Source organism: Ictalurus punctatus, chromosome 11, assembly GCF_001660625.3.
Source record: "Ictalurus punctatus breed USDA103 chromosome 11, Coco_2.0, whole genome shotgun sequence".
In the NCBI taxonomy this organism is placed as follows: Eukaryota; Metazoa; Chordata; class Actinopteri; order Siluriformes; family Ictaluridae; genus Ictalurus; species Ictalurus punctatus.
Window position 1 is genome coordinate 2,842,552 of NC_030426.2, and position 70,159 is coordinate 2,912,710.

A 70,159-nucleotide genomic window follows, 5' to 3' on the forward strand; every position below is an offset into this window, starting at 1 on the left:
GCAACGTATGGAAGGCAAGATGGATTCATTGAAGTATCAGGAAATCCTAGGAGAAAACATCATGCCATCTGTGAGGAAGCTGAAGCTTGGACCTTCCAACAGGACAATGATCCCAAGCATACCTCAAATTTCTCCAAGACTTGGTTGCAGAAGAAGTCCTGGAAGATTCTACAGGGCCATCACAGTCACCTGACTTGAACCCCATAGAAAATCTCTCATGGGATTTGAAGAAGGCAGTTGCAGCACGCAAACCCAAGAATATTACTGAACTGGAGGCCATTGTTCATGAGGAACGAGATAAGATTCCTCAGGAACGCTGCTAGACAGCAAAAGGATGCTCCAAATTAAAGATGCTTGCCATGAAGGGGATGAATAATTTTGAAACTGGAAAAAAGCATAATAAGTTGCATTTTCAGTTGAATTTGGGGAAACCACTTGAAGCATTCGTTGTGTTGAACCATTTCAAATGCTTTTGTTTGATTTGTTCATTGCAAACAGCTGAAAGTCTGTACATTTTGACAATAAACCTGATTTGCAATGGGGGTGAATAATTTTTATTGCAACTATATATAGACCACTGCAAAATTATCTGGAGTTTCTCTGGATTTACTATTTATAGGTATCTGTGAGCAAAATTAACATTTTTACTCAACAATATCGTCAGTACTTTATAGAATAAAAGAAGAGAAACTGATCATTTTGCAGCAGTCTCTTAATTTTTTTTTCCAGAGATACACAGGTATATTGCTATAATTAGTTCATCATGATCAACCAAAACAGATCTGCAATGTAATAATACTACTAGTATAAGATTGGGGGTGCCATCATAAAAATTGTACTTACCACACACAACAATGCATGCGGTCACAGGTAGGTCTTCCAACTCTACATCCTTAGTGAGGCATGTCTCTTCCACATAATGAAAGAGGAGTTCCTCTTTCTCATCAAAATAGGAGAGGAGGAGAAGAATCATGTCTTTCACATCTTCTGAGCATCCATTCATCTGTCCACTCATAACTAGTTTTGTAGCAACCTGTAAGACATACAGTGAGGGAAAAAAGTATTTGATCCCCTGCTGATTTTGTACGTTTGCCCACTGACAAAGAAATGATCAGTCTATAATTTTAATGGTAGTTGTATTTGAACAGTGAGAGACAGAATAACAACAAAAAAATCCAGAAAAATGCATGTCAAAAATTTTATAAATTAATTTGCATTTTAATGAGGGAAAAAGGTATTTGACCCCCTCTCAATCAGAAAGATTTCTGGCTCCCAGGTGTCTTTTATACAGGTAACGAGCTGAGATTAGGAGCACACTGTTAAAGGGAGTGCTCCTAATATCAGTTTGTTACCTGTATAAAAGACACCTGTCCACAGAAGCAATCAATCAATCAGATTCCAAACTCTCCACCATGGCCAAGACCAAAGAGCTCTCCAAGGATGTCAGGGACAAGATTGTAGACCTACACAAGTCTGGAATGGGCTACAAGACCATTGCCAAGCAGCTTGGTGAGAAGGTGACAACAGTTGGTGCGATTATTCGCAAATGGAAGAAGCACAAAAGAACTGTCAACCTCCCTCGGCCTGGGGCTCCATGCAAGATCGCACCTCGTGGAGTTGCAATGATCATGAGAACAGTGAGGAATCAGCCCAGAAATACACGGGAGGATCTTGTCAATGATCTCAAGGCAGCTGGGACCATAGTCACCAAGAAAACAATTGGTAACACACTACGCCGTGAAGGACTGAAATCCTGCAGCGCGCGCAAGGTCCGCTGCTCAAGAAAGCACATATACATGCCTGTCTGAAGTTTGCCAGTGAACATCTGAATGATTCAGAGGACAACTGGGTGAAAGTGTTGAGGTCAGATGAGACCAAAATGGAGCTCTTTGGCATCAACTCAACTCGCCATGTTTGGAGGAAGAGGAATGCTGCCTATGACCCCAAGAACACCATCCCCACTGTCAAACATGGAGGTGGAAACATTATGCTTTGGGGGTGTTTTTCTGCTAAGGGGACAGGACAACTTCACCGCATCAAAGGGATGATGGACGGGGCCATGTACCGTCAAATCTTGGGTGAAAACCTCCTTCCCTCAGACAGGGCATTGAAAATGGGTCGTGGATGGATATTCCAGCATGACAATGATCCAAAACACACGGCCAAGGCAACAAAGGAGTGGCTCAAGAAGAAGCACCTTAAGGTCCTGGAGTGACCTAGGCAGTCTCCAGACCTTAATCCCATAGAAAATCTGTGGAGAGAGCTGAAGGTTCGAGTTGCCAAACGTCAGCCTCGAAACCTTAATGATTTGGAGAAGATCTGCAAAGAGGAGTGGGACAAAATCCCTCCTGAGATGTGTGCAAACCTGGTGGCCAACTACAAGAAACGTCTGACCTCTGTGATTGCCAACAAGGGTTTTTAAACCAAGTACTAAGTCATGTTTTGCAGAGGGGGTCAAATACTTATTTCCCTCATTAAAATGCAAATCAATTTATAACATTTTTGACACGCGTTTTTCTGGATTTTTTTGTTGTTATTCTGTCACTCACTGTTCAAATACAACTACCATTAAAATTATAGACTGATCATTTCTTTGTCAGTGGGCAAACGTACAAAATCAGCAGGGGATCAAATACTTTTTTCCCTCACTGTACTTGTTCTTAATTGTGCAAACTTTCCTCATGAAGTCTAGCAGCCTTTTCCCTTTTCTGTCAATGCTACTCAGGAAGGTCACTTTGGTAAATGGTCTGCACATATATAGTTACATACACTTACTTAGTTACATACTTATATACACTGTGTCTCATTCACCCATTCACACACACACTCACGGTAGCAGAGCTGCCATACAAGGCGCTAACTTGACATCGGGAGCAACTTGGGGCTCAGTGTCTTGCCCAAGGACACTTTGGCATGTGGAGTCATGCGGGCCAGGAATCAAACCGCCAACCCTACGATTAGTGAACAACCCGCTCTACCATCTGAGCCACAGCCACTTTCACTGTGAGCTGTTTAAAGTGGCCTTGCATGCCACTCTCCTGAAACAAAATTTCCATTCTTCAATGAGGGCTTTAATGTCTGCTCCTTTGTTGTTATCCTTTCGTTGAATGTAGTATGTAGACTTCATGAGAACTTTCACCTCTTCTTGATTCCAGTCAGTTTTTTTGTGACAGACACTTCATCTGCTCTTTCTTCAACTGCTGACTTTCAGTAGTTTCACTAAGAAACATAAATTTAACTTCCCAGTTAATGCATCCATATGTATCTTGAACTGCAGCTCTTCTTTCAGGTGGGAGTTCCTCAGTGCCATATTCATCTGAATTGTGAACATGCTTTCTTATTTTCGGTGTGATGGACCTTCTCGTATTTTCCACTTTGGCTTGAAATTGCTTGACCAAGGCGTAGTATCCAGGACCAATTACTGTCTCTTCAATCACATCTTGCAAAGACTTTGGATACTTTGCAACCATCTTTTTTGGCAACTTCTGTTAATTTCTTCTTACTTGGACAAGCACTAACTTTCATCATTGCCTTAACAACAGCCCTTACCATTTCCCTGCGCAAACGAGGAGGCCTTTTCTGTCTCTCAAGGCCTGCATTAATTCCTCAGGAAACATTTTCCATGGAATTTCGAATCTCTCAACCCAGTTCACAGTAGGAACTGGAACTGGAGGATGAGCAGAAAGAACTCTGGGATAGGGAAGATGTTTGAGATGAATAGACTGGTTGCTTCAAGGTTCTGAACTTTGCGCTGTAAAAAAGTAAAAAAGAAATGAAAAAGCATCAGTGATCTGTACTTAGTTAGAACAGGTATAGTTCACCCAAAATTAATATTCTGTCATCATTTACTTACCCTCAGGTCATTCCAAATCAGGTATTTGTTTGGAATGACAAGAGGATGAGTAAGTAACTTTTATTTTCAGGTACTCAACAATTTCTTTAATTGTTGTGACCAATTTTACCCCACTATTAAACAAAAACATAAAATTATAAATAAAATTTTAGAATAAAAATGTTACAACATATTTGATATTTGGTCTGTCCAACCATAATTGCTCAAGCGTCATCGTTTAAATACTTGCGGAATTTGTCTTCTCATCATGAAATACATCGCTGAGTGCAGAGACAAAAAGCTTGACTTTCACTATATTTTCTTTCAAACAAACATGTTTTCCACATTAAAAGAAAGTGCTTATAATCAGTGTAGGAAAGCTGTTTTTCAATGATAGTTATTCTTAATCAACAGCATTTGTTGCATAATCTTGATTACTACAAAATATTAGTTCAGCTCATCCCTCCTTTTATTAAAAACAATATAAATTTGAAGGTTACAATGGAAGTGTTTTGGACAAGTTTTTGAGGGTTTAATGACAGAAAAGAAAATCTTATAATTTTATAAAATTATTTACATTAATCCTTTAGTTAAAACATGGGTACTATTCAAGCTGTAAATTTGTTTAAATTGATTTTAAGGTTGTTTTAGGATTTGATGACATTGTGTCTTCATAGCAACAAAGCTGTAAAATTGATTATAACTACCCAGAAAAGGTCAGTAGCTGATTTTATGGCACAAAAATCATGTTAATATACATTTGTTTATGTCCTGTGGCTATAGAAACAGGAGTATTCAGTATTCAGAGTTCAGGCAACCTGAAGTGTCACTGAGGAAGCAGCACCCTTCGAGCTAACGCTATTACATTAATTTCTTCTAATCTCTATACTTTAAAATTATTTACCTTACGTTATACAAATATAACTGACACTACTTTAGATAAAACAATCGTAACGTTGCGCTGTCGCAAATTTGATCTGTTTTTTTTTTTTTTTACAAACATCCGCGACTAGCTTGTAGCCCGTAGCCCGCTAGCATCACCTACCGCTAGCCTTGTTTACGTTTCACATTTCTCACTTACCGCTGTTCTGTTTAAAAACAAAAAAACAAATATGTCTGCTGTCTCTCCGGTTTTGAGTGCAGATGAGGACTCGCTCGAGCTTCACATGGTGCGGCTGGAACTGGAGGATGTGGAGAAGCAGATCCGCGGCCTACTCGACAAGCAGGCCCAGCTGCTGGAGCGACAAACTGCGCTGGAAACATCTTGTGCCTCTGCCCACATATCCAAGGTAAGCACACAGCGTGGTATTTCCACTCCCAGCCCCTCTATGCCGTGTGTTTCTCTGTGCAGGGACCGTGCACCTAGGACTTTCCCAGCCGTGGTCTCCGTCACGCCGGCGCCAACACACCTCGGGCCTTGGGTGAACCAGCGGCGAAAGGCGCGGGCTGGACCCTCTCCACCTCCGGTGTTCGAGATTCCAACGAGGAACCGCTTCGCCCCTCTCCGCCAGACCAGACCCAACGCTGTGATCCTCGGGGACTCCATTGTGCGGAACGTCCGTGTAGCCTCATCTAAAGGTAAGATGTGCACACACTGTTTTTCTGGTGCTTGTGTCCTTGATGTCGCTGCGCAGGTATCCGGGATCCTGAAGAAGGACGAGCGCATTGGAGCGGTTGTGCTGCACGCGGGGACGAACGACACCAGGCTGCGGCAGACGGAGGTTCTGAAGAGGGACTTCTCCAGCCTGATCGAGACGGTACGAGGCAGATCACCCACCGCGAAGATCATCGTCTCTGGACCTCTTCCCACATACAGACGTGGAGCAGAAAAGTTCAGTAGACTTCTAGCATTAAATGATTGGTTAGTCTCTTGGTGTAATGAGCAGAATCTGGTGTTTGTCAATAACTGGAATCTGTTCTGGGAGCGTCCTAGGTTGTTTCGTCCTGATGGCCTGCACCCCAGCAGCCTTGGAGCGGAACTGCTGTCAGACAACATTTCCAAGGCGCTACACTCCAAGTGACTTCCTACCGTAAGTACATCTTCCAATAATAACATTCAGTATAATCAACGTTCAATTAAAAATCCGGCAAAGGTAATACATACTATAGAGACTGTGTCTGTTCCCCGAGCTATACAAATATATAGAAAATCTCGGAAAGTCTATCTTCGTAACCTAATTAACATAAAATTAAATCATATTGAATGCACAGCCAGCACTTTTGATCTGAGGCTAGGACTATTAAACATTAGATCTCTTGCGTCTAAGGCTCTTATTGTTAACGACATCATTACTGATCAGGAATGTAATTTAATGTGTTTAACAGAAACTTGGATTAAACCAAACGAGTACATAGCATTAAATGAAGCCAGTCCTCCTGGATACAGTTATGTACATCAGCCTCGTTCAACTGGTAGAGGAGGAGGTGTTGGACTCATCCATTGTAAAAATCTAGTCGTCACACAAAAACCTAAGCATAAATTTAATTCTTTTGAAATTCTTTATACCAGTATAAGTTATGTAGCCACAAAAAATAAGTCAATTCCTCTAATTATTATTTACAGACCCCCAGGGCCATATACTGAATTTCTTAGTGAATTTGCAGACTTTGTCTCAAACCTGGTTGTGTCTGTAGATAAAGCATTAATCGTCGGAGACTTTAATATTCATTTTGATAACCTGGGAGACCCTCTAAGATTAGCGGTTGTGTCCATCTTAGATTCAGTAGGGATTAATCAGAACGTAATCGGGCCTACTCATAATGGTGGTCACACTCTTGACCTCATACTAACATACGGACTAAGTATAGAAAATATTATCATTTTTCCGCAGTCTGAAGTTGTCTCAGACCATTATCTTATCTCGTTCATAATACGTATTGATCATAATATTTCCACCTCGCCTCGCTACCGCATAAAATGTACCTACACATCAGCTACTGCACCGAGCTTCATAAATAACCTTGCAGAAACATCAATTAGATTTGGATCACCGTCAAATCACACAGAACTCGATCAGGCGACTGAAAGCTTGGAGTCAACACTCCGCTACACGCTAGATAGAGTGGCTCCACTCAAAAGGAAAATAATTAGAGAGAAAAAATTAGCACCCTGGTATAACAATCAAACGGGAACCTTAAAACAGACAACTCGACAATTAGAACGTAAATGGCGTCAAACCAAACTGGTGATACTTCAAACAGCATGGAAGGAGAGCCTACTGAAATATAGGAAATCTCTTGCCGATGCTAGAAAAATCTATTTCTCCACCTTAATAGGAGACAATAAAAACAATTCTAGATTCCTTTTCAACACAGTAGCAAAATTAACTAGGAATAAAACCACTACAGAGAGAAACACTCAATCATTACATAGCAGTGAAGATTTCATGAAATTTTTCATTGATAAGGTTGAAAATATTAGACGTGAAATACAGGCCATTAAATTAAAACTGGACAGTACTGTAACAAACCCATTACATGACAATGTAGCAATATCAGATCAATGCTTAGAGTGTTTTGCTCCGCTTAGAGAGACCGAACTAGCTACATTAATCTCTTCAGCCAATTCATCAACTTGCATACTAGATCCCGTACCTACATGTTTGTTTAAACAGATTTGTCCAGGAGTAATTGAACCACTTCTAAATATAATCAATTCTTCCCTAAGCAGTGGCTATGTACCTAAATCACTTAAATTAGCAGTTATTAAACCCTTGATTAAAAAACCTGATCTTGACCCATCTCAATTGTCCAGCTATAGACCAATATCAAATCTCCCCTTCATCTCTAAGATTTTAGAAAAGGTTGTAGCAAAGCAGTTATGCTCATACTTAGATAGGAATAACATTCATGAAATGTATCAGTCAGGATTTAGACCTCATCATAGCACAGAGACAGTGTTAGTTAAAGTTTTAAATGACCTTCTACTGACCTACGATCAGGGTTGTGTCTCGCTGCTTGTGTTACTCGACCTTAGTGCAGCTTTTGATATTATAGATCACACTATTCTCCTTGATAGATTAGAAAATGTTGTTGGTATTAAGGGGATAGTCCTCTCCTGGCTCAGGTCTTATCTGACCGATCGTTATCAGTTCGTAGATGTAAATGGTGATTTCTCCATGTGTACTGAGGTTACTTTTGGAGTTCCACAGGGTTCTGTTTTAGGCCTACTGCTCTTTACTTTATATATGCTACCCCTAGGTCAAATTATTCGTAAACATGGAATTAACTTCCACTGTTATGCTGATGATACACAGTTGTATGTTTCAGCGAAGCCAGAGGACCGGCAGAAGCTTAGTAAAGTTGAGGATTGTGTAAAGGACATTAGACGTTGAATGTTAACTAACTTCCTTCTACTTAATTCTGATAAAACAGAAATACTTTTATTACGTGTAGCTAGAAGTAATCTTTCTGATCACATGGTTACGCTGGATGGTCTTTCTGTTTCATCATGTACAGCAGTTAAAGACCTTGGAGTGATTATTGACTCCAGCCTATCATTTGATGCTCATGTAGATAATATTACTAGGATAGCTTTCTTTCATCTCAGAAATATTTCTAAAATAAGAAACATATTGTCACTACATGATGCGGAAATACTAGTTCATGCATTCGTCACCTCTAGATTAGATTACTGTAATGCCTTATTGTCTGGATGTTCCAGTAGGAATATAAATAAGCTCCAATTAGTCCAGAATGGAGCTGCTAGAGTCCTAACTAGAACTAGAAGATACGACCATATCACACGATATTATCAATACTGCATTGGCTCCCAGTAAAATCTCGCATTAAATATAAAATACTTTTATTAACCTATAAAGCACTAAACGGTCTTGCGCCACAATATCTAAGGGACCTTTTGGTTTTATATGATCCGCCACGCCTACTTAGATCAAAAGATGCAGGCTATTTGACGGTACCTCGAATAGAGAAGGCTACAGCAGGGGGGAGAGCTTTCACTTATAGAGCCCCACAGTTATGGAACAATCTTCCTATTAGTGTTCGGGACTCAGACACAGTCTCAGTGTTTAAGTCTAGACTTAAAACATATTTGTTTACTCAAGCCTACCCTGACTAGATTCTGTTCTACTACTTCGCAGTCATAATAATCTTTTTTCTCCCTCTCTCCTTTTGCCGAGCCCCACACGAATTTATGGAGATACTAGAGATCCAGTCCTTTCTGCCTCTGGATGGAGCTCAAATCTTCTCTAATTCCAGACTGCTGGGACTACGGCTGCTCCTAAGGCCATACAGACTTCATATAAATCCATAATGAACTTTTGCACACTAACTGTTATTACCCAGATGAGGATGGGTTTCCTTCTGAGTCGGGTTCCTCTCAAGGTTTCTTCCTCTTACCATCTTAGGGAGTTTTTCCTTGCCACCGTCGCCACTCAGTGGTTTGCTCAGTTGGGATAAATTCACACCTTTAATATCTGTATACCATGTTGATATTTCTGAAAAGCTGCTTTGAGACAATGTCTATTGTAAAAAGCGCTATACAAATAAAATTGAATTGAATTGAATTGAATATTTTAACATTTTCAGATGCACGTCCATTGTAGGTGCCTCACTGTTCTGCTTTTTTAAAGTGTTAAAATAATTATTTGAGTCAAAATCAACATTCAACATCAACATTATACAACAAATGCTGTTGATTGTGCTAAAGTTATATTGAACCAGGAATATTGCTTTAAGTGCACACTGCACAGGAAACCAAATAAGTATGTGTAATAATAAGTAAATAATACAGCTGCAAACAGCGATGACAGGCCCAAGCACTACGGTACAATCACCACCCTGTGGGTATATGAAACCAATGCATAGTGAAGCGAGTGCTATAGAGTACAATACACAAATATACAAAGAAAAGAGTATTAAAGTTTGATTCATTACCACAGCAACACTATTTAAGATATCAAAAATCATTTTGCAATTTGACATCAGCCATGTCTCAACATTATTCTGACCAAGTCTAAAGCAATTCGGGTAAATATGAGAAGACTCTTTGAAAGCCTGTTGTAAGTGGTAAACTTCCTGCTCAAGATATATATAAATACACACACACACACACACACACACACACACACACACATATATATATATATATATATATATATATATATATATATATATATATATATATATATATATATATATATATATATATATATTGCCATACATTTATTGCCATGTCATTTTGAAACTGTTTGTGATGTCAAAAATCCCTTCAAAATTTTGCATCCTGATTGTCTTGCCATAATGTTAACCAAGTTTGGTGACAATCACATGAATCCCCTAGAAGGAAAATCCAAAATGGCTGACTTCCTGTTGGGCACAGCTAATGATTGTGGTTCAAAAGTTGAAACATGTATGTACAATGTTGTACATACATGTATGTACAATTTATGCACCAAGGTTTTGTGTCATGTAAAACCACGCCCATGTGCTACCGATGACTGGCATGTGTGCGGCATTTCATAATTTCATCTCATAAAAACAATGTTTTTTTTACGGTGAATAACACAATGCTTGGTTCATTCTACTGCAGTAAACTGTATTTTCATATGTTTTTTACTGTTAAATTAAATGTAGTACTCTGTAAAACAAATTACAGTTTTCACCGTAAATTCTATGGTTTTTGTACGTTTTGTACAATACGGGTCTTTACTATAGCATTTCTACAGTATTTTACCGTTAAATTCACAAACATTTTTTACAGTGTAGATAAGCCGTATTTATAACACCGTGATGTCTGATTATTCGGCCATCGTGGGGAATGAACAGTTCGGCTATTTAGCTATGCTGAAGGTGGAGGTGGTGCTTGCGAGCTACTACTCTCCATTGACGACAGGTAATTTAGGGGGGCCGGACCTGTACTGTACTGTTTGGACATACAGGTTCAAGATGCTGGCACACAAACTTATCATTCAGTTTGAGGACTGGTTTGAGGACTGGTTTTTGATGATAGATATAAAAGATGCATATTTAAACATATAAATATTGCCCAGTCACAAGAAGTTCCTGAGGTTTACGTTTGGCAGCAACGCATACCAATATCGGGTTCTTTGGGCTAGCTTTATCCCCTCACACCTTCACAAAGTGCATAGATGGCATTCTGGCTCCATTGCAATGCCAGGGCATCTGTGTACTAAACTACCTAGACAACTGGTTAGTTCTAGCACGATCCAGGGAACTGGCGATTCACCATCAAGATTTTATTCTCACCCACATGAACAGCTTAGGGCTCAGGTTGAACCGCAAGAGAAGTATGCTTTCTCCAGTGCAGAGGACAACTTTTCTAGAGGATATAAGGATTCAACTAGTATTAGGTCATTTCTATCCCCAACATGCGTCGAATCAATCCTATCATCAACATTGAGCAAGAAAAAGTTGGATCGCGGCATCCCCTCCAGTCACTACGAGAGACTGTTGGGGCTTTTGAGAGCAAAAACAGAGAAGATAAAACATCTGAGAGTAATTAGTGTCACGCGGCGATGCCTACGTGCTCTAGGAATTTGGAGGTGTCCCCATTTTCTAGTCTTGGGTCACACTCCCAACCACAGGGATCCACTGTCTCAAGTCGGAGGGCTGATTTATCACCCTCAGCTGGAACTATGGAAACTGTGGGTCTGGCCCCTGAGGGGCACCAGCTCATAGATTCTGGTCTCTACAACCTCAGTTGTACCATGTTGAATGCTAGAGGACTATCCACGAGAAATTGTATGTGCTCAAGTAGCAACTTTTTGTCTCGTGGTGTGAAGAACATCAGCTAGATCCAGTGAACTGCCCAATAGCTATAGTCCTGGAGGTCTTACAAGGATATTCTCACAAGGGGTTCTCCTTCTAGAACACTGTCTATGTGGCCACCATTTTGGCCACCCACCCCCTTATTGATGGAGCGTTTGTGGGGCAACATCCTCTAACTTCGAGGTTTATGCGTTGTATCAGGCAGATGAGGCCCATCTGCAGACCACACATACCTTCCTGGGACCTTTCTCTGGTCCTGGAAGGTCTGACAGGGCCCCATTTGAGTCCTTAGGGTTAGCCTCAGAGAAGCTTCTAACTGCAAAGTTAGCTCTTCTGCTGGTCCTGGCATCTCTCAACTGAGTAGGATATCTACAAGCTCTCTCTGTTGCCCCTTCCTGCCTTGACGTTGCCCCTGGATTAGCCAGGGCCTTCCTATATCCTAGGCCGGGTTATATTCCTAAAGTTCCGAGGTCTGCTGCCCAGCCGGTAGTGTTACAGGCTTTCTGCCCTCCTCTGTTCCTCACAACAGAACTGCACCTACTGTGTCCAGTAAGGACTCTCTGTACTTACGTCCACTGCTATGGCCAGTGGCGTAAGTCTGAGCAGCTGCTTTGGCAGCGACAGTAGAGGTGATGCTGTGTCGACGCAGCGCGTCTCTAATTGGAGAGTGGAAGCAATCTCTATAGCTAATGAGGTGCTCGGTCTCGCTTTGCCTCTGGGCATAAGGGCTCATTCCACTAGGGGTGTCGCCTCCTCAAAAGGCTTTGTCCAAAGGGGTACCCTTATAGGATGTGTGTACTTCATTTGATATTACAGCCTGAATATACATGCAGGGGAACGAGACGTTGCGCAGCTTTGTCATACGGGGGCATGCCTGTGAATTGCATCTTCGCTTCAGATAATAGAGACTGATGGCACGGTTCACAGGTGCTGATTTTATATCATGCGACGCACGCACTTAATTGCCACGTCACCTGATCATGGCATGCCTGTAAATAGGCATGATGTTACACAAGCTTCAGATACTGGTCACACACGAGGGCACTTCCCATGGCATGTAGCTCTTGCAACGTCTTGTTCCCTTCTCAGGGAACAGGGTTACATGTGTAACCCAGATGTTTCTGCTTCCCTGCCTTGCAGCCATGTGCTTCTGTGCTTTTCACAACAGGTGGGGTGCTGAAGCGGAGCTGTCCTTTCAGCACCCGGGCAGCAATAATGCAAGGAGCACATCTGCTGCTTACTACTATAAAGTTAACAATGAAGCACGTCAGCACTGTTAACAACACTAAAGTTAACAATGAAGTCACAGCATGCAGTACACATAAAATAGTTATATTATGTCATGTAAATCCCCATTCAATGTTCATAAAGTTTTTGGTTTGCACTGAGTGGCTTCCAGTGCAACTCAGCACTCCTGTGTTTTTGTTTTGATCACCATCCATGTGTGTTTCGTTTTGATTCTAGTCATGTCTCCACCCCTGTCATTGGTTTTTGCCCTAGTGTGTCATTATTGTCTTCAGCTGTTTTCAGTTACTTTATATTTAGTTTATCTATTTAAACCTCTCTGTTAATTTGTGTCATGGTGAAGGCTTATTGTACTTTCACATCAGTTCAGTCTTAGCCTCATTTCCACGAATCCTTGTTCCCGTATTTTTCCATATTTTCCTAGTTCTGTGTTTGGCGTGTTCCTCATTTGATTTCCTGGTTTTCTGATCTTTAACTGTTAATGTGATTTATGATTATGGATTTTCCTGTGGTGACCCTGTCTGCTGGTGATTTGACCTATGATTTGAACTGTGACTATAATTTTGTATGTGCCCTAATAAACATGCTGAAAAGATCCTGTGATTGTGTTATCTCGCGATTGCGTTCTTGCAATTGTATCCTGCCTCTTCACCCTCTCAGACCACATTAAGGAAGACTTCACTGCCTAAGGACGCAGCTGAGAAATGTGCAGAATGGAAGTCTGGTAAGCTGCACCCCCTTTCTTTGACTCCATTAGGTACCTGTTGATGTGCCCTCTAGATGTTCCGACAGCTTATGCTGGCATTGAGTTCCCACTGAATGGATTCCTGCTGCAATGAAAAGCTGTATTTCCAGTATATGGAGGATCCTCATTTTGAGAAGAGAGAGAAGGTGTGGTTTTGTTATCATAGCTTAATACTTGCCAATGGGCAGAAAATTTGGTACCCATGAACATCCTGGTCTGCAGACCATCATAGAGTTCTCTAGTCTCCTGAGAAGAGTGTTCTCACTCAGTAAAGATGATCTTCTCAAGGAAACTTGTTTTAGGAGGGCCTACAGTCTCTCCAGCCAAGGCCAAGGCTGATGAGGCTGACTATCCTGCCAAGCCCAAGACAGATACCGCTCCCATTCTGTCAAGTCTGCTTTCTGATACCAGTGAGGACATTAGGGGTCCACCTCCCTGCTCCGGCAAGGACCTTGTTCCTCCATTTGGCTGTGCTGAGGTTGTTGCTCTGCATCCTGGCTCTGCCAAGGATGATGCACAGTGTATATATGGAAAGAGTAAACAATTACTTCTATTTTACACACTTTAAGTGTAACCTTCATTAGTGTGGTTGCAAGTACGCTAATGCAGCATCATAGTCTAATTTGGTATTTCAATGATTTTTTTTTCACTAGGTTAGTATTGTTGGGCCACAAGTCTCTGAATTATACTGGAGGTATGGAATATTACATCCCAAAATAATCTCTTTGGACAGTGCTCTTCACGAGATTGGGTTGAGATCTATTGACTGCAAACAACATAGCTTAAAATGTAAATAATTTTCAAACATTCAATGAGCCCTCATGTCCTTTAGATGGGGGCATAGTCATCCTGGCAGAGGCCACTCCCATCAGGATATAAAAGTTTGATTTTAGGATAATGGTTATTATTATCACAACAATTTTTGCATTGATTTGGAGAGACACTTACCTCTAAGGGAACAGGTGGGCCATGCTGGGTAACCATGCCAGCAAATTTACCAGATGGCGTTATAGAGCCACCAGTTTTTCCTTCAATCTATCACTTATCTGAACCTTTACAAAGAAAATTTAAAATTGGCATATGGAAATGGATAAATTCTGCTCACTTTGAAGCACTTCTCTGCCTGTTCACTGTTAATATTGCATTAAATACACTGGTTTAAGAGAGAGGTGAATTTCCTAGTTATAATGAAGACAAGCATATTCAATGTGCCACTTTGGATTTTGATCCTAAAATAAGATGAGGATCAGTAGCAGTTAATTTTTAACCCTCACCTTTGAATCCAGTTACCAAAAGAACACACAGCCCCCATTAACAAAAAAAAGGATCAAAAGAAATGATAATCAAGACACACAGGGAATCTGGTTAAAAGTGTCAACATTTCTTTCTCAAAGAGGACTGAGACAAAAGAATTGATGGCCCCTCAATGTGCCTCTTTTGACTCAACAAATCTTAATGTTGCTAGCAGTTAATATAAACTAATAAAGGTAGATTAGAATTTTGCAAATGTAACGATGCTAACTGCGCTATGTTATTCTTCCACCTTTAGCAGTCTTAACACTTACAAAGAGTTATTCTGTTGGCTTAGTATAGCATTTCACTTGTAAGCATTTTAACTTTTTCTTATTAAATAATGTGTGCATTTTACACAAATATTTTTTTCAGTAACATAACTGTTTTTGGTTCCATGTAGTAATATTTTTGTTTATATTTTCTGTAATTAGTTTTTCCTAATTACAAAAATGCTTTTTTTAAAAACTCGAGTTTAAAGTTAAAATAATTACACTAATTGTGATCCCAGTAATAATAATTATAGTCATAAAACTTCATGAATACAGGCTTCATGAACAGAAAGTGTTACCTATGGCAGCAAACTATTTATAGCATGTTGAAAGTGAGGTGGATAGTTCCCTTTCAAACGGAACTCAATGTTGCATGAGCTTCACGCTGTGCGAAGCGCCCTCACGCATGACTGGTATCTGAAGTCTGTGTGAAATCACACTTATTTATAGGCCTGCCTTGGGCAGGTGACGTGGCAATTTTGCATGTTGCGTGACTATAAAATGGCACTTGTGAACCACATCATCAGCCTTATTATCTTCAGTGAAAGACTGCATGTTGGTCATTTGTGTGAATGCTCATAAAAACGACTTAATTTCCTCTCTAATTTATATATATATATATATATATATATATATATATATATATATATATATATATTTAAACGCCAGGGTTACGACCCTGTTCCCTGAGAAGGGAACGAGACGTTGCATTAGCTGAACACTGTGGGAAGCACCCTCGGGCGTGACTGGAATCTGAAGCTTGTGTAACATCATGCCTATTTATAGGCCTGCCGTGATCAGGTAACGTGGCAATTAGGCGAGTTGCGTGATTATATAAACGACACCTGTGAACCGCGCCGTCAACCTCTATTATCAGAAGCGAAGACGCAATCAATTTACAGGCATGCCCCAGTATGACATAGCTACGGAATGTCTCATTCCCTTCTCAGAGAACAGGGTTACATGCGTAAATCAGATGTTTCCTTTCATGTAGACCCTGATTTTAGGAGGAGCCAACCCCGCTCAGAAACGTCCTTGTAAGAACTCAGGACTGTAGCTATTGCGCAGTTCACTAGGTCTAGCTGATGTTCCTCACACCACGAGACAAAAAGTTGCCACTTGAGCACATTCAATTTAGTCATGGATGGCGTTCTAGCATTTTACATGGTCTCAACAACCTCAGTTGTGAGACCAGAATCTATGAGCTGGTGCCCCTCAGAGGCCAGACCCACAGTTTCCATAGTTGTGATAAATCAGCCCTCTGGCTTGAGACAGTAGATCCCTGCAGATGGGAATCTCCGAAGGAATGCTGTCTAGCAGGGATATAGTCTCTAAGAACCATATTTGAGCTGGCCATTAAGGTGCTACTAGCAGCAGACCTAGACATTCTTGGCGAACTCTCGCTACAACTTGTGGGAGCAGAGCGATCAGGGGAAAAAAATATAGATGTGACCTTGTCCACATGTGCATCATGGCGTCCAGCCCTATTGGTGCAGGAGGAGTGTGAGCGAACCACAGCGGGCAGTGTGTTGCCTCCTCGCAGGCAAACACATCCACTTCCGCTTGGCCAAACCTCCACCATATGGACTCCACCATTTGTGGATGGAGCCACCAATCCCTGGACCTCAGCCCCTGACTCAACAGGATGTCTGCCCCCAAATTCCACATGCCCAGAATGTACATTGCACTGAACTGACAAAAACTTTCCCTCTGCCCAGAGAACATTATTTGCTCCTGCCTGAACAGGGGGCACAAACATAATCCTCCCTGGTGGTCAATATATGAGACCACCGCTGTGTTGTCTGTCAACACATGGTGACCTCTGAATTGAGGAAGAAAGAATTTCAGTGGTAGAAATATGGCCCGCATTTCTAGACGATTAATATGCCATTCCAGATGAGGTCTGCTCCAGAGACCGTGAGCTGGACTGCCGTCTAAGACTGAGCCCCAGCCCATGAGGGAGATGTCTGTCATTACCATGTTGCGATAAGGAGACACCCCTAGAGTGTGACGCAAGGCTAGAGACCGGGGACACTTACAAATTCTCAGAGCACGTAGGCATCGCCGCGTGATACTGATTACTCTCAGGGGTCTGGTCCGAGTACAAAACCAACAAAACCAACCAATGAAATGGTCTCCTGTGCAATAGCCCCAACGGTATGACGTTGCATGCTGCTGCCATAAGCTCCAACAGACTCTTGTAGTGACTGGAGGGAATGCCAAGATCCAGCTTTATCTTGCTCAATGTTGATAGGATTGACCGTATGCATGTTGGGGTTAGAAACGCCATCATCGTAGTTGAATCCTTGTAACCCCTTGAAAAGTTGTCCACTGCACTAGAGAAAGCATACTTTTCTGAGCTTCAACCTGAGCCCTTCATGTGGGCAAGAACAACATCTCAATGTTGAACAGAAAGTTCCCTGGATTGTGCTAGAATTAACCGGGTAGTGGTAACCTGGTAATGTCATCCAGGTAGTTTATTACATGGACCCTGGAGTCTCAATGGAGCCAGAATGACATCCATGCACTTTGTGAAGGTGCAAGGGGATAAAGCTAGCCCAAAGTGAAGAACCTGATATTGGTATGCATTGCCTCCAACGCAACCCCTAGGAACTTCCTGTGACTGGGCAATATTTCTATGTGGAAATAGGCACCTTTTAGATCTATCATCACAAACCAGTCATCAAACTGAATCTGTGGAATGATAAGTTTGGGCGTCAGCATCTTGAACTTGTATGTCTGAAGAGTACAGTACAGATGACGCAGATCTAAAATTGACCGCATGCTCATCTCTCTTTTTGTGGACTAGGAAATAATGGCTGTAAAATCCTCTCTCACTCATGGAACGGGGTACATGTTCTATGGCCCCTTTGTCCAAGAGGGATCTTACTTCCTGAGCTAACATCGAGCTCTGCTCTGTGCTGACTATTGTGGTGAGCTCACCTCTGAACTGGAGCCGGTAACGCTTTTCTACGGTAGACAGAACCCATGGGGAGATATTTGGCAGTAGTTTCCACACTGCAAGATGGTCTTTTGTGATGTTAACTTTTCCACATTCTATTGGAGGAAAAGCATCAGATTTTTGTTGCCCTGTGACAGCTCGCTGAGCAGAGAACATTGAAAACTTAGGACAGCCTTGGCTAGGGGAGGCCCTACAGTAATAATGGGGGCTAACTGCCCTAACAACCTCATGTCCCCTGAAACGTCCCTCCACAGCCCCTCAGGACCACTCCTCCTTTGTCTGGTTGGCCTTTACGACCATTCTCAGATCAGGCCTATTAGCAGGCAGCGACTGTGGTCGCCTCGTTTCCCTGGCTGTCTGCGGGGGGAGGCGGGCTGCCAAACTCACTTTCTGTGCCTCCCTCACACTAGCGCTTTTTGGGTTTTTTGGCTTTCTATAGCGGAATGAGTTCTTGCGATGCGAGCTCTAAAATCCAGCGGAGAGCCGGACCCGGAAGACAGAGCAAAAGATGAGCAGCGCTCATGTCTGGCTCCTCTTCCAGATCCATACGAGATCTCCCGGACCTGAGATGTCTGGCCCTGATCCGTGAGGCTCTGAAACCCAACTCGCTTTGGCCGAAATGAGAGCGAGTGGCAAGTGGAGCTGTCTAATTGTATGGCATTCACAATGCGCACAGTCAGAACTCTCGAGGGCTGCTGTGGCATGCTCCATCTCTAGACACGTCACACAGAAAGTGTGCAGTCCTCCCCGTGATTTTTTTTAAAGAGACAGAAAAGAAAAGAGATTCTTTTTTTTTGGATAACATAGAGAGGAAATGAAGAGTCTTTTTGTGGGCATTACACAAATGACCAACATGCAGTCTTGCTGAAGATTATAAGGCTGACAGCGTTGTTCACATGTGTCATTTATATATCACGCAACGCACTTAATTGCCATGTCACCTGATCACAGCTGGTTTGATGTTACACAAGCTTCAGATACCAGTCACGCGTGAGGGCGCTTCCCACAGCGTTCAGCTAATAGAACGTGGAGTTCCCTTTGATAGGGGAGTATGCTTTCTCCAATGCAGAGGACAACTTTTCTAGGGGTTATATTGTATTATACTACAATTCTACTATGTAGGGTCAATCCTATCAACATTGAGCAAAATAACGCTGGGTCTGGGCATCCCCTACAGTCTCTACGCTGTTTATGGCAGCAGCAGCCAATGTCATACCGTTGGAACTATAGATGTAGCCTTTAAGAATGCAAAAATTTTTACACGGTATCACACAATTCTGCACATGTGATCACACGGTATACTGCAGGCACAGTTCTAAGAATTTAAATGAATTTCTTGTGCTTCACATGCAACAACATACTATAGCTGATCATAGTACCATAAAAATGTGGGGTCGAATGGTTCACATAAAAAATATTACGTTTCTCATCAAAACTTAGGATAAACCTAATTTAAACAAGTTTCTAATTACAACATTATGTAAAATATAAAGTCTGGTAGTACAGTTATAATAGCAATAGTATTTTCAATTAAGGTGGTATTGAATGTGTGTTATTGCAGCGGTAACATGCAGGCTTACTATGACTGCAACCCAAGTTTGAGCCTCAGCTCAACCAACTGTTTTTTTAATAAGCATTTTTTTTAACTTTATTAATTGTGGAAAGACCATGGTATAAACGTGGTAATCCATGGCTAGGTGTGCATTAAACGATTTGAACGAGTGGTTCTTCGCCTCCACATCATGCATTAAAATCGTTTAATGCACACCTAGCCATGGATTACCCCTTACATATCATCTGAGAGAGACAGCTAATTCTGTATGTAAACAGATATACTTACCAATCATGACCTCTCCGAGTTGGAGAGTTGCAAGTGAAGTCTTTCCATTGACTCCCCTACAATTGAGGTTATTTACCAGGGAGTTGGCAATCACTCTCTTCAATATGCACCAGGTGCAGTCATGCACATCTGCCCCGTCAATACGCGCCAACCAGTTTATCTGAAACCGATTTTAAAAAAAACAAAATTATATAAAATCTTATAAAAATTAATAATTAATACGCATGTATTGCCTTGTCAACTGTGTACCAAAGATTAGGTCATAACTGTTTCCTCATATCAAAGTGGTGTTGAATGTTGTGCTTTGAGTACAAGTGTCATTTTGAGAAAAAAGAAACACTTTCAGTAGCTGTTTAATTGTGCAAGGAACTGTTAACAAAAAAAGAAAAAAATTGTCACCAGTTTTTTCTTGTAATCTGGGTTCTGTTGCATCCTTTTGTCCAGACTATGCAGTTAAGGAGGGTCTTGCAGGGGCAGTAAACCTTCCTCAATATCCAAAGGCTGTACCTGGACCTCCTGTAGTTGAAGCAATCTCACTGGTTTGTTGGTCCAGCACCATCTCTAATTTAATCAACACCTCCCTCAGCATGACTATGACAAAGAAGTTAACAATATTTAAAAATGATTCACACTACAAAACTATACATCTCCATCCTTAGTCTTATTCCTAACCTACACAAATTCCAGTAAGCTGGCTGAGTGGAAATCACGGTTGGCCCTACCTGGTACTGATGATTGCTGGGGTCCCCTCATAAAGTCTAATTGCCTGGCAGCGCTACAAGAGAACACTGGGAAGTGAGGAAAATGTTCTATAAAATTAATATGTACAAAAGAAAGTCAATCAGAAAGCAGAGGAATACACTCACATGGCATATCGTCCACCGGCTGCCAGTTCTACAGTATCTCTGTGAACGAGCCATGTGCTGCTGCTGGTGGTGCTGCTGGCAAAGTGGTGGTGGGAACAGGGGTGAAAGTGGTGTTAGGGGTGACTGTGGGGAAGTTAACAGTGGTAGCAGGTGGAAGAATTTGTTTGGGTGGTGTAGCACATATCCTCTGAGTCAAACAAACAATGCTCCTGACCTCCAGGGGGGCCAATCTGGACACTCCTCCTAATAAAAAAATGTAATTGATCAAAACTAAATGTACACTTATAAAATATTGACTATATTGCCCAATTCTACAGTGTTTCATGAAAAATACAACTTTAAATACAGCCTCAAAGCATCAAGGAATAGTAATAGTGATGTGCTGGACAAATATCCATGTGTTTTACACCTTGGTGGTCTTTGCCCAGATACTTCCACATCTGACTGGAGGTCTGACCAGGTCCTGCCCTCTTTGGCTTCCTCCTGCCCTCTTTATAGCTGTCCGTAAAATACAGTTACATTTAAACATTATTCAATGCCTTCAGGATCACTTAATGAGACAAAAAATTTTGTATGTTGCTAGACTCAGGCTTCCCTGGGATAGGCTCCAGGTTCCCCCATGACCCTGAAGAGGATAAGCGGTATAGAAGATGGATGGCTAGACTCAGGCTAAGAATTACACAAACGCCATAAGAAATACAGTACTGAGCAGAACAACGTGTCTGTTATCATGCCAAGTGGACAATATAATCTAATAACGGGACCACAACATGCTTCAAACTGTGTGGGTTTTCCGACAGAACATATTAAATTAGCATTAGCCCCATCTTCCAGAAAGTTCTAACCAAACATTCAGAAAAAAAAGACAATGGGAACAAAAAGTAAAATAAAAAGTAGTAAAGAGGAAAGGGAAGGAATAAATGAAGAGTTTGTGCCTGAATTGTAGAGCAATAAATTTTAAAAAAAAACTTTATAAAACAGTGTCGAACAGTGAGAATCAGCATTTGTCACGATGATGCCAAACTCCCAGAGTCTCCTGATTGCTGTTATTGTGAAGTACACCCACCTCCCCTGTTCATCATTTCTGCCCGAGGATTAGTGCGTTAGCTACTCTGAGGTAGCTATTAAAATAATTAAAAACATAACATTAAAATAAACAACCATCCAGATCTACTGCATGAATGGATACACAATTTGGGCACTTTGTCATGTCCTCCTGACTCTTATACATATAATTAACATTAGCTAAATTAGCTAACCGGCTAGATAGCTCCTGGTACACCATCTAATGTTATGTTCTCGTCGCCATTACACATACCATAATAAAAAAATAAAAAACATCTTCTTCCTGAAATTTTAAACATCAACCAATATTGTAGTCTGAAATTAATTAAATTGCTGACCTTCTTCAGCTGAAAGGATTCCTCTTGAAAACGAAGAATGACTGCAGCCTCGAGGATTTAACTGATTTAACTATCAAAACTTTTTTTTTTCCAGGCAGTTGAGCTCCTTATTTCTAGCTGTGGCCTGACTGTGACTTAACAAACTTGGGCCAAAAGTAGATACACACAGCTACACTGCGTATACACCAGCTTTCAGCTATGATTGGCCCACATAGCAAAACCCGCCTATCAGCCAGAAGTGGTGTGAACCGTCGGCAGGGCTCTGGGCAATTACCTTTTCACCGATACCGGCATTGAGCCGACAGTGGCACATTTCTACCGGAATCAGCGCAAATGTGCTTGCTATCTGGGTCTGCTGCTTGTTGCAAAATGGTTCTGAGAGGTTCACAGATTCATGGGCCAAGCACAAACAGATCATGGGCTTCAGTACAAGAAACAGCACCATTTGGTTGGTAAAAAAATATATGTGTACAGTATATGCAGAACTACTGCATCTACTAGCAAGCTGTGTTTATTCAAATGAAACATGACTGCCCCCTACTGGTCTTGTATTTCCTGGAGCCCACGCGTGATTCCATATGATACCGCATGAAATTCTAGGATCCTATTTACTTCAACGCGCATTTTTAATGGCCAGATCTGTATTGCACATAAGACCGTTTCAGTGGCTGAAAAGTCACGGGTTTCATTCGAAGACGAAATCCCTGAGAGTACTCAATGTCATGCAGTGATGCCTATGTGCTCTGAAAATTTGGAGGTGTCCCCGGTGTCTAGCCTTGGGTCACACTCTTGGGGCATCTCTTTATTGCAAGACGGTAATGACAGACGCATACCTCACGGGTCTTATGGACAGTTGTCCAGCTCACAGTCTCTGGAGCAGACCTCATCTGGAGTGGCATATAAATTGCCTAGAAATACAGGCCATATTTCTACCACTAAAATTCTTTCTTCCTCAATTGAGAGGTCACCTCAATTGTGTTAGTTGTGACAGACAACACACCGGTGGTCTCATATATCAACCACCAGGAAGGGTTATGCTTGTGCCCTCTTTTCAGGCAGGCGCAAATAATTCTTCTCTGGTTGGAGAGACAGTTTTTGTCAGTGAGTGCACTGTACATTCCAGGCAAGCGGAATGTTTGGGCAGACATCCTGTTGAGGCAGGGGCCGAGGCCCAGGGATTGGAGGCTCCATCCTCAAGTGGTGGAGTCTGTTTGGGGGACGTTCAGCCAAGCGGAAGTGGACGTGCTGGCCTGTGAGGAGACAACACACTGCCCGCTCTGGGTTGCACCCACTCCTCCCACTGGGGCTGGAAACCATGGTGCACACGTGGTCGAGGTCATGTCTGTATGCTTTTCCCCCGATCGCTCTACGATCAGACCATCTATGTCTACTGCTAGTAGCACCTTACTGGCCAGCTCGAATATGGTTCTCAGTGATAATATCACTGCTAGACAGCACTCCCTGGGAGATTCCCATCTGCAGGGATCTACTGTCTCAAGCCAGAGGGCTGATTTATCACCCTCGGCCAGAACTATGGAAACTGTGGGTCTGGCCCCTGAAGGACACCAGCTCATAGATTCTGGTCTCTCATCTCATGGTTGTAGAGACCATACTGAACACTAGAGCACCAGCCACAAGAAAATTGTGTGCGCTCAAGTGGTGACTTTTTTTCTTGTTGCATGAGGAACATCAATTAGACCAAGTGAACTGTGCAATAGCTACAGTCTTGGAGTTCTTGCAGGGACATTTCTTTGCAGGTTTGGCTCCTTCTACAATCAGTTTCTACATGGCTGCCATTTTGGCCAGCCACACCCCTAACATCCTCTAACATTGAGGTTTAGGCATGGTGTCAGTCAGATGAGGCCCATCTGCAGACCACGCATAACCTCCTGGAATCGGTCCGTGGTCGTGGAAGGTCTGTCAGGCACCCCATTTGAGCCCTTGGAGTCAGCCTCAGAGAAGCTTCTTACTCTAAATGAAGCTCTTCTGCTGGTCCTGTCATTTCTCAAGTGAGTAGGAGATCTATAAGCTCACTCTGTTGCCTCTTCCTGCCTTGACTTTGCCCCTGGATTAACCAAGGCATTCCTATATCATAGGCCAGATTATATTCCTAAAGTGGCTACATCTGCTGCCCAGCGGTGTTACAGGATTTCTGGAACACTGAAACAAGAGAAATCGCACCTACTGTGTCCAGTAAGGGCTCTATGTACTAACATCCACCACTCCAGCCAGTGGCATAAGTCAGAGCAGTTGCTGGTCTGCTTTGGCAGCAACAGTAGAGGTGAAGCTGTGTCAAAGCACCACTTCTATAATTCAGTTGTGGAAGCAATCTCTATCGCTTATAAGGCACTCTGTCTCTATGCCTCTGGACATAAGGGTTCATTCCACTAGGGGGGTTGCCTCCTCAATGACTTTATCCAAAGGGGTTCTCTTACAGGATGTGTGTACTGCAGTGAGGTGGTCTTCACCAGACACATTCATTCAATATTCAGTTTGGACATGAATTCCACCCCTGGCTTGAGTGCCTTGCAGTGACCCTCAGGCTCGGATCTTTTTGAACAGGCCATTCCCTCAGTGTGATGGAGTGAGTATACTCGTTCCCACAGCATAAAGCTCACATAACGTTGAGTTCCCTTTGAAAGGGATTGTCTGGGTTACGCATGTAACCTTGTTCCCTGAGGAGAGAACGAGAAGTTGCATAGCTTCGTCATACTAAGTCTTTGCTTCAGATAATAAAGGCTGATGGTGCGGTTCACAGTTGCCATTTTACAGTCGTGTGATGTGCAAAATTGCCACGTGACCTGACCACGGCAGGCCTATAAATAGGCATGATTTCACACAGACTTCATATACTGGTCACGCACGAGGGCGCATCCCATGGCATGTAGCTCATGCAATGTCTCGTTTCCTTCTCAGGGTTCAGGGTTACATGTGTAACCCAGAAGTTTAGCTCTCAACACATTATTAGACACATCTGCATTGTCAAATATAAAACTGGGAAAGTAAAAATGCAACAGAGCATTGTATAATAATGTGTTGGTCTGTTGGCTGTCTCTTAGTCATCATTTTGACACAGAAGGCCACTCTGACATTTCCCTAATAATTCCTCTGGGATTTCCTCTGGGAAAACTTGACAACATATTGCAACATACAATGAGTACAAATACTGCATAGAATGTCGGGATAGCAGACAATCTAACCACAGTGAAATGAATCAGCTATAAGAACCCAAGGGATTTCTCATGAATGATAGAATGCAGATGAATAATTAATAAAAAATTATTGAGAATACGAATAATTTAGTAAATCCTTAGTGCCTGTGTTGGACATACACATTTGAGGCAGAACATATTAGTAATGTCTAAAATGCCCTACTTCACCAATGATGTGTGAGTCTTTTGATTTAGTGTTCAATAAACCCAAGACCTGTTTTGGTCAATTAGATCTATTTATCTAAGTAATGGTATTTCATTTGGCTTTGACTGTCCTCTCTAGAGTAAATGATGTATACATTTTTGTGCTGAAGCTTGACTTCTCAGTTTATTCAATTTCATACAGTTTTTATTGTGAATCAACAGCCAGTGAGGAAATATGGATAAACTGAAATATAAGATAATATATTATCAGTATTATTTGTCATAGGGAAGTAATGAAATAAGGCGATAGCTTTGTTGCCAAGTTTTTTGTCAAAACTTTATGTGGGTGCATGATGACACTGCTATTTGTAGCTATGGCAACATGGGTTAGTGTAGAAATTCTTTATATGATCCTGAGGGACATATGCTCTGGAGAGACTTATTATTACATTTCAAAGATTGCTTATTCCGATCTTAAGACAGCAATTCAAGTGACTACTTTTGTTCTGCCACTAGAAATGACACAAATGATCTTGGTAATAAGTACTTTATTGATATGAATAATAAATAATACATTAGCATTACGTAATAAGACATTCTTTATGTCACGGTTTCCCCTTTAAGCAGTGCGCTGGAGAGCATGTGGGCGCGCGTGTACGAGCAAGGTGCACGAGCGCCCGCTCTTCATATGTTGACAACCGTGACATTGTTTACTATGGACACGTGCTTTTGTTATGTTTCTGTTATGTCTCCTCCCTGTTCTGTCATTGGCTATTGTTTAAGCATGTGTCTAGATTGGTGTCAGCCATCACCATCAGCACTTTAAATGCTGATTATGCTTGTATATTATATACCGCGCGCCTCCCAGCACACGGCGCGGAGTATTAGTTTAGATTAGTTTAATATACGTTATAGATAGTTACGTTAGATATAGAGAGTCATAGTCATTGTCCATGTTATGTTTCATTGTTAGATTAGTTCATTTAGTCCACACTGGTTTTCTGCTCCCAGGTCCTAGTCATAGTTTATGTTTCTTGTTTTGTTTCTTGACCCTGTTTTCCGTGATCACGACCTTGATTCCTGCTTTTCCCTGTTTATCCCTGTTTGCTGATCACCTGACCTTTGCATGTTTGTGGATTACGTTTTTGGATCACGATTTGGATTTACCTGCCTGTGTCTCTCTTTAATAAGACAAACTGCATTTGCATCCGTCCTATCTCCCTTACGTCTCGGGACGTGACACTTTTGACCAAAAATGTTTGGTTTTGCTGCAGCTTCTTTTCAAAGTTTGCAATGAAATTTGCAGTTTTTTTTATTTTGTTTTGTTTTTTTGTGGAAAATTACTCGAATTGGTGCAATTGCAATTGCATGAAATTGTTTTCATGGTCTTTCACAGTGATGTTTACTCATGTTTGACGCTCGTGGATCAAAGGGAGCTTTAGTTGAATGTGCTTTGTGACGATGTCACAAGATGCATCTTGGCCCAAATCTGCAGAAAATTTAGAAAAATTGCTGGCTCCTGTGAATATTGTGGAGTTTGCCTGATTTTGTGTAAATTTTTGCAGCTGCAAAATCCTAAAGGGACTTATTTATAGCTACACGTGTTAAACTACTTAGAACATGGAAACTCTGATGGCAGACCGCCCAATTTTTAGGTGAGCAAAAATATTAGAACAGATACTCTTAATATGACATATTTGGTTGCATATCCTTTCGTTGCAGTAACTGCATAAAGCTGTCGACCCACTGACATCACCAAATTGTTGCATTCTTCTTATGTGAAGCTTTTCCAGGTGACATCCCACATCAAGGGATGTGCAGTTATAGGAAAATATCTCAACCTTAAATATCCTAAATTCTAAGAATTTACATAAAGTTTGTTTGAACTGTTTGTTTGAACTGAATTTTGTCCATTTTTCAAACCTTTAGTGTACTTCAGGGCAGGATGGCAAGTTATTTGTTCTGCTAAACCCCAATGGAGACAGTGGACATGACCAATGCCCAAATTGTTAGGGGCATCTGCAAAAGGCAGTGCAGCATAATGCAAATGTGCCTCACAGGCCATTTTAAAAACTGTTGTCTATTCATCACCTTCCTCTGTTGCTGTATGGCCATAAAGAAAACTGTAATGAACAGCAGATTCCAGGCCTGAGGAAGAGGAATAGTGAGGAAGAGTGCCTTTAGTTCATTGAAATGCAGATTATAGGAGATATATAGAATTATTGCAGAGATTTATGGAGCCTACATATAGAGCTGATTCACATATAGAGACAGAACCTGATATGCTATCAGTGGCTGTGTCTCATTCTTTGAACTTCAGTCCCACTTTAGCAGAGAGTGGTGGTAGCACAACATCAAAGCAGACTAAAGATCATTTTGGAAAAAGCAGGAGCACTGCACAGCATTGGCACTGAATGTGCTACAGGCTGTTATTAGACTACTCTGGCAAAATTCCACAGGTGGTGGCAAATCACTGGGGATTTTAATGCAGATGAGGAGACAAGTTTGTCTTTAAAATAGACTGTTCAGCTGGCACTGGTACCTCTTCAGGTTTTTAGCGCACAGGCCCAGGAAGCATTAAACAATCACCTTTTCCAGTCTGAGATTAGTGAGTTAAACATGTGAATCAATAGATTACCTTAGGCACTTGTCTGTGCTGGCACATTATACCTGCTGATTTGGATTTCAAAGACCATAACAGTGGATGGAAGGAGCTTTGCAGGATGCATCAGGGACCACAGCAGCATTGAACAACAAAGTAGTTTTGTGCCAAAACAAGGTGTGATCAAGCATCTAAAGCACATTTTACCAACCCTAAAAGTCAACTGGCTACACTGACCTGTGAAAGAGTTGCTATAAAAACAGGCAGTATAAATAGTACAAGAACCAAAAATCCTGACTAGGTTTTGAGATCTTTTTTTTAATTCAAAATATGGGTGTGGAATCCACCCTATTTTACATCTTCAAGGTCTAACACAAATCTAATGCTATGAATATATACAAACATGATGTGTTTGTAATGGGGTGTAATAATATGATGATTTGGATTAATGAATCATTTTAAAAAGCAACAATACATTGGTGATTTTATTTTACCAGATTTTTAAAATTATAATTGAAATGGACATCCATATTTCTCATATTTATGCATATCTTTTTGCACCCACGAGAGATGCAATAATGTTTTCACACATGTTTATACATGTGTTGGTTATTACAGAACTGTGCACACAATTGCACCACAAACTGCACAACTTGTATAGTATAGCATTTTGAAACACCCTTTAATAGACTTCTGAATGTGCTAGAGTGTTACAAGCGTTACACTTGTACATAAAAACGTTTGTGCATTTACATACTTAAACTGTTGTTTAAATATTTTAACAGTCTAGCAAGGTGATTTTCCTATATCTTCTATATCTTTCCTATATCCAGCCATCCATTTTCTGTACGACTTATCCTTACTGGGTCACGTGGAACCTGGAGCCTATCCTAAGGGGCATGGAGCACAAGGCGGGATACACCCTGGATAGGGTGCCAATACATTGCAGGGCACAATCACACACATTCACACATCCGTTCATACCCTTCTGACACTTTTGGACATGCCAATCAACCTACAATGCATGTCTTTGGACTTTGAACAAAAGTATGTGGACATCTGACCTTCACACCCATATGCGGGCCTTCCCCAAACTGCTGCCACACTGTTGGAGGCACTCAGTTGTCTAGAATGTCTTTTTATACTGTTGAATTATAATTTCCCTTTACTGGAACTAAGGGGCCCAAACCTGTTGCAGCATGGCAATACCCCTGTGCACAAAGTGAGCTCCAGAAAGACATGATTTACCAAGGTTGGCAAGAACTCGAGTAACCTGCATGGAACCCTGACCTATACACCACTGAACACGTTTGGAAATAATTGGAATGCAGACTGCATGCCAGGCCTCTTTGCCCGACATTTGTGTCCAAGCTCACTGATGCACTTCCTAATGGAAGAGTGGAGATTGTTACAGCAAAAAAGGCGGGGACCAACTTTGGAATGGGATGTTCAAAAAGCACGTATAAGTATGATGGTCAGATCTTTACATACTTTTTAGTGTATCATCAGATGTTTAAGGTGGATGTCCAGTTCAGTCAAGGATGTGTCTTTTTTCGTCTTCTTTTTGGGGTTTTCATGGACAGAATACCAAGATGGAGCCTAGGTTGGAGAGGAGTCCAGTGTTGAGGTCTAGTGGTAACATCCCTATTATAGATGATGTGGCATATGACATACCTTCAGGTGGGTAGAGAGACCTTGGCAGTTCAGGAAAATGTCTGGGTTACACATGTAACCCTGTTCCCTGAGAAGGGAATGAGACGTTGCGTGAGCTTCACACTGTGGGAAGCGCCCTCGCATGTGACCAGTATCTGAAGTCACTGTAAAATCACACCTATGTATAGGCTTGCCGTGGTGAGGTGACGTGGCAATTAAGTGCATTACTTGATATAAAAACGGCACCTGTGAACCGTGCTGTCAGCCTCTATTATCTGAAGCAAAGACACAATTCACAGGCATGCCCCAGCATGACAAAGCCAGGCAACGTCTCATTCCCTTCTCAGGTAACAGGGTTACATGTGTAACCTAGACATTCCCTTTCAAAGAGAACTCAACATTGCATGAGATTCAGGCTGTGGGAACAAATATACCTACTCCGTCATACTGAGGGTATGGCCTGTCACAGAGTCTCCATCAATATGGGTGTGGCTGACTGAAATGGTGGCCACATAGACCCTAATTGTAGAAGGAGCCAACCTTGTTGAGAAACATTCCTGTAAGAACTCTAAGACTGTAGCCATTGCACAGTATACTGGGTCTCACTGATGGTCCTAGTGTTTAACATGGTCTCTACTATGAGGGTTGAGAGACTGGAATCTATGAGGTGGTGCCCCTCAGGGGCCAGACTCTCAGTTTCCATAGTTCTGGTTGAGGGAGGTAAATCAACCCTCTGGCTTGAGACAGTAGATCCCTGTGAACAGGAATATCCCAGGGAATGATGTCTCATCTTCAGCATCCTGGTATATGGCAGCAGATTCTTCTCAAGAATCTTCTGGTAAAGGACTCCATTCATTGTTCCTTCAATTATATGAAGGTTGCCAGCACCATGTGATGAAAAACAGCCCCACACCATGATGCTTCCACCTCCAAATTTCACTGTTGGTACAGTGTTTTTAGGGTGATGTGCAGTGCCATTTCTTCTCCAAATATGGTGTATGACAGCCAAAAAGTTCAATTTTGCTCTCAGCTGCCAAGAGTACACTCTCCCAGTATTTCATACACTTGTTCGAATCAGTTGTAGCAAACTTTAAACGAACTTCGATATGCTTTTCTTTAGAAATGGAGTCTTGTGGGGTGAGCATGAGCAGTGGAGTGCATTGCCTACTGTTTTCTCTGTGACGATGGTACCTGCTGCTTCCAAGTGTTTCTGGAGTTCTTCCAAGTGGTCCTTGGCTTTTGGGCTACTCTTTTGACTATTCTTTTGAATCCTTGGTTAGAAATCTTGTGTCCTGTTGATGACTGAATAATTTTGCTTCCAATTGCAGATAATGGCCCCAGTGGTGCTTACTGGAGGATTCAGAAGTTTTGAAATATGTCTGTATCCAATTCCATCAATACGTTATGCAACAATAAGGTTGCAAAGGTCTTGGGAGAGCTCTTTGCTTTTACCCATCATGAGATGTTTCTTGTGTGACACCTTGGTAATGAAAACATTTTTATAGAACATCAATTTTCTAGCCCAGCTGGTATTAATTTGCACAGATAGGACATACAATTACTTGCGGATTTCAGCTGCTTCCTTGCTTTACCTTGCCTTGGATAACTGCGTTTTTCTTAGCATGTGCAATACTTTTTTTTCTGTGTCATTCCACTTTATTACACATAACTTTATTTATGGACTTTAATGTTGTGAATTCTTTATATTTCCAAATTTCTTGTTATTACCGATGTCTGGTGAAAATTTCATGTGAATGTGAATGCCTCAGTGAAAATATATTTACTGAAAAAAAATGTTGACATGTTCAATACTTATTTCCACCACTGTAAGGGCAAACTTTAATACCTAATGAATTTGTGCAGCGTAGACCACCCTGCTGCAGTGCATACATCATCCTGTAATTGACCCCTTAGATAAAGCCCTTGAGGAGGTGCCCCCCAGTGGAATGAGCCCCAATGCCCAGAGGTTGCTTCCACTATCCAAATAGAGATGCAATGCTTTGACACAGCATCACTACTACTGTCACTGTCAAGCAGACCAGCAACCACTCAACTTATGCCACTAGCTGGGGCAGTGAATGTTAGTACAAAGAGCCCTCACTGGACACAGCAGGCACAGTCTTCTTTGTTCTGTTGTAAGGAACAGAGGAGGGGAGAAAGCCTGCAACACTACTGGCTGGGCACCAGACATAGACACTTAGGAATAATCTGGCCTTGGATATAGGGCGGCCTTGGCTAATCCAGGAGCAAATTCAATGCAGGAAGGGACAACAGGGATGTAAGGGTCAGCCAAAAGAGCTACCTTTAGGATCAGAAGTATCTCTGAAGCAGACTCTAAGGGCTCAACGGAAGTGCCTGACAGACCTTCCTGGACCACAGAAGGTCCAAGGAAGGTATGCATAGTCTGCAGATGGGCCTCAGCCATTTGACACCATGCATAAATCTTGAGTTTAAGGATGCTGCTCCACAGAGGCTCCATCAATAGGGGCATGGCTAGCAGCTGTGCAGTTACTGGGTCTCACTGGTGTTCCTCACACCACAATAAAAAAGTCACCACTTGAGCACATACAATTTCCTTGTGGATGGTGCTCTAGCATTCAACATGGTTTCTATAACCTCAGTTGTGAGACCAGAATCTACGAGCTGGTGCCCCTTAGAGGTTAGACTCACAGTTTCCATAATTGTGGCCGAGGGTGATAAATCAACCTTCTGGCTTGAGACAATAGATCCCTGTGAACGGGAATCTCTCAGGGATTGCCAGCCAGCAGAGATATATCTCTGAGAACCAAATTCAAGCTCGGAAACACTCAATAGAGCCTGTGGGAGCAGAGCAATCAGGGGAAAGATGTACAGATGTGACCTTGGCCACGTGTGTACCATGGCGTCTAGCCCTGACCTTTTTTCCTTTGGTGAGGGAGGAGTGAGGGCGAACCACAACAGGCAGCTTGTTGTCTCCTTGGAGGCAAATACATCCACTTCTGCTTGGCCGAACCTCTGTCATATGGACTCAGCCACTTCTGGATGGGCCTCATCCCCTGCCTCAACAGGATGTCTGCCCCCACATTTTGGTTGCGTGGAATGTACATTGCACTCACTGACAAAACTTCCCCTCTGACAGAGAAGAATTAGTTGAGCCTGTGCAAACACAATCCTCCTTGGTGGTTGATATATGAGACCACCACTGTATTGTCTAACACATGGTGACCTCTCAACTGAGGAAAGGAATTTCAGTGGTAGGAGTATGGCCCACACTTCTAGGCGATTTATGTGCCACTCTAGATGAGGGCCGCTACAGAGACTATGAGGGAGGAGTCTGACATTACCATCTTGGGATAAGAGACATACCTAGAGTGTGATTTGAAGCTAGAAACCAGGGATACCTCTCTCAGAGCACATAGGCATCACTGCATGACACTGATTACTGTCATTGGTTTCAGCCCCAAGCTCCTCACATGGGTGAGAACAACATCTCAATGTTGAATCACCAACTTCCTGGACCACACTAGAATTAACCAGTCATCCAGGTAGTTTAGCACATGGATGCCCTGGAGTAACAAATGAGCCAGCATGGCATCCATGCACTTCGTGAAGGTGCAAGGGGATAAAGCTAGTGAAAGGAAGAATCAATAAACGTGAACCTCAGGAACTTCCTGTGACTGCGCAATGGAATATGCATCTTTTTTTAGATCTATCACCATAAACCAATCCTCAAACTGAGTCTGTAGAATGATAAGTTTGAGCATCAAAATCTTGAATCTGTATGTTGGAAGAGTATGGTTCAGATGATGCAGATCTAAAACTTTTCCCATGGACCAGGAAATTGTGGCTGTAAACATCCCTCCCTCAGAGAAAGAAGTACATGTTCTATGGCCTCTTTGTCCAAGAAAGATCTACTTCCTGGGCTAATGTCAGGCTCTGCATTGTGCTGTTTACTGTGCTGATTACTCTGAAAAGGTGGGGGGAGGGTCGAGCTACAAACTGGACCCAGAACCCCTTTGTATGGAGGACAGAACCCATGGAGAGACATTTGCCAGTAGTTTCCACACTGCCAGATGGTCTTTAATGTAATTTTGAATTTGATGGCCACAAAATGTCTCAAAAAAGTTGGGACGGGGCAACAAAAGGCTGGAAAAATAAGTGTTACTCAAAAGAAACTGCTGGAGATTAATTGCCAACAGGTCAGTAACATGATTGCGTATAAAAAGAGTATCTTAGACAGGCAGAGTCTTTCAGAAGTAAAGCTGGGCAGAGGTTCACCAATCTGCAAAAAACAGCATCTACAATTTGTGGAACAATTTCAGAATAATGTTCCTCAGTGTAAAATTGTGAAGACAATGAATATCTCATCATCTACAGTACACAATATCATCAAAAAATTCAGAGAATCTGAAGAAATCTCTGTGCGGAAGGGACAAGGGTGAAAATTAATATTGCATGACCTTGATCTTCGGGCTCTCAGGCGACACTGCATTAAAAACAGGCATGATTCTGTAATGGAAATCACTGCATGGGCTCAGAAACACCTCCAGAACTCATGGTTTGTGAACACAGTTCGCTGTGCCATCTACAAATGCTGGTTAAAGCTCTATCATGCAAAGAAGAAGCCATATGTGAACATGATCCAGAAATGCCGTTTTCTTCTCTGGGCCAAAGCTCATTTAAAATGCATTGAGGCAAAGTGGAAAACTGTTCTGTGGTCAGACGAATTGAAATTTTAAATTCTTTTTGGAAACCATGGACAACGCGTCCTCTAAACTAAAGAGGACTAAAAAGGAGAGTTAGCATCCGGATTTTTTATCAGTGCTCAGTTCAAAAGCCTGCATCTCTGATGGTATGGGGGTGCATTAGTGCCTATGGAGTGGGTAGCTTGCATATCTGCTAAGGCACCACCAATGCTGAAATGTATATACAGGTTTTATAGCAACATATGCATCCATCCAGATTCTATCCCATCTTTACTTCTGAGACTCTGCTTCTCTAAGATGCTCTTTTTATACCCAATCATGTTACTGACCTGTTTCCAATTATCCTAATTAGTTGCAAAATGTTCCTCCAGCTGTTTCTTTTTAGTAACACTTACTTTTATAGCCTTTTGTTGCCCCATCACAACTTTTTTTTAGATGCGTTCTGGCCAACAAATTCGAAATTACCTTATTTTTTCCTTAAAACTGTACATTTCCTTAATTTAAACATTTGATATGTTTTCTATGTTCTCTTGTGAATAACAGACGGGTTTATGAGATTTGCAAATCATTGCATTCTGGTTTTATTTACATTAATTTACATTTTACACGGCATCCCAACTTTTCCGAAATTGGGGATATATAGATAGATATATATATATATATATATATTGTGAGGAATTAGCCCGGGGAAGGGCGGCGTACAGACCCACAGGAGACCAAAGGGTGGTTGCAGACGGTGCTTTATTGTGGCTAGGGTGAGGTGAACGTGTGATAAATGGAAGAGTGCGGGGGTTTGTGAAGGCGTGACGGCCGGCGGAGTCGACTCGTGGCGGAGGCGGGATTCCCGAGGCGGGGCGGGGGTTTTCCCGGGCCGGCGTCCTCCGTGTGTGCGACTCTCACTATCCGGCGGTCTCGTCCGCGCTTACGACTCCTGGAGAGAGGGAGAGAGAGAGAGAGAGAAGAATTTAGCGTGAGGCGTGAGGTTACCGTCGTGATCGGAGGTTGCGAATCGCTGCAAACACGCACGGAGTCCGTTTTGACGCCACGATATTCTCTTCCGCTTCCCGGCCGGAAGCGCGCTCTTTTATCCTCCTCCGTCGTCGCCTGAGTGGTGGGACTTCCCCGTTGGATCCGCCAATCGCGGGCCGGAGTCGCGTCAGCCCCGCCCTGCCGCGGCGGTCCTTCCAGCTGGCGGAATGTTCGGCAGGAAGCTGCCCACGTCGTGCCGGTGCGGCAGTCGGAGAAGGAGCGTTTTCCCTCTGGTGTGCGCCGGATCTCTGCCCGTCGCGACAGTACCCCCCCCTCAGCTCCGAGCCTACTGCCGCTCGGTGGTGGGCCCAGAGGGCGTCTCGTCGTGAGAGCCCATCCGCGTTACCATGCTGGGCCCCTGCCCGGTGCTTAACCTGAAAAGAGAAGTCTTGTAAGGCGAGGAACCAGCGGGTTACCCGGGCGTTGGTGTCCTTCGCCTTGGCCATCCACTGCAGGGGGGCGTGGTCGGTTATGAGGATGAAGTGCCTGCCCGCCAGATAGTATCGCAGCTCCTCGATGGCCCATTTTATTGCTAGTGCCTCCCGCTCGACCGCCGCATACTTCCTCTCGGCCGGGGACAGCTTCCGGCTGATGTAGAGGACTGGGTGTTCTTCCCCGTCGAAGGTCTGGGAGAGGACGGCACCCAGCCCGGTCTCGGACGCATCAGTATGTACAGTGAACGGGAGGTCAAAGTCCGGGTTGCGGAGTATCGGCGCGCTGGTGAGGGCTTCTTTTAGGGCCTGGAAGGCCCTTTCTGCATCGGCTGTCCACCTCACCTGGTCTGGCTGGCCCTTCTTTGTAAGGTCTGAGAGGGGAGAGGCTACAGCAGAAAAGTTAGGCACGAACCTGCGATAGTAGCCCGCCAATCCCAAGAAGGCACGTACCTGTTTTTTCGACGTTGGACGTGGGTAGTCCTTCACAGCCTCGATCTTTTTTTGTTGGGGCTTCAGCATCCCCCGTCCGATGCGGTATCCCAGGTACTGGGCTTCCGTCAGCCCTAGGTGGCATTTCTTTGGGTTCGCCGTCAGGCCGGCCTCCCGGAGGGCTTTCAGGATCTCCCTGAGGTGGAACAGGTGGTCGGCCCAGGTGGAGGAGTGTATGACCACGTCGTCCAGGTAAGCCGCGGCAAACTGTCGGTGGGGTCGCAGGAGGATGTCCATTAGCCGCTGGAACGTGGCGGGCGCCCCGTGCAGCCCAAAGGGGAGAACCCGGTACTGCCAGTGGCCGGTGGCCGTGCTAAAGGCTGTCTTGGGCCTTGCCTCCGGTGCGAGCGCCACTTGCCAATAGCCTTTGGTGAGGTCCAGGGTCGATATGAATCGGGCTCTCCCCAGCCTCTCAATCAGGTCGTCCACTCTGGGGAGGGGGTAGCTGTCAAACTCCGACACCTGGTTCAGCCTCCGGAAGTCATTGCATAGCCTCATGCTCCCATCCGGCTTCGGCACGACGACGATGGGGCTGGACCAGGGGCTGCTGGACTCCTCGATGATGTGGTCCCGCAGCATGCGACTGATTTCCTCCTCGATGGCCTGGCGCCGGGCCTCGGGGACACGGTATGGCCTTTGTCTCACCACTACACCGGGAGGAGTCTTGATTTCATGCTGGACCAGCTGAGTCATTCCCGGGGCAGCCGAAAACACATCTGCAAACTGGTCGGTCAGCTCGGTAAGCTCCTGTCTTTGGGTGGGGGTGAGGTCCTCCCCGAAGCCGACCAAGGTACCCTTGCCCCGGTCCGAGTCCTGAACTGCGAACGCCGACACCACCGGGGTTGGTTCCACCCACTTTTTCAGCAGGTTTATGTGGTATAGCTTCCCGTCCTTCGGCTTACCGGGTTGCTGTAGGCGGTAGTTGACTGGGCCCCGGCGCTCGAGGACAGTGTATGGACCTTGCCACCGGGCGAGGAACTTGCAGGCGCTGCTGGGCACTAACAGGAGGACCCGGTCCCCCGGCTGGAATTCCCGGGGCTGTGCGGGGCGGTTGTATACCTTCTTCTGCTCCTCCTGCGCCGCCAGCATGTGCTCCCGGACGATGGGGCCCACCCTGTCAATCCTGGCTTGCATGTCCTGCACGTACTCGACGACGGAGCGGAACGGGGATGGTTGCTCCTCCCAGGCTTCGCGGGCTACATCCAACAATCCCCGCGGCCGCCGCCCGAACAGGAGCTCGAAGGGCGTGAAGCCCGTGGACGCCTGGGGGCACTCCCGAACGGCGAAGAGTACGTAGGGGAGGAGGAGGTCCCAGTTCCTCCCCTCCTCGTCCACCACCCGGCGCAGCATCCGCTTGAGGGTCTGATTGAACCTTTCAACAAGTCCGTCGGTTTGGGGGTGGTAGACGGACGTCCGGAGGTGCTTCACCTGTAACATACGACACAAATCCGCCATTAGCTTCGAGACAAACGGCGTACCTTGGTCGGTCAACACGTCCTTGGGGATCCCCACTCGACTGAAGAGGAGTACCAGCTCCCTGGCGATGTTTTGCGAGGTGGCCTTGCGGAGCGGCACCGCCTCAGGGTACCGAGTGGCGTAGTCGACCAGGACCAGGATGTATTCATGGCCCCGGGCCGACTTGGGTAGGGGCCCCACGAGATCCATGCCCACTCGCTCAAACGGGACACCGATGATGGGCAGGGGTATCAGGGGCGCCGGCGGGGGCCTCCGCGGGGCCGTGCGTTGGCACTGCGGGCACTGTTGACAAAAGGTCCGGACCTCCGCGTCCATCCCGGGCCACACGAAGCGGTCCCGCAGTTTCCCCAGGGTATTTCGGGCCCCCAGGTGGCCGCCGAGGGGATGGGTGTGGGCTAGGTGTAATAAGATGGCTGTCTTGGCTCGGGGTACCACCAGTAGGTCCACCTGCTCCCCGCGGCGGCAGGCCCGTTGGTACAGGAGCCCCCCTCGGACGAGGAAGTACGATGTGGGGAGCCTCAGGTCTGGGCTCTGGTCGACCCCCTCTATCACCCGTACCTGGGCCCAGCAGTGCTTCAGTCGGTCGTCCTCCTTCTGTTCCCGACCGAACTTTCCCTCCCGGTTTACCTGGGGAAAGACAGATGACAGAGGGTTAGTAGTTTGGGGGGTCTTACCTTCTGAGGTGGCCTCTCCGTCGTCCTGGGCCAGGTAGGCCGGCCGGGTTGGGATCCCCTTCCCCCGCCGCCGCGGTCTCCAGGACTCGGCTCTCGGTACCACCCGGAATCCTGGCCAGTCTCGTCCCAGGAGGAGGGGCACGGGGAGTTCGGGGATGATTCCGACCTGGAGGGGCCAGGTGCTGGCTTCGCGCCGGATCTGGACCTCAGCTGAGGGGACCTCCCGGGTGTCCCCATGGACGCATGTCACGGTAAGCGTCCCGCTTGGTCGGCGCCCCTCAGGCAGGATGGAGGGTTGGGCAAGGGTCACCGTGCTCCCGGTGTCCAGTAGGGCGGTTACCGGTCTCCCTTCGACCCACACCGTCACGGAGGGCGCCTCCGGCGGTTGCTGCTGATGGAGGGCGCAGCCTGCCAGCCATGGTTTTGTAAGCAGCCGGGCGGCTTCCCTCTCCGGCTCTGTAGGCATGGGCTCGTCTCGGGGGTGTTCACAAGTGGGCGCCCTCTGTGGGTTCCTCCAGATGCGGGGCCGGGTCTGGCGGTCAGACCGGGGGCCCTGGGCACCGAGGGGCCGATCGAGGTGCTGCTGCTCCCCGGAGTCGAGCTCCAGGGTGGCCAAGGTTCGCTCCAGGGCAGTCAGGAGTTCCTGGGGCGTAGTTGGGGCGTGGGCCCCCACGGCCTGTCTCTCTGCCCGGGGTAGCGCTCTCAGGAAACGGTCGACCGCCACCTTCTCCGCCACCTCCGAGGCGGTATGCCGATCCGGTCGGAGCCATCGTTTGGTGATCCGGAGGAGGGCGTTCATCTGGCAACGTGGTCGAGCACCTGTTCGATAAACCCAACGATGGAATTCAGTAGCGGCCCGGCCAGGGGTTCGGCCACACCACGCCAGGACTCCCTCCTTCATCGCCAGGTAGTCCGTAGCCTCCTCCGGGTCGAGGGCATAGTAGGCTGTTCGGGCCTCTCCCGTGAGCAGGGGACCAAGGGCCCGGGGCCAGTCGTCACGGTCCCACCCCTCCCGGCAGGCGATACTCTCGAAGGTCTCGAAGTACGCCTCAAGGTCCTCTTCGGGGCCAAGGGGGGGTAGTAGGCGGCGGATCTCGCTGGTTGCGTCGGGGAGAGGTGTGGAGGCGGCGGGGGTCTCAGTCCTCATGGCGATCAGTGTCTGTGTGGCGACCTGAAGGCTTTCGGCGAGCTGCTGCGTCACGGCGTGCTGCTGGAGGCTGGTCTCCAGCAAGTGTTGCAGGGTGGGGTCCATTTTTTTTTTTTTTGTTTTTTTTCCTCTCTCTCTCGCGGGTTTATTTATAAACTTTTTTTTTTTTTTTTTTTTTTTTTGTGTTTTTCTTTTGATGGGTTTTTTTTGTGTGTGTGTTTTTCTTTTGATGGGTTTTTTTTTTTTTTTTTTTTCTTTGCAGTAGGCGGGTCTGTACTACGCCTGCATCCTCCACCAGTTGTGAGGAATTAGCCCGGGGAAGGGCGGCGTACAGACCCACAGGAGACCAAAGGGTGGTTGCAGACGGTGCTTTATTGTGGCTAGGGTGAGGTGAACGTGTGATAAATGGAAGAGTGCGGGGGTTTGTGAAGGCGTGACGGCCGGCGGAGTCGACTCGTGGCGGAGGCGGGATTCCCGAGGCGGGGCGGGGGTTTTCCCGGGCCGGCGTCCTCCGTGTGTGCGACTCTCACTATCCGGCGGTCTCGTCCGCGCTTACGACTCCTGGAGAGAGGGAGAGAGAGAGAGAGAAGAATTTAGCGTGAGGCGTGAGGTTACCGTCGTGATCGGAGGTTGCGAATCGCTGCAAACACGCACGGAGTCCGTTTTGACGCCACGATATTCTCTTCCGCTTCCCGGCCGGAAGCGCGCTCTTTTATCCTCCTCCGTCGTCGCCTGAGTGGTGGGACTTCCCCGTTGGATCCGCCAATCGCGGGCCGGAGTCGCGTCAGCCCCGCCCTGCCGCGGCGGTCCTTCCAGCTGGCGGAATGTTCGGCAGGAAGCTGCCCACGTCGTGCCGGTGCGGCAGTCGGAGAAGGAGCGTTTTCCCTCTGGTGTGCGCCGGATCTCTGCCCGTCGCGACAATATATATATATATATATATATATATATATATATATATATATATATATATATTCTTTTCAAAATAAAGAGAAGTGAAGAGTTTTAGGAATGTTTACACAGACAACTGATATGTGGCTTGTGTTTATGATGAAAGAAAGCTTATGATGTGGTATAGTCTGCTGTATAGTCAGTTGACACGTGAAATGCCATGTCACCTGAGCAGGATAAGCCTATATATAGGCGTGATCTTACACAGACCTTAGATTCAAGTCGTGCATGAGGGCGTGTCCCACAGCATGACTCTCATGCAACGTTGCATTCCCTTTGAAATGGACCATGCGATTTTTTTTTTTATTAGAACATTACAGAAAATGTCAAATTTTGACCATGTGAAGGGTTTTCTCGGGCCTCCACACCTTTATAAGCACATCTTTATATTGGTTGACTGATTTCCATTTTACAGATTTTTTTTTTTTTAATAATTCGCTAGCTCAATTAATGTACCATTGCTCTGTGAGCATTATTATATTCATCCTGGCCCTCTTAGTGTGCTTTTAGGCATCTTGGAATTTAATCTCCCTTTCTCTTTCTGTCGAGCTACACATGATGCTCCTGAGATACCAGTGATCCTGACCCCTTCTCATCAACTGAAAGTTACATGCTGTTGCTGAGGATGGCCCCACATAGTGCAGCCTAAAGATCACTGAGATTGCTGAGGATGGTACCACTTAAAAACCATAAAGATGGCTTTGGACCTCAATTCATATGAACAGTTATGCTATGATGGCTAGGACTACAATTGCTATTATAGCAATTATCTTAGCACTGAAATTACCACAAACTGTTTTGCATTCAAGTCTCCATCAGTTGATAAGTTAAAAAAAACAGACTTTATGTAAAATCTGTAATGAATTTACCTGGTTGCACAACTGCACTATTTGAGCATGTAGTAATAGCACATTTATAGAAGGGATTTATTTATAATTGTACTATCCGCTGTCACCCAAATGGGATGGGTTCTCTTTTGAGTATGGTTCCTCTCAAGGTTTTTTCTCATATCATCTCAGGCAGTTTTTCCTTGCCACTGTCACCTCTGGCTTGCTCATTAGGGACAAATTCATACATTTAAAATCTATATCCTGAATTTATACATTTCTGTAAAGCTGCTTTGGGACAATGTCCATTGTTAAAAACACTATACAAATAAAACTGAATTGAATTGAATAATCTAAAATGAACCACTCACACCCATGCACACAGACACACACACTCCATCTGCCTGTCATCTCTGGAGACATGTTCCAATCTGTGACCTACTTGGCAGATTCACCTGACCTTTAGGAGTGGAATCGTTTTGTCAGAACTACAGTCACATCTGATGAACAACAACCTGCATCCACATACAAGGTTAATTTGCAATGCCATTCACCTTATTATAAGCATTACATATGCATTAGATGAACGATGACTATTTGATCCCTCTAGGAAAGCATGTTTTGGGAAGTTCTAACACTTGAGGCACTGACTGATCTGATTGGAAATACCAGCCCCAAGCTAATGATTTAGAACAAGGTTGCCAGATTGCTGATCGTGTGAAGGATAAAACATAACAGCACTTAGTAACCACTAGTGAGATGAATAGTCATGGTTCAATGTCACATTGCAAATAATAGCAAACACAGTTTGCCTGGCAAAGAAATGACAATGGGCCTCATTTATTAATCTGGATACAAGCATATTTATTCATGAATCATTCTAAAAAGCATTTAGACAAGAACTTTGGTATTCATGAAAACATAAAAATCCAGAAAAAACAACAACATTCATATCCTATTCATGCTCCTCAGTGAATGTAAAGCTATGTATAAGAAAATTAACTAATGTAAAACTTGATCAAAGGAATTCAAATTATATAATTTGCATGGTTTACTGCTCTTTCATATATGGAGTATGCTGTCACATTTGAATTGTTTATTTATTTATTTATGCTTGCAGCATTTAGCAGAGCAACTTATAGAAGTGTTTTGGAGTGTCTATCAAAAACCCATCTTATCACTAAGTCAGGGACTCGATTTATATTATTTATATTAATGAAATAATATGAAAAATAAAGAAAGCTATCCAACACAAAACAATAAATTAAGACTAATAAAAGTAGGCATTCAATTATGACAAAAGAAATGCCTCCAAATAAACAGCCATACGGATGTAAGCCGTAAAGAAATGACTCAGCTGACGGAAGATTTCATGCTCAATTATCTTAGCTTACACATTTACCGCCAACTATATTAAAATATTGATAAATGAGGCCCAGTGTTAGCAAAACAGGCCACGATTAGGCTGAATATGTTTAATATTTCAATAAAAACCAAACCTAAATTATTACATGTCTATGCTGACTCTAAGTGATCTCACAGACATCATTGAGACCCTAGGATGATATTCAAGTCAAATCCAAGTAAAGTCCTGAATATGGTGCCTGGGTAGTGGGGTCTTCACATTGCCTTAATGAATTGCATTATGCCACTGTAGCGAAGTTTATGTAACAATTTAATGTTGAATACAATTATTATTTTAGTCCATTAACATATCAGAGCATGAAAATTTCAGTGAAAATGTCTGTCTTATAATAGAAAGTCAAGTCTCAAATTATTGATGAACTAGAATGTCAAATAATGTCACAAAATATGCTGGACATCAGGTCAATTTTAACACACTTAAGTAGCATATCAGGGTGATGTAAAACCAGAGAAATGAGTATCATACCATAAAAAAGTGCCATAGAGACGAGAATAACATGCCAGCATACGCAAGACAATCCAACACAGAATTTAAACAACTGATAAGTTTTAAAGTTGGGATTAGTTGTTTTAAATTAGAGAAGGACCCCTTTGTTAAGTTGTGCCCTATTTGATAAATTCATATTTTGAGTTTCTTTGGTTGCTGCAGTCACTCTAAATTGGTGAAAAATACATATATACATTTACACAAATATAACAAATTATGTTTACTACCAACATCCAAGAAATCATGACAAGGAGGAACATCTACCTGCCAATCAGTGATTTTGCTCGTCAACTGAGAGCTCCCCTTTTGCACCAGATTTCATACATTTTAGCCCATGCAATATTTTTCAGGCTTTGGACGGAACAGCCAGTTATGTAAAAAATCACAGGTGTTCCTTGTTGTGCAGGTGTGTCCTGTTAGATTGATTGTTTAAACAATAAATGGCATTGAACTTCTACTCTTGGATTTAGCCTTTTACACCTGTGAGATATTCATTTGTTGTTAAAAAGGATAATTAAAAAGAGAACTGTTTATGGGAGAAAATCAAGCCATTTTGAAGCTGTGAAATAAATCCATTCAGTGGCATTGCACAAACATTGGGCATAGCCAATACAACAATTTGGAATGTCCTGAAAATGGAAGAAACCACTGGTGTACTGAGCAACAGACACCAAATCAAGGAAAACAACACCTGAAAAGGGAATGAGATGTTGGTGAGCTTTACGCTGTGGTAAGCACCCTGTGGTAAGTCGGAGCAGCTGCTAGTCTGCTTTGGCAGCGATAGTAGGGGTGATGCTGTGTCGAAGCAGCACATCTCAAATTAGATAGTGGAAGCAATTTCTATCACTTATGAGGCAGGCAGTCTCACTACACCTCTGGGCATAAGGATTCATTCCACTAGGGGAGTCACCTCCACAAAGGCTTTGTCCAAAGAGGTACCCTTAGAGGATGTATGTGCTATGGCGGCGTGTTCTATGCCGTACATATTCATTTGATATTCAACCTGGATATACATTCCAACCCGGCTTGAGTGTCTTGCAGTGACCCTCGGACTCAGACCTTTTGAACGGGCCATGCCCTTAGTATGACGGAGTGGGTATTCTCATTTCCACAGCATAAAGCTGGCTTGTAACCCTGGTCTGGGTTGTAACCCTGTTCCCTGAAAAGGGAATGTGACATTGCGTATATTTGTCATACTGGGGCATGCTTGTGAATTGCGTCTTCGCTTCAGATAATAGAGGCTGACAGTGCGGTTCACAAATGCCATTTTTATATCACGCAATGCATTTAATTGATATGTCACCTGATCACGGCAGGCCTATAAATAGGCATGATTTTACATAAGCTTCAGAATTCGATCACACGCAAGGGTGCTTCCCACAGCATAAAGCCTACGTAACATTGAATTCCCTTTGAATGGGAACATTGTGACAGCTGTGAAGAAAAACACAAAAACAACAGTCAGTGATATCAACACCCTCCACAAGGCAGTGGTGATGGCATCACAATCCACCTTTTGATGAAGAATTAGAGAGTAGAAACATAGAGGCCATACCACAAGATGCAAAACACTCATTAGCAGTAAGAATTGGAAGGCCAGATTGGAATTCACAAAGAAATATAGAGATGAGCCACAAAACTTCTGGAAACAATATAAACCTCTACCAAAGTAATAGACAGACCAAAGTGTGGAGAAAAAAAGGATCTGCTCATGATCCAAAACATACAAGCTCATCTGTGAAACATGGTGGAGGTAGTGTCTTGGCTTGGGCTTGCATGGCTACTTCTGGAACTCACTAATCTTTTTTGATCATGTAGCTCATGATGGTAGCAGAAAAATGAATTCAGAAGTTTATAGGAATATTTTGCATGCCAATTTTCAGAGAAATGCATCCAAATTAATTTTGAGGAACTTTATCCTGCAGCAAGATCAAATGATGATCAAAAACTGCCAACTCAACAATGGACTTTATAAGGGGGGAAAGTGGAAGGTTTTAGACTGGCCAAGTCAATCACCGGACCTTAACCCAATTGACTCTGCATTTCACCTCCTGAATAGGAGAATAAAGGGAGAAACCCCCAAAACAAGCAACAACTTAAAGAGGCTGCAGTAAACGCCTGGAAGAGCATCACAAAAGAAGACACCAACAATTTGGTGATGTCAGTGAGTCACAGGCTTGAGGCAGATATTGCAAGCAATGGATATGCAACCAAATATTACGTGTTATTTACTTTAATTTAGTTCAAGACATGTCTGGTCCACTACTTTTGCTAGCCTAAAAATTGGGTGGTCTGATACAAAAGGTTCCATGTTTTATGTTGTTTAACACATCTAGATGGAACACATGGAAATACATGGAAATAAAAATTTAATTCCTAAACTCTCATCTCATATCCATCTTTTGATCTTAAACCCAAATGTATTTGATGTATAGCACAAAGAAATGAATTGGCCTTGCATTCCAATAGTTTTGAAGGGGACTGTATGTTTGTACCAAAATTTTATTCTCACGTCTTTCTTTTTTGGGTGGAACTAATGACAATTCTTGATTACTTTTTGAATTTGCTATTACATATTGAATTCTGTGAAGAAAGATTAGTCTCTTGTAAGAGTGTTTCATGTTTTTTTATTTATTTATTTATTTATTTTTGCCTCATGGTTTGCCGCATTAGAGGAAAGAGTAGCCTGAAGAATCTGCCAAGGAAATGTTTAAGAACTCTTAAGAAATTAGTTAGAATGTATCTTTTTTAACACTAGCCAGTTAGACCCAGCTTGCTAGATAGCTATGAACTACCACTAAACCAGCACATAGTTTCAATGAACCTCAAAGATAAGACAAAGGCATTCCTCATGCTTGAATACTGGTAAGAAATATGTTTTTATTAATTCATCTGTGATTTAATTTAATTGCTAATTAACTCAGCCAGCTAATTAATTTTTTATTTGTATTTTTAATGTACTTAATTAATGAATTTATTTATTTATTTATTTTAAGACTGAAAGGACCTATTCTAAACTACTCAAAATCAGCCAGTTACTATTAAGCTAATTTAGCTATTTAGCTGTTGTTAAGTGGCAGAGACTGTGACAATTTCAGAGCATGATTTTTTATTAAAATCACTGGCAATAATAAACAAATTAAAATTGTGAGGTAAATCTCAGAAATGCTAAACAGACAGAAGGTCAGGTGAGATACAAACTGGATATCACAGAACTTAACAAAGAAACAAAAAAAGCCAGTTAGCAAACATCAGTACCCCCCCCACCAACCCCCCCCCCCCCCCACCAAATGGCTTACTCCAAGAGTGGAGCTCATTCTTGGACGGCCTCTAGTACATGGTTTGGGCTTTTCATTGTGATCAGACATTAAAGTTTTCCTCCCTAAGATCAGGAATCTAGAATTTCTCTGACTCTGTCGGTGCACTGTCGTTCTATGTCTAGATAGATAGCAAGATAGATATAGAGAGTTTTTATAGAATTAGTTTATTGATTACTTTATTGGCAAATTTGGTGTCACATCAGCCACAAAACAAGAGTAACAGGGAGAACTAAGAGTTAACAGTTCACAAGACTTTAAAAATGCACAATCAATTCATAATATACCACAAATACAGTAAGAGGGAATACAAATATACATATAAATAGCTCTCCAGGTTTATTTACAGATTAAGATTCCTGTTCAGATTAACTATATTACAGGATGGTAGGCTTAAACCTGTACATTAGACATTGGTGTGTTTGGAGTGTGATGAGCAATTGTGGTAGTGTGTGTATAAAAATGTACAGTAGTCATAAGTGTGGTCATAAGTAAAGTGGCAGTGCATATGTAAGAATGTGCAGTGACCCTATGTAAAAATTATTGTGCAATATGCAGTGTGGTAGTTGGGTATGCCAAATCAGAAAACAAGTACATTGACTCCATTGTCCACATAGCTCCCCAACCTCATTGTTGACTCATTATAGAGTTGGATAGCAGTGGGAAAGAATGACTTCTTTGTACTGTTCTTTGTTATAGCAAAGCTGCCCTAATCTACTGAAGAAAAAGCTCTGCTGTTTGGCCAGAGTGGCATGGTGGGGGCGTTTGTCCACCATCTGCCTTTCCGCCACACCTTCCTGGTGTCCAGTTTGCAGCCTAGGACAGAGCCAGGTTTCATGCTTAGCTTATTCAGCTTCTTCGCATTGCCAGCTCTGATGCTGCTCCCCCAACTGATTGCAGCAAAGAATATTGCAACCACAGACTGGTAGAAGGCCTAAAGTAGATTGGTACATACATTGAAGGATCTGAGTTTCCTCTGGAAGTAGCGTATGCTCATACCCTTCTTGTAAACCACCTCGCTATTGGTCCTCCAGACCAATCTGTTGTTGAGATGGAAACCAAGGTATTTATAATCACTGAGCACCATGACTTCCTTGCCAATGATGAAGATGGGCTAGGTTACTATCATATTCCTACTATAGTTCACCACCAACTCCTGGTCTTGAACACATTGAGTAGCAGTTTGCTGTTCTAGAACCTCTACACAAATCTGTCCACCATGATCCTGTACCCTGCCTCCTGCCCATCCTTTATACACCCTACCACTGCAGAGTCATCAGAGAATGTCTGCAAGTGGCATGACTCAGTGCTGTATTGGAAGTCCTGGGTGTAGAGTGTGAACAAGAACGGAGACAGAAGTCCCCTGTAGTGCCCCTGTGCTCATGGGATGTGAGGACAACTGGATGGTAGACATTTAGAGAAGAGTGCTGCTTTTTTAGGGACACGAATAAGGCAAGCTGTCTCGCAAGCTGTGGGTTTGTGGGGGAGGAACACCTGCTGGCCCTGAGCTGAATCTATTGAAAAACAAATGTAGCTAATTAGCCCTGTCCAGGCTTCCCTCGGATTGTTGATTTATGCCAGTCCATAAATCTCTTGTGTTTCCTGAAGCTGAAGTTTCATCTCCAACTTCCTTCTGTAGCTGTCTTATCTTTCCCTTAGGGGATAGAAACGCCCTCATCATCATAGATTCCTTATAACCCCTAGAAAAGTCAGTTTCTCCACTGCACTGGAGAAAGCATGCTTTTCAAGGTTCAGGTTCAACCTGAGCCCCAAGCTCTTCATGTGGGGCGAGAACAACATCTCGATGTTGAACGGCCAGTTTCCTGGATCGTGCTAGAATTAACCAGTTGTCCAGATAGTTTAGTACACGGATGCCCTGGAGACACAATGGAGCCAGAATGACATGCATGCACTTTGTGAAGGTGCAAGGGGATAAAGCTAGCCATATTTCTATATGGAAATATGCACCTTTTAGAGCTATCGTCACAAACCCGTCCTCAAACTGAATCTGTGGAATGATAAATTTGGGCGTCAACATCTTGAACCTGTATGTCCGAAGAGCACAGTTCAGATGATGCAGATCTAAAATTCTAAAAAATCAATTTTTTTGCGGACCAGGAAATAATGGCTGTAAAATCCTCCCTCCTTCAGGGAACGGGGAACACGTTCTATGGCCCCTTTGTCCAAGAGGGATCTTACTTCCTGCGCTAACGTCGCGTCGGGCTCTGGTCTGTGCTGACTACTGTGGTGAGCACACCTCTGAGCCGGGGGGTCGAGCTCTAAACTGGACCCAGTAACCCTTTTCCTCGAAGTAACCCTCGAGGCTGCTGTCGACATGCAGTCTTTCGCTGAAGATAATAAGGCTGATGGCATGGTTCACAGGTGCCATATATATCACGCGACGCACTTAATTGCCACATCACCTGATCATGGCAGGCCTATAAATAGGCATGATTTTACACAAGCTTCAGATGCTGGTCGCACGCGAGGGGCGCTCCCCATAGTCTTATGCTAAATGCAACGTAAAGTTACCTTTGAAAGGGTACCTAGTTATAGTATCTACCTGAGCTTCCAATGAAACACTGGAGTCAATAATCACACTAAGCTATATTACTACTATACATGATGAAACAGAAAGGCCATCCAGAGTTACTATGTAATTAGAAAGCTTACTTCTAGCTGCATATAGCCCTAGTACAAGCACTTCTGTTTTGTCAGAATTAATTAAAAGTAAGTTAATAAGCAACCAATGTCTAATGTATTTACACATTCATCAAGTTTATTAGCCTGGTGTTTGTAATCTGGCTTTGTTGAAACATACAACTGTGCATCACCAGCACAACAGTGGAAGCTAATACCAAGTTTAAGAATAATTTTGCCTAGAGGTAGCATATATAAAGAAAAGAGAATTGGGCCTAAAACAGAACTTTGCAGAACACCAAACTTTACCTTAGTAAACTGATAACGATCAGTTCAATAAGACCTGGGCCAGGAGAGGACAGCAACATTTTCTAGTTTCTAGTAGAATACTATGAGCTGCAATAATATTAAAAGCTGCAATAAGGTCAAGCAACACAAGCAAGGAGATACAACCCTGAACCCTGATCAGAGGCCAGTAGTACTGTAGGTCATTTAACATTTTAACCAGCACTGTCTGTGTTATGATGAAGCGAAATCCTGACTAATACATTTCATGAATGTTATTCCTATGTAGGTATGAGCATAGCTGCTGTGCTACAACATTTTTCTTTGATCTTGGAGATAAAGTGGAAATCAGACATGGGCCTATAAAATTATTTAGGTGCATATCCAGTGTTAAGAGAAGAATTGATTATTATTAGAAGAGGTTCGATTGCATCTGGAATTATCTGTTTGAAAACACATGTAGATTAGGGATATAGTATACAAGTTGATGATATTTATGAGAAAATTAGTGAAATTAGTCTCTTGAAGTCCCCTTTTCTCATTCAGTCGCCTGATCAAGTTCTTTGTGATCAGACAGTGATCCAATCATAGTTGATAACTCTGGGAGATTATTGATAAAACATCAGATTATTGATAAAGTTGATGTGAATGTACATTTGATGTGCTAGTGTGACAAGGTGCATATATTATGATTAAGACACATTTTAAAAGAGATAAGATAATAATCTGAGATAGCTTCAGACAGAAATGTGACTATATTTTCTATATTTAATCCATGTTGGCTGATCTGGTGAGGCCACCCTGTAGGCCTTTGGTGTTGGCTTAGCTGGTGAGGCCACCCTGTTGGCCTCTGGCGTGGGTCATACAGGGAAGTCTGTCCCATCAGCCTCAGCCATTAGCTGGTTCATTGAGACGGTCCCCTTAGCCTCTAGGGCAGAGGTGCTCATTACATCGATCACAATCGACCAGTTGATCGCAAGACAACCATTGGTCAATCTTCCCGTCCCGTCATGCGCACACACACACACACACACAAAGTGTGAACTTGAACCTGATTGAGCGAAAGCTGTGAGTCCGGGACGGACCCATTTCCTGTCGTTGTGTTGAGTTGTGTGAGTTTTGAAAGCGCCCTAAAAAGCACAGACTGAATAAACGCGAGCCCAGAGTTCAGTTAAAATTCCTCCTGTCTGCCAAGTCTTCCTCCATGACCTCACCCACTGGGGTACTACAAACAAATAAATTAAACACATATTTAATAATAATAGAACAATCTCTATGATCACTTTTATTTCCTATCCATAAACTTAATGATTTCTAAAAGATATCTCCAATGCTCTGCCACCACACGCTTCTGAGGCTATATGGTTACCATAACAACCCCTAGCAAATATAGCAGCAGTTAAAGCATATTACAGTTACAGTAGAGTGCCAAAAATAAAAACTATACCATTTTCACTCAGAATGGGAGGAAGATTTTTTCTTTACACTGCCAAATTCAAAAAGTGTGTCTAATTTGTCAAAAACAAATCTCTCAAAATAATTTCTCAAACTCCAAATTTAAAGTGGATGTGCATATTTTACGTGGTGGATCTTACCATAATAATAATAATAATAATAATAATAATAATAATAATAATAATATGAAAAGTAGATCTCTTGTAAAAGTGTGAGCACCCCTGCTCTAGTGTAAGCTGCACTGGGGAGGCCACTTCATCATACTCTGGTATGAGCCCCACTGTTGCCCAGCTCCCTGTGTCCTTCCATGCTCGGCCACTGCACAGGTTATAGTCCTACACCCAATTTTTTTTGAGGGAGTCCAGCCTGAAGCTGGTCCAGGGTAATCTGGATCTGGTTGAGCGGTCATTGGTTCTCCTAGATCTGCTTAGCCTTGTCTGACATCATCTGGATAAACTCCCATGCATCCATGGTTCAGTCAGGTGTAGGTGGATTTTACAATACAATTTCTAATTTTCTAATTAGATAAATCTAAAAGTATGCTTAAATGTTCACAAAACCAATTATTATTTAAACTTAAACTCCTTTCTTCTAATATGAAATATGCCTTGCTAAGTATATGCAATGTTACCGCTTATGTAGAATAGTGCCTGACTCACAAAATGTTCACCCAAATTCTTAACTGTCAACAGAAAAGTTTCTCTTTCACACTTGGTCTCCTGTTCACATGGAAAATGGGAGGGAAAAATGTAGTGATGAATGAAGCCTTCATTCAAAGTGAATAGCTGACAGCTCCTGAGACTTGGGGACCAATTCATTTGCTGCAGAACTGCGATATGCTGAGATCATTCAGTCAGATATCCCCAAAGTACTGTGGAGGAGGCAGAAATTTTGCCCAAATGCCTAACAAGCATATCTTCCCCATCTCTCTCTGTAATAGCTCTAGAAACAGGCAATGGAAGAAAATGTATTGATAATATAACTTCTCCTTATAAAAGCTAATGTCTGTTATAATTAACTGCAATTCTTAGATCTATATGCGTGTCATGCAAAGCAAATGTGACACTTATTCTGAAAGATGAAGAGCTTTAGTAGTTCTCTTACTTTTTAAATACTGGAGTCTCTATACAAAAGTAGCAGCTCTGCTCTGTTGATTCAAATCCATTTGTTTATGCTCATGCCTGGCCAATGGACAAAGAAGCCTTGCATTATTAATCTCATTCTGGGTAATACAAATATGAACTGCAACTTGAGTTTTTTGCCTGGCTTGTGTTGTGGCATGTTGCCATGTTCTTTCAACTTGCAGTTGTTGAGCTGTCTTTGCATATCTTATTGTCTCAGAAAGAATTATGCTCTCCATCCTTAAAGAAATATACCAGCTTTGTACACCCTTACACACAAAAAAATAATTTAAAACATAGCAACCTGGATAATAGTAGAATTTATTAACTAATTAGCAGCAATTAATAATCTTAATGTAACATGTACTGTCATTTTACTACAATAATTAGCATCTGTTAGTATGCTCAAGGATAACATCTTGTCAGAACTTCTGTTCCTGAACAGAAAGTTGTGTCATTGCTCTGAACTGAACTTTTCACTATACAAATGTGGCATTCACAAGTGGAGGGAAACATTTATCCGAAATTTAGTCAATCCAACTACAACACCCTGGGGAGAACCAGGGAAATATTCCCAAATAAAGGCACACAAGTTTCACCAACTGGGGCATATAACGAGAGTGAGATGCGAGTATGAATATAAAAATTATATTTTATTATGACACTTAAGCATCATTAAAATTTAACATACAAATGTAAAATCACTCTCCCATGAAGCACAATAAGGATTTTTAAACTAACCACTTCTCCAGGCCCAGGCTTGGCTGGGACAAAGCAGGCCAGTTACAGCTCAGGAGGTCATCCAAACCCACTTCAAGTCACACCCAAAATCATCAACACTACCTACACCATAAGGAAGTTGTTGTGTTGGCACACTGAGCACGCTGTGAAGCACACACCACCGAATAAATGCAGCTAGCTTCCCCTGTCCCACCAAGACTCACTGGCTCCTGGAGAGAAATAAGACACTGGTTAACCCAAAATTACACAAACACTAAACAACAAACAAAAAGACAAATATTTGTTGTGGATAAAAATGACATGAAATAAACACGAGGGAGATTGAGTATGAGTAAAAATGTAATTTTATTGGTAATTCACAGGACGGGTGGGTGCGTAGTCTGGAGGAGAGTAAGAGGGGGAGGAAAATGGGGTGCGTCCTGGGGACATGGGGAAATCAGGGTGGGTGAAGTGAGCGGACCACTGAGAGTCGGGCGGACTGGTGGGTGAGAAGAGGGACGGATGGTCGGGGCCCGGATCGGAGAAGACAACATCATCATCCTCGGATTGGAAGCTGGAGGGGGGTTCTGGGTCTGACTGTGTAGAGGCGTCAACACGCACGTTCGTGGGGCAGATTCTGTACCGAAGAAGAGGGGGGAACCCCGGATCTCCATTCTTGGGGGGGGTGCTGCGAAGATAGTTAAGTAGCATCATGATATCAGCAGTGAGATGCACAAGCTGGTAATGAGTGTCCAGATCCAGGTCCAAACCCTGATCCAGGTCCAGTAACGGAGAGAGAGGGGACTGACGACGGGCACCGGCACCTAGACACATAGAAGCGGGATTAGGCGGATTGGAATTACGAGCAATTTAAGAGCAGTAATAGTAAAAAAGTCAAAAAGAAGTGTACGAGCTGAGGAGTGCTAAAAACATACATACACACACACTCTCTTCCTCATACACACACATGAATAACTTTAATAGAATCTTATAGTAATAGAGAAACTCTATAAAAAGCAGAATTGTAGGATATGCAGGACAGTAGAACTGTAATGATATTAAGAAGTTGGAAGTACAGTAAACCGCTTTTCAAGTAGTATAAATATATATAAACTAAGAAATATAGTGCAAATATGAAAATAAATTATAAACGAGAAATACAGGAAAAAAAGGAAAATATAACTTACTCATGATTCAGATGGTGAAGATTCTCGTCTCGCAAGGAAAGCCTTAATTTTTAGAGAACCATGAAGAAAGCCAGTTATAAGGGTGGCTGCCCCCCCCCTCGAGATAACGATAAGACCAAGGTCCCTCCCGGTTGTTTAGTCGTCTTGCTTACGTCATTTTTTTAACCTAGGGAAATGAGAATCCTGGTTTTTGAAAACCTAGGTAAATGAGAATCCTGGTTTTTGAAAACCTAGGTAAAAGAGAATCCTGGTTTTTGACAACCTAGGTAAATGGGAATCTTGGTTTTTGACAACCTAGGTAACTAGAAACCCTGGGTTTTTGTTTCCTGCGTTGTTGGAAATGCCTGGGTTCTGATTTTATGTGTAAAGTAAAACCCCTGGTTTCAATTCTATGGGTAAGTGAAATAGGCCTTTTCTGGAAACCTATGGGTTATCTAGTGTGTAAATACAGTATAAATACTGGAGCTTAAGCTCAGGGTATTGGGATCACTTTTGAGAATTCTCATCGGTGTGGATCTCGTGTGGTGGAATGGAACAATAAAGCTGGACCCTTGCTTCTTCTCACTCACGGCTGGTGTGTTTTTTCTATCTCCAACTGGGCTCAGAGGTAGATGTGAGTATTGGCTTCTAAGTTGAGTTTTAAATGTTTTTGGGTAATAGGCTAAATTCGAGCCAACATTTGGCGACCCAGATGGGACTGGGCTAAGATCTATATGTCTGGAATCTCTCCCGTGGGACTTCGCTCTCTAAGCAACAGACAGGCCGTATAGGAAAAGGCATTGCAGACGCCTGTTATGTCAAAGCTCTGTTTTAGTGGTCTGTTGTTACGATTGAGAAGCCCCGGGGTGGGAAGAAAGACTAAGTGGGTCTCCAAAAGAACCTGGAGTGAGTGAGAAGAGGTAAGAGAAGTGTAGATTGTAGAATGTACTTTTTATAATTGTAATAAAGAAATGGTATATGTGTTGTGTGAGTGAAAGTCCTGCAATACCGCTGGAGGAAGGGAAAAAAGGTAGAAAAAAGAGAAATAGAGAAATACTCCAGGGCTGGGATAGAAAGCAGGTGGAAAATGAGGCCTCAGACCCCAGATACCGGCTACTAGACTTGACTAGCAGTCTAGTGGCGGCTGCATTGGTGGGGACCCCTAATACCGCTGGAAAAGGATTAGATAAAAGATAGATAGATTAGATTCCAGGGCTGGATAGAGAGGGGAATAAATCCTGGGCCCAGGTCCGGGTCGTGCAATACAGCATGCCCGGTGTATGAATGGAATATGTACTAACAAATGTGTGTGCTTAAAATATATGTGCTTATAATATGTATAATATGAGTGTGGTGTGAGAGCGTGTAAGTTTTGGAGACAGGGAAAATGTATTTATTAGTGCTCTGAACATGAGCTCCATACCTAAAGTATTGGATAAGTGGGATAAGATTCAGAGAAAAGAATTTTTTTTTGGAGAAAGTTGGATTTAATTTGTATGACTGTAAGCTTCATGCATACGGAGCTGGTTTGGAGGTGCTTTATACTTTGAAAACTTCATGTAGTAAAATAAGTGTAATAATGTGGAATACAATGTGTGTATGGGAACTTTCCGGCGTTGTTGATAGAAAGGAGGGGTGTATATGTGTGTTCCTGTGTTCTTATCTGTGCGTCTGTGTGGAAGGACAAAAAAAAAAAAAAAAAAAAAAAAAAAAAAAGGGGGAGAAAAGGTAAGACAATTCGGTGTGTGTGAGTTCTTCAGAGTGGGCTGGGTAATGCGGAGCATTGTGAGATATCTTGCGGACTTTGAATATTTCGAATCCGGTACATACGTTCGGTGAGTCGCTAGACTGTGTGTGTGTTATAATTAATTTAATATCCATAACTGCTGTATAAGTGTAAAAAAAAAAAAAAAAAAAAAAGGAACAAATAATATTAATATGTAAGTGTATATGTATATATAAATATATGCATATTTTAGAGCATGCACGCCAATGGTACATATTTTAGACATCTGTACGACTGCCCATTGGGTAAATAGGAATTACTAGACCTGTAATATATAACAACATATTCCCAGATTGTGTGATCCAGGAACAGGGAAACTGAAGGTGGGAGAAAAGTGTATATTGTCGGGCCATTATTGAGAAATGAGTGAGTTAGTCCATTTGGACCCTTTATTTTTATGCTATAAATTACGAATGTGATGTCTAGGTAAAAGCCCCAAAAATGAGAATAATAATATATTGTTTTTGCGGAAGCTGCCACAGGGCCTAGACGGGGGAGGTTCCTAACTCAGGACGGAGAAAGTAGGCGGCTGCGGCATCCACAGGGACACAATGGAGCCCGCGTGAAAGAGATACAAAACGATGCAGGAGTAAGTGAAATTTTGTCCTGGTTAAAACGGGGGGCTCAAAAAGACGGTGCGGGGATATGGCGCAGTGTGGAAGGGTTGTGTATAGCCCCAGTCAGCCTCCTCCCATGCTTGATCAAAGACGCCCATGGCGTGGATCATGTCAATAAGACTGAAATGATCCGGAAAATCCGTCAGGAATGGTGGTCCCCTCAGCTGGCCTCACAAGTGGACCAAATGGTAAATGTATGTGCTGTGTGCATCAACCACAACGTGCGAAAGAACCTCACCACCCCCTTAGGACATATTCCCCCGCCGACGGGACCGTTTCGGCATCTAATGATGACTCATATAGACATGGGAGCGGAGTTACAGGTGGATGGGAAACGCTTCCTTCTGGTAATAGTGGACTGCTTCAGCTGGTGGGTGGAGGCGACTGCTACTTCTGGGGAAGATGTGGAGTCCGCCGCTAAATTTTTATGTTGTGAGGTCATACCTCGATTCGGTATCCCTGATTTTTTGAGTTCAGACAATGGCATACACTTCATAAGTAACGTCCTTAAGAATGTTACATCGGCCTTGAAGATTGATCATAAGCTAGGATGTGTATATCTTCCTGAGTCCCAAAGCGCGATGGATCCAGGGTACCGCACCCTAACTAATAAATTGGCAAAAATATGCGATGAATCACACCTAAACTGGGTCCAAGCCTTACCACTGGCATTGATGAAGATACGATCACAAATCAATCGTATGACGCACTTGACTCCTCATGAAATGCTCACTGGGCGCCCAATGCCTATGGCATACACCAAAGGTCCATACACAGAGCCGTCTGAGGCTCAATTGGAGGGCGAAATGCAGGATTATATGCGAATCCTCACTCAAATTCACAGACAGTTATATTCACAGGTTAGAGAAGCAATCCATGGTGGGGACGGGGTACGGGAGGATGTACGTTTAGTGGCACCCGGGGATAAAATACACATTCGTATGTTTAAGAGGAAAAGCCCCCTCGGGGCACGTCGGGAAGGACCCTTCACTGTGGTCGCTGCAACAGCCTCGGCTGTGAGAGTTGAAGAGAGAGATCATTGGTACCACCTGAACCAGTGCGTCTGGGCCGGAGCAGGTACGGGACGGGGAGGACCAACAACCCCGGGCCCTGCCACTACAGGGCAGCCCATGGAGGCGGAGGTGTTAACCGACAGCGACTCGGATACCTCATTTATGGGTCCGGCCTACGGCACTCGAGCCCAGGCTAAACGACGGGCTGTTGACAGGCTGGATAGACCGGCCCAGTCGGATGCCGGTAGCTCAACAGGCTCTTCGTTCCTCTCCTCTCCATACAATGATATTGTTACCTCCCCCCGAGCTGAAGCAGGAGACGTAGCTGCCGTCCCGCTGGTAACCCCACCAGAGGCAGAATTGTTATCAACACTCGCCACTCTCTGGCAATCTGATAACCTTGATGACCCCATGCCTATGAGCACTATTGATTTGGGTATACTGCAGGACCTTGAGGTACAGTTAAGAACACCCCCCCGTCCCCGTGCCCCCTGAGCTCCGGTCTCCGCAGGGATCTTTACACACTCCCCTACCATTGGGTCGAGAGAACACTGGTTCAGTAGAGTAGCTGGGGTGGGGGCGCCTTATACCACAGGGCTAAGAGTTCCTGTTTAGACCAGAGGGTGATGTTCGGAAGAACACACCGTCATTGTATAATTTACTGATCATGATCTAGACTGCGTATAGTCCTATATATAGATTGTGACAGGTCAATAGCTTGCGTGCCTTTAACGGTAATTGGAAGTCGGTATGATTCCATGTTTGTAAACTGAATGAGAACGTTATCTAAACCACCGAGCGCAAGAGAGAGGGAGAGAGCGCGTGCGAGAGATTTCTGTTTTTTCCCCTTTTTTTCCAATCCTTTATCTTACACTCTACATTAAAATCAAAGTGTATATATATACGTGGATATATTCCTGTAAAAATTAAAATCAATCAGCATGTCTTGATGTTATCAGTCCGAAGAGAACTTTAATAATAGTTTATGTGGTGTGTATTGTGCCACTTAGTTTCTTCTGCACAGACATCTTTATCTTTGCCTGACTAATGATAAAATTGATCAGCTGACATGTGAACCTATTCGTTTTGAGTGATATTAATAAAAAACCCTGAAAAAGTAAAACCGACCCGAGGTAACAGTCTCAGGCTGATCACAATGTGGTCCGTATCAGGCTAGGTCACATCCTCCCTGTTGAGATAATGTTGAGCCTAAACATTTGGTTTTAGAGAGCAGTCTACCTTCATGAACTGACTCGCTAACAAGAGCTGGAGTAACCATAATTAATTTGTATCGGTGATTCCTATATGGGTATGTGGCTATACAATATCTTAAGCAGTGTAAGTGCGAATTCTTCTGGCGTGTGGTATTCATGTTGTATAATGCTGAATAATTTCTGTATGCTTTCTCTTTAAATGCTGTGTATATGTCCAATGATAAGTAATTAGTAAGATCAGATGGCAGTAGTAGTCTGCACATTTTAAATTCTTTATAATGTGTTGTACGCCTGTTACAGATGTGATATCTGAATCAGTAACATTAGAATAAGGTGATGATTTGATTACTTACTTTTGCCGACATGTTGTGCTGATATGAGTTTGGGAGGTAGTTTAATTACGGTCCCTTTACAATAGTGTAGTTTGAAGTGTTTTTTCCTGAACCGTAGATTGGTAAATAGAATAGAGTAGTTATGCAAATATATATGTGTGGGTGTGTATATGTGTATACATATGTGCTATACGGTGTGCTATGGATATGTCATACAAAGTATACGAGTTACAATATTTAAATAATACAAAGCAGTGGTCACAAACTCGAGAAAGGGAGGATATACTGCACAACCTGTGAAGTGAATTGAATTGATAATACGTTATACAGCAGCTGAGAACCGATAAAAACTGAGAGCTGTGAACTGGATGCAGGTGTGTGTGATCTGGGAATTGCAGTCCATGGCAGCCAGCCATGTTTGTGGACCGCAGTGAAGGATGGGAAATGTGGTTTGTGATATGAGTAGATTTAACACTACCTTAAAATGGTCAAATACAGTTTAAATGAAATGGATACAATTATAGGGCGAATCTTATGCTTCTTACAATTGTGCGTTCAGCCAAGGTAACAACTTGGTGGTAAATTGAAACAAAGCTCACAGATGATAAATTTTATTTTAGACTAAGTTAAATACATATTCACATTCCTCCAAAGTGAGCAACATTTAAATGTCATGTATGAAGGATCTGAGTGATATTTTGAGTACAGTATTTTGGTACAGTTATAAGTTAATAAGAAACAAAATGCATGTACATGCATGTATACCATTTAGACTAAAGACTAGTGCTGTACACATAGAACCAAATTCACTAGGTTGTTTTGAATGAAAATTAGTGGGATAAAAGTGGCTAGAGGACTGTGAATGCATATCTAGATCTCAACCTCATTTACTCTATTTTAGTTCTATCTTATTGGGATTATCACTCGTTAGCACAGATGGAATATTAATATGTTCGGGTAGTGTGCACCACAAATTTCCAGACTAAAGGAATTTTGGTTTCCTTTCTCAATATCTTTCTGGTAAATGAAAAACATGAAGGGATAAGAATGTATCTTTGTCAATTGGGTTTGTACTTTTAAAAGTAAACGGACTAGAACTATTTTACAGGGATAACTATACATGAGAGTGGAAAACCCCTTTGAGAGAGGTGTTATTCGTTTGATTAGAGCAGTGGAGATTACTTTAGTAATTTTTTTTTTTTTAATGATTTGATAGACAAACATTATTTAATCTCTGCAGCAATATTTCCTGATTCACTGTGTTGAGAGCCTCTTCAAAATCAACAGACAAGGAAGTGCAGAGGGTACCGTGACATTGTCTTAAGACTTTCAAAACAACAGTTGTGCTGATATGTTTATATGACCTTAGACTTCTTGCAGACTGATAACATGTGAACGGTTCACTGAAAAAGCTTTCTACAAGGGACATAGGCCAGGAGGCTTTATTATTGGACTATAATGATCTAATATAGTTGGATGTCCCTGATTTAATTTAATAAAATAAAATACATAAATAAGAAAACTGATTTCCAAACTTCTGGTATAACCCCATTGTCAAATAAAGATTAAAATGATAAGTTAAAAGAGATAAAATAATATCAACTGCTAAGTTTAGAAATACAGACTCCACACAATCAGGGCCTTGTGATGTGTTTATATCGAACTTGAGTGATCTGTAAACATCACAAGTCTTAACACGTTAAAAACTGAACTCCTCATTTTGAATTGTTTTTAATAGCTTACTGCTTTATTAAAATCAGGGTATAGTAAATCACGATAAATATTCACTGTTTTAAGGCCTAGATCTGATGCATAAATTGAACATTTAATGATGGGTTTTGCAGTTGTGTGTTCCCAGTTGTCTGTCTCCAGTTTCCAGTACTATTGTCCTGTAAACAATATCTTCGATCCTCAGAGGGAGGATGAAAGGACATGCCCACTTAGTCTAGCATTATTACTGCAAGCTGTAATAACAAAAGCGATAAGTTTTGCGATACAACCAACCCACCCAGTAACCATTATTTATAGTATGATGTATATAGAATATATATGTATATGTATATATATATAAGATGTCCCAATTGTAACCTATAACTGTAATTCCATTCCACATGATATTATTATGGATCCTCCGCGCTTTTTCCAAATGACTGCATGTGAGAGCTCAAGGCCATTATTCCTCTTAACAATTCCTAGATAGGTAGTACACCTGGAAGCGTCTCCTTCGCGGGGCTGTGGGCTCCCCTGTGGTGTACTCCTCTGTGGTCATAGACTCCCTTGCACGCTCCCAAGGCCGTCAGGACATGATTGGGGTCATCCTCCGCCCCATAAAAGCACAACAAATGTTCCTGGACGTTATCAAGTATGGTCTGCAGTGGATCACTGATTGCTCACTAAAGGACAACATCCTGAGATCCGGTTGTTCTTTGGACAAGCCTGACATTGAATGGACCTATGCTTTGCACCTGAACTATGGCTGGCAAACTACAACAAAGACTGTGTCTTACGTGTGACTGAAAAGGGGGGGTGCTGCTGGGGGGGTCCCGGCTCAGGAGAATGGGGCGCTTACAGGGCTGAAATTTATGTATTGAAAACATTGGATTTGGTGGCACAAGGATTGCCAGGCTGGAGATGCTCTCTTAGTGTGGATCATTGGGAAAATTGCTCTCTCACATATCGATCTTACATTTATCACACCAGGTCATTTCTATTTTGAAAGAACATGATATGGGGATATGGGGTTAATCGATGTGCCACCCGAACTAAAATTCTTAAACCTGTTAGTGTGCCTAACTTACCAGCTGTAGTGTTGTAATGGTGTAATTAATTCTGAATTCTGTGGAGCCAGACACTGAGAACACTCACGATTGCCCAACCGAAATTCGTATTTCCTTGAGCTTAAAAGTTTCGGATCGGAAATTTCAGAAACATTATGAACACCTCCCCCCGTGGTGGAGATGCAGGGGAACACCCTGTTCTGCCCAATTGGCTAGAACAAAAGGATAGAATTGTTAAAAAATATAACTACTGACGTTTAGGCCCATGGATTGTGTCGTCTGTTTGGAGTTGTTTGAATGCAATAAGGTTCTAGGGAAGAAAAAAAACCCTTTGGAACGCCACTTGTCAAACAAATAGTTTCTGACTGCACTTCTTGCTGTATGTATTACAGCTGCCCATGATCTTAGCCAGTGTGCGAGGGGGAAGGTAGAGGAATGATCTCTGTACTTGCAGGCAACGGTGGAGGATCACCTGAAGTGTGCTCAAAATTATTTTTTTTTTTTCCTTGACCAGGGATAGGTCTGGCACACCCTGATTTGTGTTGGATGCAATTTGTGCTGATACTAAACGTATTTCAGTAAATGCTCTACCTCTTGCACTAATGACCTATCACATGCAGACTAACAGCAATATGTATCTAACACCGCATGAAATGCTTATGGGTCGACCCATGTCTGTGTCTGTTCCTTATGATGGACGGCCGCTGGAGTAATTGCAGATGAATCGGAAAACATATATAAGACCACTAACTATTATGTATGGAGCTATATATTCACAGGAACACAGCTAAGTGCAGTGTTATCAGTGTTATGTGTGAGGCGTCACCGCCTCAACGGGGGGAGGTGTTCGGAGGTGTTCGGAGGTGTTCAGAGGTGTTCACCCGGAGGTGGGAGTCCCGGAGCCGCGAGAGAAGGCTGACTACAGGGCAGCAGCGGACTAGAAGCAGCGGACTAGAACATGCAACCCCTGGAGGATGCTCAATCCTCCAATGACGAGATGGTGGGGAACACGTGAAGGTCCGGTACGAAGCGTCAACGGGGGGTCTGCTCTGTGGCAGACAGGATGAGAAGATGTGAAGATCCATACCCTGGGTGTACGTGCTAGCCTAACCTCTCCCCAAAGGGTGGCTCTCTACAGTACGTAAAGTGCTTGAGCTGAAGACAACCAGCATACAGAGAGATACAGATACTGCATACAACAGACTGTCAAGTATTGTTATAAAATGTTATAAAATGTTTGTGATGTGACGCAATCAGGCACAGAAAAGTATAATGGTGCTGCCGAGCACATAGTGCTGGCCGGGTGGGAATTTTTCCTCATAAGAGGTTTTTTCGCCCACCCCTGACTGCAAAAGACTGGGGTTTGGTTTTTGAGGGGGAGCAAGAACCTGCAGGTCCCGACAAATACAAAACTGTGGGCTGACAGGCCTAGTTGAGAAAGATAGGGACGTGTAGATCAAGTAGTTAGTTACTGTAGTGGCCACTCATACGTACGGCAGTAGTAGTAGTAATGAATGATTAGGGAAACTCAGTTAATCACACTTATAATCGATGTAGGGTATAATCAAAGTAGTTAGATTCAAAATGAGATATATATATATATATATATATATATATATATATATATATATATATATAAAAGGAGAAGTAAGTTAAGGGTTAAGAGTTATGACGAGGTACATCTACACATGTCTCGGATCAGTGTTGCGTAGAAGTGGTTAATTTAAGGGACCCATTTGAGAACGGGGACGGGCGCAGGGATTATGGCTTCGTTAGGCTTCGTAATCCTCCGACAGCTAGCGGGGGACGGCCATGGGGTGCGGCAGAATCAGTTCCTCCACGCTTAATTAAAGTATTGTATGAGGCTTCATAGCCTCAGAGGAGGGAAATGTTGTGGATAAAAATGACATGAAATAAACATGAGGGAGATTGAGTATGAGTAAAAATGTAATTTTATTGGTAATTCACAGGACGGGTGGGTGCGTAGTCTGGAGGAGAGTAAGAGGGGGAGGAAAATGGGGTGCGTCCTGGGGACATGGGGAAATCAGGGTGGGTGAAGTGAGCGGACCACTGAGAGTCGGGCGGACTGGTGGGTGAGAAGAGGGACGGATGGTCGGGGCCCGGATCGGAGAAGACAACATCATCATCCTCGGATTGGAAGCTGGAGGGGGGTTCTGGGTCTGACTGTGTAGAGGCGTCAACACGCACGTTCGTGGGGCAGATTCTGTACCGAAGAAGAGGGGGGAACCCCGGATCTCCATTCTTGGGGGGGGTGCTGCGAAGATAGTTAAGTAGCATCATGATATCAGCAGTGAGATGCACAAGCTGGTAATGAGTGTCCAGATCCAGGTCCAAACCCTGATCCAGGTCCAGTAACGGAGAGAGAGGGGACTGACGACGGGCACCGGCACCTAGACACATAGAAGCGGGATTAGGCGGATTGGAATTACGAGCAATTTAAGAGCAGTAATAGTAAAAAAGTCAAAAAGAAGTGTACGAGCTGAGGAGTGCTAAAAACATACATACACACACACTCTCTTCCTCATACACACACATGAATAACTTTAATAGAATCTTATAGTAATAGAGAAACTCTATAAAAAGCAGAATTGTAGGATATGCAGGACAGTAGAACTGTAATGATATTAAGAAGTTGGAAGTACAGTAAACCGCTTTTCAAGTAGTATAAATATATATAAACTAAGAAATATAGTGCAAATATGAAAATAAATTATAAACGAGAAATACAGGAAAAAAAGGAAAATATAACTTACTCATGATTCAGATGGTGAAGATTCTCGTCTCGCAAGGAAAGCCTTAATTTTTAGAGAACCATGAAGAAAGCCAGTTATAAGGGTGGCTGCCCCCCCCCCCCCCCTCGAGATAACGATAAGACCAAGGTCCCTCCCGGTTGTTTAGTCGTCTTGCTTACGTCATTTTTTTAACCTAGGGAAATGAGAATCCTGGTTTTTGAAAACCTAGGTAAATGAGAATCCTGGTTTTTGAAAACCTAGGTAAAAGAGAATCCTGGTTTTTGACAACCTAGGTAAATGGGAATCTTGGTTTTTGACAACCTAGGTAACTAGAAACCCTGGGTTTTTGTTTCCTGCGTTGTTGGAAATGCCTGGGTTCTGATTTTATGTGTAAAGTAAAACCCCTGGTTTCAATTCTATGGGTAAGTGAAATAGGCCTTTTCTGGAAACCTATGGGTTATCTAGTGTGTAAATACAGTATAAATACTGGAGCTTAAGCTCAGGGTATTGGGATCACTTTTGAGAATTCTCATCGGTGTGGATCTCGTGTGGTGGAATGGAACAATAAAGCTGGACCCTTGCTTCTTCTCACTCACGGCTGGTGTGTTTTTTCTATCTCCAACTGGGCTCAGAGGTAGATGTGAGTATTGGCTTCTAAGTTGAGTTTTAAATGTTTTTGGGTAATAGGCTAAATTCGAGCCAACATATTACAGACACTGTGGTGTGGTAGCTATAACTCCCAGGCCCACTGACAACACCACATGAAATAGAGGCAGTTGACAGCACCTAAGCAGAACCAGAATTATGGTAAATAGTACAAATGAAAAGTATAGCCACTAAGCATGGAAACAATAAGGCATAGCATACACCCAATCAATAGTAAGGTGGTTGTGTGGAACAAACCTGAAACAGGTTTGAGGCTGGAAAACACTAATTTACCACTAAGCCTCTCAGACTACATGTGGTTACAAAACATAAGCCCAACATACATCCAAAACTAAAGTAAAGCAAAACAGATCAGATGAAACAGAACAGTAAGTAAAGCAAAACAGATCAGATGAAACAGAACAGTAAGTAAAGCAAAACAGATCAGATGAAACAGAACAGTAAGTAAAGCAAAACAGCAGTGGCGTCACATGTAGCGTCTTCAGCTAGGGATTTGGTTGGAGAAGACTTAGATGCTCAACTCCCCACTCTCACCTTAATATAAAGATCAGAGGGTCAACCTAAGTCTACCAAGTCCCAATGTGAAAAAGGTAGAGGTGCACTTACCATTGGGTTGAACAAAACACCAGACACGAAGTGGTAGGATTACTCACATGTACCAGCTCGACGTACATATACATATTCAGCCACCAGCTAAATGCTGTGATCACTGAATGCGATCTCCAGCGCGATCTCCAGCGCGATCTCCAGCACAATGCACACGCCACCAGTACTCTAAGACTATAAATAAACAAATTAGCCTTGAGATGTTCCCCTCATTACACCATGAGCAAAGCCTGAACATACCTGACCAGAAATGCCAGGGGAGCGAGGAACTCTGAACCACCAAGACACCTATGTGCCTACCAAAATAAGGGTCCTTAAATAGTCGGGTAGCTCCCACCCTATTGGTCTGCTGAAGCCATACCCCAGATAAAAAGCCAATAGGATAGGATAATCGCTTACCGTGCCACACAAAGAATATTCCTTCTGCATATATGACTGAAAAATATTACTGTGCTTTAAAGTATGTGGTTGCTATCTGTTGATTGACTGATCTAAAAACACTGTAAAAAAAACAAACAACAAAAAAAAAACTTTACTTATAAAGGTAAGGCAATTAGCAGGTATGTTTAAAAATAGAATAACCTATTCTGCCTTAAAGCCTCTTCTATTAACTGACAGTTAATCTTAGTGTAAGCTAAATTTATAGTTGAAGATATGTGGCAAAGTTTCATATAAGATAAGTAAAAGTAGTTTGCTGTCATTCATTTGAGAATCAATTTGAAGTGGGTACTGTTGCCTCATAGGCGCTAACCTTACATAGCCCAATAACCACCCCCCTATGTGGTTAAGCCATGGTACCCGATGCACAAAAATGTCCTCGTCTGAACAAGAAAGCAGATTGGTGTCCTCAGTGGAGCAGGGAGGCTGACTGATGGCTGATGTCTTGCTTGGGTGGAAGTTTTGGTTTGTTTTGGTCATGTTTCTTTACTGTCCAGGGTTTCTTAATCTGAACCAGATCACCAGGTTGAAGCCTGAAGGGTTTTGCATTTCTCCTGGCATCGGTGTACTGTTTAGCTGTCTTGTTTTCTTTTCACATGCTGTCTTATCATGCTTTTGTCAGTGTCTTTTACAGGAAAGTCCATGACTTGTAATTTGGTTCACATATAATGACTGTGGAGCAGCTCAAAGGGTGTAACACGAGGAGTACTCCTGTAATTCATTGGGAATGACAACAATGTGACAACAATGAGAGAAACCCACTTAGGTGAGTCAGTCCTTTCAATTATTCTATTCACCTCAGGTGTCTTGAGTTCATCTGACACCGCTGGCCGTACTGATAGAGGTAAGTGACAGAGTTTTTGTTGTACCGACTTGACTCCTGGGTAGATCTTTACTTTGTGTACAAAGTTTTTAGTGCATGCAAATCTAGGAGTGGTTGCTACGGAAGCAGGGCTATCTGTAGATGTAGTTGGAGTTGTGGATGGCTGAAGCATTGGACAGTGTGTGACAGGTTCAATCAAATGACGTCCTTAATTTCATTGTCCAGTGACTTACATAGGGTCATGCCCATTGAGAGGAGTTCCATATTTCCTTATGTTAAACTCACCAACAACAGTATTTCCATAATATGTCACAATTATTCTCAGGTAACCACACACACAGGTATTTTGTCCTTTGAGTAGCTCAGGAGCTGCATTCTTAGTGGGGAAAGGACACATAAACTGAAGGATTTTTTGTAAATGTGTTGTGGCAAGATTGATGCTCCAGACGTCGTATCAACCATCATCTTAATGGTGCAGGTCTGTGTGGGAGATGTGGCTACTATAAAAGCACCCATAGGAGGTCCATCTCCTGTGTTGCAGTCATTCACACTGAGGACCATCACTTCAGGTATGCACACTTAATTAACTGACTTTAACATTGATTTGCACACCTTTGACAAATGTCTGAATTTTCTGCATGTTTTACATGTCTTTAACAGGGCAGGATTGTCATTTACAAGCTGGTTTGTAGAGCCACTCGTTGTGGTTGTACTTTCACTCGTTTATCCTCATTCATCTTATTCTTTTGTTTATGCTTGTGCATCCGTGTCTTATCCTGTTTTTGGATCACTGCAGCTTGTTTTGTTTCCTCTTCAGCTATGACTTTGGCATCTGCTACTGCAGCTCCACTTTATCTTGCAATAATTAGTATCTTTTCAGGGGTTAAATCTGGCTCTAATAGTACTTTCTCACAAATTTGAGGCATGCACGTTTTTTCCTCAGTCTGATCACTGATTATTTCATGCTCAATTTCCCCTCAAGTGCATGTTTTCATCAGTTCATGAAGCGCTGCAATGTAATAGGCAGTCGACTCACCCATAGCTAGAGCACGTTGCCTGAAGCAATACCTCTCTGAGACCACATTCAGTTTGGGGGAGAAAAACTTTCATTGCTTGTAAAGATGGGTCATACGTTTTAGTGGTAAGAGGCAAAGTATTGTAGATTCATTGCCCTTTTGTTCCCAACCAGTCTACTAGCATAGCTCTCTTTCTCTTGGCAGAGAACTCTTCACCACCAATACCTAGCAAGTAGTTCTTAGATAACTTTTCTCACACATCAAAGGGAATTTTTGGTTCACCTGGCCATTACAGGAATGCTACTGGAGGCTGTATGGGCTGCAAATTGCTTACAAAGCAGGTACAGGATCTCGTTGTTGAAACACATTAATCAGAGTTTTAATCTTTAATCAGAGTGGAGGGAATAATGAATAGCTCCAAATACCAGTCAATTTTGGCACAAAAGTCTTCTGCTAAATATTCTACTAGGAATTTCACCTTTCATCATGATAATGACCTTCAGAAACTTCTAAATCAACAAAAGAATGGCTTTGTCAAAACAAAATCAAGGTTTTGGTATGGCTTAGCCAGAGTGCATACCTAAATCCAATTGAAAATCTGTGGGGAGACCTGAAGAGGGCTGTGCACAGGAGATGCCCAGCCAATTTGACAGAGTTAAGGGCCTTTCACACTGAGCGTGATTAAGTTACGCAAAGTTATGTCGTGATGATGCTCTTAAATTGAAACAATAGATTCCTGTGGAGCTATTCATACCAGGCACGATCAATCGCAGTGTGATAAAGCGAGATTATTTTTTTCGAACAGTGTGCCGATTTTTTTTCCCATCGCCCCACGATGAAACGGGCCGTCCAATTAGATTTGAGCTTTAAATCACGTCCCCGGAGCCGCTGCTGTTGCATAAAAGGGCAAGATTGGTGGTGCTACAGCAGAGAAAGCTGTTTTGAAAACCAGTGTAAACACAGAAGAAAAGTATTAGTTTAGTTTAGTTTAGTTTATTGATTTATAAAGCACATTTAAAACAACAGATGTTGAAACCAAAGTTCTGTACAAGAAATATAAAATGATTCAACAAATTAAAAGAGTAAACAAAAAACAAAAAGGAGCAATGAAAAATTTACAGGATTAATTAAAAAATAAAGAATACAAATAGGTATTCAACAGGTGTCATGTGCTCACTTTTTTAGTGTCAGTCAGTAATCTGGCTGCCGGATTTTGTAACAATTGCAAACGATCAACAGTTGTTCTAGGCAAACCCAGATACAGCGAATTACAATAGTTCAACCTAGATGCTATAAATGCGTGAATAACAGTTTTGAAGTCCTTGGAGAGCATTATCTTGATTTTAGCAATAGACCTTAACTGAAAGAAACTGCTTTTTAGAACAGCACTAATCTGTTAATAAAAACAGAATGTGGAGTCAAAAATGACACCAAGGTTTTTGACACAGTCACGCACATTAGAAGAGAGGGGGCCAAGCTGACTGACAATGTCAGAGGACAGAGCTGATGGACCAAAGACGATTATTTCGGTTTTATCATTGTTTAGCTGTAAAAAGCTCATGTCCATCCAATGTTTAATATCATGCAGACAGTCAAACAAACTAGACAAAGAGCAGGTCTTATTTTCACGGGAAGTTAAAGCGACGAGCGTCATCGGCATAGAAATTATATGATAAGTGGTGTCTCTCAATAATGTGACCTAGAGGAAGCATATATAGAGAAAAGAAAAGAGAACCCAAAATGGAACCCTGGGGAACACTACAGAACATTTAAGTACAGGATGAGAAACACTTCCTTACATTAACAGAAAAGGTTCTCTCCTTGAGATAAGAGGCAAACCACTCCAGCACAGGCCCCTGAAACCCAGCTACATGATGATCAAGTCTTAACAGAAGGATATCATGATCTACTGTGTCAAATGCTGCACTCAAATCAAGTACGATTGAAATACAGCAAGAGCCTGATTCAAGAGTGAGTA

General features: G+C 42.8%; 1 protein-coding gene and 1 long non-coding RNA gene across 2 annotated transcripts; both read right to left on the minus strand.

Annotated features, from left to right (window-relative positions):
- Positions 1 to 35,224: 35,224 nt before the first annotated feature.
- LOC128634027 (uncharacterized) lies at positions 35,225 to 39,861 on the minus strand. The gene is made up of 2 exons (XM_053683752.1): positions 35,527 to 39,861; positions 35,225 to 35,431 (listed from the first exon to the last, which is right to left on the minus strand). Exons 1-2 carry the CDS (start codon positions 39,852 to 39,854, stop codon positions 35,251 to 35,253), a joined length of 4,509 nt encoding a protein of 1,502 aa, XP_053539727.1. The 5' UTR covers positions 39,855 to 39,861; the 3' UTR covers positions 35,225 to 35,250.
- A 242-nt stretch (positions 39,862 to 40,103) lies between these two features.
- Positions 40,104 to 40,690, minus strand: LOC128634018 (uncharacterized). The gene is made up of 2 exons (XR_008397208.1): positions 40,404 to 40,690; positions 40,104 to 40,310 (listed from the first exon to the last, which is right to left on the minus strand). It is a non-coding gene; the product is annotated as an uncharacterized LOC128634018 (long non-coding RNA).
- Between the last annotated feature and the right edge of the window lie 29,469 nt (positions 40,691 to 70,159).

Bases quoted from the DNA above. Each gene is read 5' to 3' on its own strand.
- LOC128634027 (XM_053683752.1), bottom strand. From the start codon at position 39,854: ATGGACCCCACCCTGCAACACTTGCTGGAGACCAGCCTCCAGCAGCAC. The intron at 35,432-35,526 runs GTGCGTGTTTGC...CCCTCTCTCCAG, and splicing joins GTGGCGTCAAAACGGACTCC to GAGTCGTAAGCGCGGACGAG.